The sequence below is a fragment of the Ambystoma mexicanum genome, chromosome 9, assembly GCF_040938575.1.
Source record: "Ambystoma mexicanum isolate Mex_15411 chromosome 9, UKY_AmexF1_1, whole genome shotgun sequence".
NCBI lineage: Eukaryota > Metazoa > Chordata > Amphibia > Caudata > Ambystomatidae > Ambystoma > Ambystoma mexicanum.
The window spans coordinates 149,179,511-149,251,599 of NC_090931.1; positions in this window are offsets into that span (position 1 = coordinate 149,179,511).

Genomic DNA, 72,089 nt, shown 5'->3' on the forward strand with positions numbered 1-72,089 from the left:
TGAAAGTGTGTGAAATCTTTCTCCAATCCGAGGGCTTGTCCTTCTCTATCTTTTAAACTAACTTTTCTGCCAACCAACTTCATCCGGAACTCTTGGCAAAGACTTAACTGCGAACTACCCGACTGTGTGATCTTGAGCAAAAGACGTTTGTCCTATTGACTTTGGCTCTAAGCCTATTTGATTTGATTTGGTTCCATCACTGTAGTTCCTCTTTCTAGATTGCCTTGCATACTTACCTGTTGGTGCTGCTCAATATTCTGCCTAACTTTGACTTTCCTTTCCTTTTAAATTTCTGGAGTGCCATTTTGCTCCCACTTCATATTGTGAGCTTAACTTGTCTGGCAACTATTGGGAGTAGTGTGGTGCATTAAGAGTGTGATTTGTAGACTGCTTTACTTTATTGAAATGTTATATAACTGATGACAAAATAAATATATATTCATTTACTTGGAAACCTTGAGTCAGTGTTTGCCTGAATCATAGTAATTGCTGTCCTTTGTGTAACTATTTGATACTGCTCACTTGCTCTTGAGATAAGTCTGTCTGCTCAGCTATTGCTACCACTTTTACTGTGTAGTACAGGCTTGTACCAAAGGTGAATTTGTGCTGCCACTTGTAGTCTTAATTGTGTGTGGTGTTCCCAAAGGGTGCTGCATATAGTTCTGCCTAACACTGGTGTACAGCGGTGAGGATCAAGTATAGTAATTACACTTAGTGTGCTGCTACTACCTTGTATCAACTAACCCAGGGCCATCTTAAGCATTTTTGGGGTCCAGGGCACGGGCATCTTTGGGCCCCCCTCCACCAAACCAAAGGAATTAAGGGATCAAGAATACTGGTCGGGCCCCCACCGGTAGCTCTCACAACCTATCGGTTGATATGCTGTCTCGTAGCATAATAAGCATGTTTACTCCCTTTAAGTACCCTTGCCCTCTTCATTCTTGCTCTAATCATAATGATAAACCAGTAGCATTTGAAGACCAACATTAACAGTCTACAAAAGGGGTTACTTTTCTAGTACATACAGGACACTTTTTTATCAATAACATCCAGGAAGGTAGATGTAGTATTAATGCAGGACTGTATGTAAAAGGTACATGTAACCCATAATAGACAGAGACTCACATTAGCTGTCTCACAGAATGCAAAAGTGCTCATGCATGGATAGAGACCACCAATTGAAATGAAGGAAAACGCTGCACACACCGTAGCATGGATAGTGGAGGCAGATTAGAAGCAACCAGGAAGGTGTCTTTATCCAGACAGACTGGGATTAGAAGTGGGATATGGTTTTCAAATAGTGCTGCCATTAGATATCAAAGGAACAAATGCCTGTGGTGTGCGATATAGATATGCTCATAATTTAAGTGGAAGCAAACCTATAGCCACTGAAACCATGAATAATTGTTTTAAGAAGATCATACCATGAGAAGGAATCACTATGAAGGGCTGACAATTTTGAAAGGTTTAGGGACTGGCAATATTGAGAGGTAAGGCAATGCAAGATTAAATGAGATGCCCAGGATCACTCATTGGTTAAGGGGCAAAGGGGTGAAGCTGGGATTTGTGCCAACTCTACAATTTCTGCATTTGAACACTTTCATTTCCAGTTCTTACCATGAACTAAAACAATCTCATTTTATTAAAAAACTGACTTGGAAAGTACAAAAATAACATTACCAAACATGACAATGTTTAAGCAAAATATTATAGAAGGGTATTATGCAAAATAGGAATGACTCTAGCTTCATTCTCTCCATCTTCAAGGGAAGTATATAAAAACCAGCATACCAATCGATTTGATTTAACAAATTTGATCTGGGTTTGTGTTTTGTATTTTAAAGCTTTAAATACTTCCAAAACAATGGCTTGTGACATTTTCATTTATAAACGTGCACAAAAACTTTGACTTTTACCAAAAAGCAAATCGTTTTTTGTGTCAAACAAGCAGACCTTAAAATATGCCGGCCTGAGGCCTGCAGCATATGGTCTGCTCTCTTCTGTCTAGCAACCCTTCCAACCAAATGGCCTACATAAGAAGAAAGATCCATTAATGGGCTAAACGATACCAGCAGCATGCAAGAAGACAAACCTCACAGAAGACAGCACAGTAATGTAAGATATATTAGATGATTTGACCAGGATCACTGTATTGTCTGCTGGCAAATCCAGGATACAAACTTAAACGCTGTTGTTCCATAGTCTTGAATTTGAACACTTATTCACCTCTTGGACTAACAATTTGTGCCATCATTGGAGGCGATTGCCTAGGTTTTACAACACCCCATCTGAACAAACCAATTTCTAGACCTTCACCATACGGATGATTTGTTAGTTGTTATAGACACCCCTATCTGGTACAGGTACATTGCTGATAATAGCAGATGATATCCTGCAAAACCAAGTACATATGCAGGAAGGTTTATAAAATTCAGACATAGGAAAGGCTCAGCCAGCCTTGCTGGAATGTGATATTCTAATTTTGCATATGAACACACATCTCTGAAATGGGTGCTTCACACACTGAGTTAAATTCTGGACCATTGTGGCACTCAATGTACCAATATGCATTTCACCATTGCCTATTGCACATGATCAGCATAATTCCCACAGGAAGGAAAGAATGCTACAGAGTTGTGCCATAGGAAGCACAGAAACTATGTGTACCACAGTGAACACAGAAAGCAATACATGATGAATTGATCAAGTAAGAATGTAGTTGCCAAAACTGAAAGGCAATGGGTTTAGCAATGGGTTTAGAGCCTCAGCAGCATCCCATAAAAAATCCTGACGTGTGCTATTTAAGACTGGTGAACAATGGAATCTTAATTCTTCAGCTAACCTTGTGGGGCCCCCTTCAAGGCGGGGGCCCTGGCAAGTGCCCCCTTTGCCCTCCCACAAAAACGTCCCTGAACTAACCACAAGGCTAACATCACTAAAAAGCAATATTAATCATGTCTGAGATGGAAAGCTACAGTCAGGAGACCCTCCTTAGTTACAGTGTGGATTGTTTAAGAAAGGAATCTCTCTGCCAAAGGCAAAAAGTCGGAATTGATTGAAAAGTTGTTGAAGAACCAAAGTCTGGGGAGTGGGTCTAAAATACCTGACTCACCAGCAAATGTGGAAAGTAATAAGGATGATAATGTGTCTATTATTGATGAGTTAGAGGAAGTAAATGTGTCTCCTAATGTAGGCCTCACTTCTCCCTTACCTGCTCACCAACCTCAACCTTTGTCCACTGGGACCCCATCAGGTCTTACACTCAGTCCTGAATTCATTGCTCTAGAGAAAATGAGGTTTGAACTGGAATTAAAACGTTTAAATACTCAAACTGAACAGAAACACCAAGAACTTAAGCTCAGAGAAATGGAGTTGAATCATGAACTAGAAATGAAAAGGTTATCTCTTGAAAATGCTTCTCTCCCAGAGTCTTGTAGGTCTTCCAGACCTAAGAGACCCTGTATGCCTAAAGAAATTGTGGGTATGTATGAGGTTAAGCTTGATATTTTAGATTGGTTGGCAATGTTTGAATATAACCATGGGATACAAGGTCTCACAGGGAATCAGTTGCTTCCCTGGCTCTTCTCTAGGCTACCCATGGTTGCATCTGATGTTCCAGCATACAAATAATCTCGCATAGCCAATATGCCATACTAATGCTTCTAAGGTAATATGCAGATGGTACTGAAAATAACTGTAAACTCATTAGCTTTACACATGGCCAAGTATGTCTTGGAAAGAAAACCTCCACAACAGTAGGCATAATATACCACACCGGTGCCACAAACACTTCAGGGCACTATACTGCATATGTAAAAAAAAAATAGTGGTTGGTTCCAATGTAAGGACACATCTGTTACTACAACACATAGGTTACCAGTCTATCTAATAAATGCCTACTTAATATTCCTTAAACCAGGATTTGGTCACTGAACTGTAGCACAATGAACAGTTAAGATACACCAACTGGTATCTAACTAAATCCATAATACTATAATGCTACTTTTAAAAGGCAAAATAGTTAGAATAGGCCAACAGATATCTAGCTACTTTAAAAATACCCTTAATTGCACTGCACTCCAACTACACCATGACAATACTTCTTACTACAAAACTTCTTTTTGTAACTTACTGATTAATTTAATTAGTGGTTTCATTCTGTTAAAAATTGCTATAAACAACTTTCTTTTTAGAATAAAAGCACTGTCTATTAAAGCTTCGGAGACTAGTTTTCTGCAGTAGTTTTTAAGGTTAGATCAGGACTTTTCAGCTGTCTTCATAAGATTGTGAAGTACTCTACAGTGGAATGCTTTACTGTTGCTACATTAACATTGGTAGATATAGTGTTACGGTCATTAGTAGGTTTGCTTTTGTTCATACATTTATTTTAACTTTTACTTTTTGGAATAGGGCCCTTTCTTTTTGTAGTAGTCGCTGGTTGAATCTTGTTGAATGACATTACTAGCAGTTTTGTTTTAATGTTTTCTAAAATTGATTTAGAGGTGGATAACTATATGGCTTGCTTTTATTTTTATCTGCTCTATTTTGTATTCTATGGAGTTGCTTTTTAGTAGGCATTTGGTTGTGTCTGTTTGAGAAAATAAAATGTGCATTTCAAATTTGTGGAAAGTATATGGATGTATTGTGAATGGGTTTATGACTGTGATGGTGGATGAATAGAGTGCTGTGTGATTGTGCAGTAGGGTGATATTTTTGGTGGGAAGGTTTTAACAGTAAGAGTGTGTAGAGGTGTGAATGGTTTCGGTTAGTGAGCAAGAGAGTGGTGTTGTGAAGAAATAAGTAGGGACATTATGATGTTTTGAGGAGAACAGTGTGTGCTATAATTATGGTGTTTAGATGAGAATAGAAAGAGTGTGCATGTTGAAATATAATGAGTAAGAGTGAAATAAATGTTATTTGAAAGGAATACTGTAGGTTAATATACAGTGAAGCTGCATTGTTACAATAATGGAGAAATTAATACTATAGTAATTTACTCACTTTGTAGGATGTGAAGAGTAGTCTTCTGTTGGGTTGGTGTCTTCGGGAATGTTTATCTTTCCTGTAATTGTAAAAGAATGTTTGTGGGTATATATGGTAATGGTGAGATATTTTTAGTAAATATGTTTTTTATTTATGAATGTAGGAGTAGTTGTTGGTAAAAAAGGTAATAAAGTTGTGTTGTGGATAGTCTACTAAAGTATGTTAGCTATGTTGTTAGAACAAATGGAATATGAGTAGTGCTTTTTGGGAGATTAGAAGGAACAGGGCAAAAAATATGTGTAAGAAAAAGGTGCATTTGTGGGTTTCTTTAGTACTGCTGATTGTAATGAAAGAAGTGTTGTGTTTCTAGTGCAATGTATTTGTAATGTGTTGCACTGTTTTTAAACAATAGGGAAACTGTGGCTTAGTAGTAATTAAATCGAGGATGGTTGTTGTAGCAGTGTTTTGGGTCTTATAGTAGAGGGTTTGAAAGAAGAGTACTTTATATGTAAGGGGAAGTGTTGAATGTAGATACTTTGGTGGTATACATGTATGTGTGAGCAGGTGGAGAATGGTGGCAGTGTAAGGGATTTAATGAGTGAAGGTGGAAAGTGTGACATGTATATGGAATGAAAAATGGAAAATGCAGAGCATTTAAAAAGGTTTCTTTTTTAGGAGCATTTTCATGTAAGTAAAACAAGGGATATGTGAATTTATAGCAGCATTGTGCGTAACATGTTTGTAAAAGAAATGAAAAGCAGATTGAAAAGATTTGTAGGACATGTTTAAGTGGCACTTCTAATATGTAGGTGCTAATTAAGTGTTGTTTTTTTTCTTATTGTGGGAGCTGTAGTTGCACTTTTTCTATTTGAGATGTCATCTTTGATGTCATGGGTGTTACTCTTAGCAGTGCACGGTGGTGGCGCGAGTTATGGTTGCTTAGCTTACCATAACCGGCAAATTTATGGGTTGTTTCGATTTTACTTGTAATAACCATAATATGGATAGATATACCTTTATTTTGCAAGGTTTGGTGAGGATTCATTGAACGGCGCCAAAGTTATAAGCCACCCACTCGTGCTATTTCTATGCATTAAGCAACTTAACCATAACTACAGGGCCACTACCGCAGGTCCTGAAATTATAGTGCAGTGGTTGCTGCACTATAGATATGTTGAGTATTGAGATACATAGGAAACCTGAAAAATGATTTGCTGATAACCATTGACTCACATGATGGATGCAGAGGTGGTTTAAAATATGTTGTGGGCACTTGGCTAGTGGGCCGGAAAGACATGTATAGTAGGTCCAAAAGGAACATATTGGGGGAGCATATACAGTGAAAAACTATAGTATAACAAAACCCTTGAAATTGTGCAGATTTAACACAACAAAGCCCTTGCAATTCACCATATGTGGGAAGTCATGACCAGCTTAACTCGGCACATTTCCATTGCAAAGACCATGAGCACATACATATTATAAAAGAAAGAATTTACAATGACATACAAAATGGCGTTATGGGTGATAAGGACATCAGAGTGTTTTGAGCAAATCTGGTCGTGACTTCCCACATCTGCTGAATTTCAAGGTTATTGTTGCATTAAATCTGCACAATATAACTGAACCTTATTTAAGGTTTTATCAATTGGTTACATTGTGCAGCCTCCAAATATTAGGCCACGACAGGGAGACTTTCACCACTGTGAACTCGATACAACTACGAAACCCCAGCAACCTGAGGCTTGCAAGCTCCATAGACTCTGAGACTGAAATACAACCACCACAAAGAGGCCTTCACCACTGTGAAGCAGATAATTATGCGTCGGAGCACACTGACTTAACCTAGAGAACAGGAAAAAAAACAGTCCAGAGGGCACCAGACCCCGAATAAAGGATGAATATAACTCAAAGCCGAATCACAATACAACAACCATAGTGAGGCAGATGCCACTGTATAGTGGAGCACACTGGTTTCAACCCAGAAAGCAGGAGGACAATAGCCCATGGAATTATATATATATATATATATATATATATATATATATATATATATTCAGTGAAAAAACGTTGTTAAAGGGATGTTATGGTTCAGTTGTGCTAAGAAAAACCTATCAAATTCAGTGCAACAACTTTTTTAAAGGGACATTATAGATACTTTGCACCAATAACAACCTATCCATATTATGGTTAATACAAGTAAAACCGAAAACCCCCAGAAATTCATCAGTTATGGTAAGCTAAGCAACCATAACTCGCACCACCACCATGCACTGCTAAAACTAACACCCATGACATCAAAGATGACATCACAAATGCCATTGATGACTTCACTGATGACATCACATGTGAATTTATTTTTCAGGAAAAGTCTCCACAAGGGATTCTTATCATAATGTTGGCAACAATGTGCTAAGGGCCATTGGAATACATATCACAAGGTACGTAGTGCATTAAGCAATGCATTGCTATAAATAGCATTGCAACATGGAGGTCTTTCCAGTAAAGGAACCTAGTCATGTAGAAACATAGGCATTGTGCGCAGCATACATTTTAGACGTGCAATATTCATAATCTTGGCATGTTGGATAGTAAAATGATAAATGCTTTTGGATTACAGTTTTACATACTGTGAAACATGTAATACGTATCTAATAAAGCCCCACTTACTACATAATAGTACTACTACAAACAAAACATAAAGAGACCACAACTCATAAAATATGAGCATATACAGGGAAAGTACAGTATGCAAAAAAGCAGCAGACCAGAAAGTTTTCATAACCTAACTGATTATCTTCATGTACAGAAATGATTGCTGTGTGCCAAGGCTGCTACTTCCCCTATGGATATGTCTCATATGAAGAGACTGCACCCTAAGGAAAGTAGTGTGAGTACAACATATAGAAATATGAGCATATAGGGAAAGTAAAGTAAGAAAAGAACAGCTGTACCATCTGAAGGTGTTCATAATCCTATTGATTATCTTCATGCACAGAAATGATTTCTGTGGTTGAAGCCTGCTTCTTCACCTATGTACATGTATCGTATGATGTGACTGGACCCTAAGGAAAGTATTGTAAGAACATATTTGAATGGTAAGTCTACAAATATAGTACCTTTTGAATTTTTTGTTCCTGACCTAGATATGTCAGTAAAGAAAAAAAGACACATCCAAACATGTGATGTCATCAGTGATGTCATCTTTGATGTCATTGGTGTTAGTCTTAGCAGTGCACGGTGGTGGCGCAAGTTATGGTTGCTTAGCTTACCATAATTGGTGAATTTCTGGGTATTTTCAGTTTTACTTGTAATAACCATAATATGGATAGGTTGTTATTAGTGCAAAGTACCTATAATGTCCCTTTAAAAAATGTTTTTCTTGGGACAACTGAACCATAACGTCCCTTTAAAAAGTGTTTTCACTGAATTTGATAGGTTTTTAGTATCCCAACAATATATAAATATATATTCAATGAAAAAACCTTGTTAAAGGGACGTTATGATTACAAGTAAAACCGAAAAAGCCCAGAAATTCACAAGGTATGGTAAACTAAGCAACCATAACTCACGCCACCATCGTGCACTGCTAAGACTAACACCCAGGACATCAAAGATGACATCACAAATGTCATTGATGACATCACATCACATATCTGGGCCACTTTTTTTTGTTCACTGACAAATCTAGCCAGGTGCTTTTGTTCACTGACAGTCAGAATATTAAAATTGAAAAGGTGCTATCTAACTAGACGTTAACCTTGTCGTATGTTCTTAAAGTACTTTCCTTAGGGTTTGGTCTCAGCTCATAGTGCATATACATGGGGAAATAAGCAGTCTCAAACACACAATTCATTTGTATACATGAAGATACACTTTAATGTTATTAACGTTTTCTGATGATGCTGTTTCTTTCTTCCTTACTTTAGTTTCTCTGTTTGTGCCTCTGATTTGTATGCATTGTGATTCTTCATATGTTTTGTTTGTACTAGCACAAGTGTAGTAAGTCTTGAATTGTTAGCTAGTTATTACATGTTTAACATTACTCAAAACTCTGATAACGAAGCATTCAGTTTTCAACTATTCAAAATTACAAGAAATATTGTACTTCTATGGTGCATGCTGCAGTCATTGCCTATGTTTATACATTATTAGGTTCCTGTATTAACAACAACACTCCAATACAATGATTTTAGTTAAGTACATTATTTAATAAATGAAGTAGTTCCTGATAGGTCTCCCAATCACCCCTGACATCTTGTTACCAAGAATATAAACACAACCCCTTGTAGGGACTTTTCATCAAAATGAATTTCATATGTGATGCCATCAATGATATTTGTGATGTCATCTTTGATGTCCAAGGTGTTAGTCCTAGCAGTGAACAGTGGTGGCGCGAGTTATGGTTGCTTATCTTACCATAACTGGTGAACTTCTAAAGTTTCCCGGTTTTACTTGTAACCATAGTGTCCCTTTAACAATGTTTTTTCATTGCATTTCATAGGTTTTTATTAGTGCAATTTAACCTTAATGTCCCTTTAACAAAGTTTTTTCAGTCAATTTCATAGGTTTTTATTAGTGCAACTAAACCATAACGTCCCTTTAATAAAGTTTTTTCAGTGAATTTCATGGGTTTTTACCAGTGCATGCTATTTTCCTACAACTTACTAATATCATACTTACCCAATATAGCAATATTTCAGTCCAATTCACCTTAAAACTCTGCTATTTCCCACCTTCTAGTAGCATTGTTAACACTTCTATACACTTTTTTTTTGCAACTTTTTCAACTAATTTTGCACCCGTAGACGTCTGGGAACTTCTGACTTCATTGCAGAACTTCCGGACAGTGCCACATTTCCATTCGCTTGCACGCCACATGATGACGTGTTTCGAATGCATCCGCACTTCGCAATTGGATCGTGCTTCGAAGACAGTACTGCATTTTCTACTGATCTAGGAACCTTCAACTTCAAAATTTCCCTTGCACAGCTCATACACCTATTTTTACTCATTGGCCCTCATTACAAGTCAGACGTTAAGGTGTTAACGGCGCCGTAAAGAGTGTCAGCGCCGTTAAACCCTTAACGCCTGATTCACACTTTAACGGCTGCTTTTTGCAGGCGTTAAAGTCCAAGGCGCTAAGCGACCTTGGTGCTAATTACGGCACCGTAATTTACGGTGCCGTAATTAGCGCCTTCCCCATCCCCATTATGCCCTATGGGGCAAAAATGGGAATGGGGAAGGGCAAATGGTGAATGGGGAATTACCGCCCCACTCACCTTGGAATGGGGCGGTAATTCCGCCATCCACCATGGATCTGTACCACTGTTGGGAATGTACCAAAGGCTAAAGGTACCAAAGTGAAATGCACCGAGTGCAACTTTGTACTCAGTCGCGGACTACCTGGATAGTACTCCTACAGGACCACCTCCATGTGCTGCCACACCAAATCCAATGACCGCAATGCTCTCAGAAAGGTTGTTCCTCCACCTCATCTTCCTCAACCAATACTGTAACCACACAGCCTACTCCTGTGGGACACACAATCAATGAAAGAGGCTGTTGATCCATATTTTTCGAAGACACCAGTCCTCTGTATATACTACAACACAACATTCTGCAGAGGGAAGCAATTTCAAAGTGCTTTTGAAGCTGTAATTAAGGAGCATGAGAAACACTACCCCTACCTTAGAAGTAACACACGCGCAATATCCTTCCCTGTCCAGCTGCACCTCCATATTAGTGCTTGGTGCCTCTTCCCTCATTTCCCTCCCCACCTTTCGTTCTAAGCTCTCCTGCAAAAAGAAAATACATCAAAGTTCTTTTAGGAACCACCTTTCACAGTTAAAAAATAGAACAAAAAAAAGTGTGGACTCCACTCAACATTACATTTCTCAGTAAAGTACATAGACTCAATAAGATTTTCCAAAATTTCCATTAGCATTTTGTGTTATGCTAATGGGTATATTGTGGCGTTCATCCCCCATTCCCGGGACTGGGACAGTGGATAATGGCCCGGCCGCCAAAGTTATCAGCCCAAGCGAAGCAAGGGTTGATAACGTGGTCTCTGGACCCTTATCCCCCATTCCAGCGCTGCAATGGGGGATGATGGGCATTAGCACCCCGGGTTCCCTTAGCGGGAATACAGGGTGCTAAAAAAAGGATTTTTCTTCCTACACAGGAACGGCTCTGGCGTCCCGGTGTAGGAAGGAAAAATCCTTTTCCAAGATGGGCTTCATGGAAAGGGAAGTTGGGGCTCCATACAGGGCCCCTCTTTGCTTTCCATGGAATCCTGCAGAAGGCAAATTGAGAACCCTATGACCATATCACCACAAGCACATTTTTCTTCCCTTTCAAACCTATCCTACTTTTGAATAACTTTACCACAAAGCCGGTCCTAGGTGGACATGTCCACTTTAACCCCATTTGTTGTCCCTCGTGGTCATGGCCAGTAGCCAGATTGTCCAGGTCATAACCTTTTTCCATGACCAGGACATTCTGGCCACTGCCCATGGCCACAGACTATACCTCAGTCACCAAAGGTATATCACAATGTTTTGTACCTACATTATGACACTTGTCAAAAAATAAAACACTGGCACATTCGCAAAACCATGCTTTAAGGTCCTTGCCAATGCTCCTTAAATGAGTTTGCTGGAAATCCACCCATGTTTCATTTTTACAAAATTATCAAAAGTGCACATACAATAGTTATATAACTCAGCCCCCACTTGACAAAATCCATTCAGACTTTACACAAACATTCAAGAATGGATCTATAATCCTTCTGAAAACATTTGTGCACATTTGTCAAACAGCAACAAAGTTATGAGCCATCTAAAAATGCTGAGCCCCCCTCTAATGTAGCCCCTTCTTGACAAAATCCCACCAAACTTTACAAAAACATGTATATCTAGATTTAAAATCTTTTTGCAAACCTTTGTGTAGATTCGTCAAATTGCGCTTCATTTATAAGCCTTTACAATATTTTGAGAACCCCCTTCTAATCTTGCCCCCTCTTGATAGAATCCTACCGAACTGTGCCAAACCTTTTGGAACCAGGTCTAGAATAGAATTCCAAAATGTCATGCAGTTTTATTGAGTGGTGACAAAGTTATAAGCCATCCAACAACTGCTTTTCACAAACCCTGTAATACAGAATTAGAACACAAACCCTGTTATAGAGAAATAGGACTATTCGCGAACATCCTTTTGCGGTGCAAAGCACCAGTTTGTTGGCTTCTTATGGCCATATCCAATCCCATCCTCATCAACCCCTACCTCCCCAGAGATTGTTTGTTGAGTTTGACAAGTGCAATGTTGCATTTTTTTATATTTTTATACTGTGGTGTCCGCGGACACCATCAAAAGTCTGGAAATCCAACATGACGGGTGTTTCAAGAAAACCAATGCATTTCACACTTTTCCCCATCCAATCAGTGGGTGTGCCCGATGAGCCAATCAAATCACCGTCTGTTAGGCAGAAACCTGTGCAGTTCCCTTAGGGACCACTACAAAAGGCTTAGGACTACAGGTGTTGGCAGTAAACCGAATTGGTTCTGTGCCACCCAGATTTACCTGGTAGCTGTGGCTGAGCTGCCAGACTTCTCTCAAGAAGAGTTAGACAGTATACAGAGTATAGAAAATAGGATACAGTAGCACAAGCAAACAGTGACCAGAGCTTGGGTATAAAAGTATATAATTATTTATTTAAAAACACACTTGTAAAATACACTAACACTAATATGGCAAGTTCATACACTGTCACTATCAATATATATACATCCCTGATTACTTATTGAACAAGTCTTAGTTAAAACACCACTTATTTGCAGACAGAGGTGAGCGCTTAACCTAAGATGGCACTCCAATAAGGTAGTTAAAAAGAGAGGGAAAAGGCAGGATTAGGAAAGCACACAATACCAACACTTTAAAAAGAACCACAGCAAGTCAGGAAAGGTAGAAAACCCCCATTCATCAGTCCTAGCTGTCACTCAAACATGCTAAGTGGTGAGCCGGGCGGCTCACCACTGGGCCAACCACACAAGAGTGCGACTTGAGTTGTCGAGGCAACTCAGTCCAGGGTGCCTAAACTCCCATCCCACACATCCTGTAGACCCAGACAGAGTGGCACCACTTTTGCCAAAAGTGGAACAAAGGGCTCGACTTGGGTTGGAGTTACAGAGGCGAACACAAACGCCATTTTAAAACTGAGTCCTGGCAAAAAGACCCAACCGGTGAATAAATATTGAATAAATAACCCAGCGGTATCTTTAACATTGCACCAAAAAAAGTGGTGCGTTTAAAATGAATGGGAAAATCCCATAGGAAATATTCCGGTGGAATATTTCGCGTGGTAACCACTGCCACCAGCCAGAAACTCGACGAGGGGGGACTGCACAGTGCCCCCTCGAAAAACAGACCCAGGGGCAGTCTAATTACCCCTACCAGTACTTCCACAATATGATGGTTTGTACTGGTTCTGTTCACAATTTAAGACTAGTAAGTCAATGGTGACTTTCCATGCCCTGGGAGACAGTAGTCAGTCCCAGGGTATGGAGTCTATGTTTGGGGGTCACTATGACACCCCTGTGTTACTGCACTGAGGGTGCTGTGTAACACACTTACCAAAAACACATGAAACCCTATGGAGTAAAAGACCCCATAGCCCATTAAACACATTACAAAGTCAAAGGATATCTCAAATCATGTCTAAGAGTGGGAAAAAAAGAGTCTCACTCTTAGCAGGAGAACAAAATAAACCCCAAAAATCCAGCAAAGCTGCTGGGGAACTCACTAGGTTTGGGAAATTAGCCTTAACAGAGAATTCTCCCTAACACTCGCCCCCCGAGACTAAGGGACAGGAGAATTTAATCCACTCCTGGATGAATCTCAGACCTCTAGTCGATGACAAACATCCTAGAGAGACCATCAGCATTTTGGTGGTGACACCCTGACATGTGCTCAATGGTGAAATCAAACCCTTGGAGGCAGATTGACCATCTCAATAGTTTTGGGTTTTCCCCCTTAATTTGCATCAACCATCTCAAGGGTTGGTGGTCAGTCTGAATGACAAAAGTAGAACCATACAAGTATGGCCTAAACTTCTTCAGTGCCCACACAATAGCAAAACATTCTCTTTCAGTTGTTGCCCACCTTGTATCAGGATCCTTCAGCTTTCGGCTGATGAACCAAATGGGGTGCTCCCTACCTTTCTCATCCAGTTGGCTAAGGACTGCACCTATACCTACATTAGAAGCATCTGTCTGCACAATGAAAGGTTGGTGATAGCCAGGAGCTCTCAGTACTGGTGCTTGGCAAAGAGCTTTCTTCAGGTTTTCAAAGGCCTGATTGCACTCCTCATTCCATCTGACCTTCTTAGGGAATTTTGTAAAGGAGATTACATTCAGTGGAGAAGTTATGGTCCCATAGTTCTCTATGAAATTCCTGTAATACCCAGTGAGGCCTAGGAAGGCTCTCACCTGGGTTTGAGTAGTAGGTGTTGTCCAATTTTGCACAGCTTCAATCTTACTGAGCAAAGGCCTTATTTCTCCACCTCCTACCTCCTGCCCAAGGCAGACCACCTTACTCTGACCAATCTGGCATTTACTTGCCTTTATGGTCAGATTGGCCTGTCCAAGAGCCTGTAAAACATGTCCTAGGTGGATAACATGCTCTTCCCAGGATTGGCTGAATATTGCAATGTCATCCAAGTATGCCATGCTGAAGTCCTCCATCCCAGCCAGAACCTGATTTAGCATCCTTTGGAATGTTGCAGGTGCATTTTTCAGTCCAAAAGGCATAACCTTAAATTGGTATAAGCCAACTGGAGTAGGAAATGGAGTTTTCTCCTTGGCATGGACTGTCAGGGCTATTTGCCAATAGCCTGACGTAAGGTCAAATGTGCTGAGGAACTTGGCTGAACCAAGTCTATCCACCAACTCATCTGTCCTTGGCAAAGGATGGACATCAGTCTTGTTGACTGCATCAAGAGCTCTATAGTCCACACAGAATCTAAATTATTTGGATCCTGATTTTGGTACTAACACAACTGGGCTAGACCATGGACTAGTAGAGGGCTCTATTACCCCGAGATCAAGCATCTTCTTGACCTCCCCTTTGATGTGGGCCTTACATTTTCTGACATTCTATATCCTCTGCTTTTGATGGGCAGACAGTCACCAGTGAGTATATCATGCTGGCCCCAAGGGGTCAAGCCTGGTGAAAGTGTGAACAGGGAGGCAAACTGATTTAACATAGATTTGCACTCCTCTTGTTGCTCAGGTGTCAGATTTGAAGAGAGATTTACTCCTTCAATCTTTTCATCCAAGGGTAAGCCTCCGAGGAGATCAGGGAGAGCTTCACTCTCGCCTTCCTCTTCTGTTGAAGCTAGAAGCAAGGCTCCTACTTCAGGCCTGGAGACATACGCCTTTAGTCTGTTGGTGTGGAAGACTCTGGGAGCCTCCTTGGGATTGCCCAAGTCCACCTGATAGTTAACCTCTCCAAGTTTACCCACAACTCTGAAGGGTCCCATCCATTTATCTTGCAAGGCCCTCTGCCTTGTTGGGATCATAACTAGAACTAGCTGGTCTTGAGTGAACTCAACAATGTTAGCCTTTTGATCATGCCAAAGCTTGACCAAAGCTTGCCCAGCTTTCAGGTTATCACTAGCTTCTGCCATCATGTGTGACATTCTCCTCCGTAGACCTATCACATAGTCAGTCACTCTGACTGGCTTGGGGAAAGGAGCACTCTTCAACCCCTCCTTAATCAGGGCCAATGGACCTCTGACTGGATGGCCACAAATAAGTTCAAACGGAGAATAACCTACTCCCTCCTGAGGGAATTCTCTATAAGCAAAGAGAAGGCATGGCAGTAGAAGGTCTCACTTTCTTTTATGGGGATCTTCCAAAGCACCTATCATGCTCTTCATGGTTCTGTTGAACCTTTCTACCAACCCGTTTGTCTGAGGGTGGTATGCGGTTGAGAACTTGTAAGTAACTCCACAGGTTTTCCACATGGCTTTCATGTAGTGGGACATAACATTTGACCCCCTGTCAGAGATTACTTCCTTAGGAAACCCAACCCTGGTAAAAATACCAAGGAGGGCCTTAGCCACAGCCTGAGCTGTAACAGTCCTCATAGGAATTTCCTCAGGATATCTAGTAGCATGGTCTACTACAACAAGGATAAACCTGTTGCCTGAGGAGGTTGGAGGCTCAAGGGGACCAAAAATGTAAATCCCTACCCTCTCAAATGGGACTCCCACTACTGGGAGAGGCACTAAAGGTGTCACATTCTTGGAACCAACCTTCCCAGACGTGTGGCAGGTGTGGCAGCTCTTGCAAAACTTATCTACCTCAGCCCCCATCTTTGGCCAATAAAAGTAGAGTGAGAGCCTTTCCGTGGTCTTCTTGAAACTCAAGTGACCAGCCAAAGGAATCTCATGGGCCAATTGCAAGAACTGTTGTCTGTTTTCTTGAGGTACTACAAGCCGCTTGTAGTCTCTAGGTGCAGACTCAGTTGGTTCACTGTAGAAGAGGCCATCTTCCCAGTGCAACCTATACTTCCCAGGCTCTTGCCCATCAGCCTGAGAAGCTGCCTGTTGGCGAAGACCTTCCAGAGTTGGACATTCTCTCTGTCCCTTACAGAAGTCTGCCCTGTTGGGTCCACCTTCTGCCAGTAAAGACTGCAGCTCAGGATGGTCAACAGGATCCAGATCTCCAATGAGTTCTTGGCCTTCCCCTAGCTCCTCTTCAGTATCTAGCTCAACCACACAGGGTTGTACCTCCCTCTCAGCCTCAGCTGGAGGTGGAGTTACAGGTGTAACTTTGGACAACCTAGGGGAAGTCCTTGTTGGAAGCACTGGAGTGCTTGCTGCTGGCTGTTTCCCAGAAGTATTGGGTTTCCCCTTTGCTTCTTGTTGTTCAGAGATAGCAAGTTCTAACTCCAGTGGAGTAGGAGTGATATCCTTCTTCATCATCTCCTTGGGAGTACTCTCATGGTTCTCTCCCTTGCAGGTCTGGTAAGCTCCTGTAACCTTTTACTAGGAGGTCTGGGGGTATGTGACACTACTCCAAGAGTCTTCAGGTCATTTCCCAACAGAACCCTTCCTGGTACCTCACTTTGTATGCTGACAGGTATCTTCACAGTCATGTCATTACACTGGATGAGAACTGGCAACTGGGGAAGCATCTGCACAGGCCCTCCAGCTAACTTGCTGAGGCATTTGGGTGCCTTAGAAACATCCTCTGCCTGAAAAAATGATTTATCCACCAAAGTTATGTTGGCCCCAGTGTCCCTAATGGCAGGAGTCTCCTGGCCATTCACCTGGACACTGTCCTTATAATACTATTTAGTATCATCTGGGATAGAATGATATACATCTAAATTCTGTTGTTCCCACAACCGCAGAGACACTAAAGAAACACTAGCTGAGACACCAATGGGTTCATCAGCTAGTAACAGAACGTTTCCACTGGCCATCTGTACTTCCTCCTCTGGAGCGAAGGCTAAGGAGACAGTGTGGACCCCTGAAGGTTTACCCTTACATCTGGGATCCCCTTTCACATAGTCAGGCGAGCTACAAACATAGCATTTACCAAATGCTTTCTGGAATGGTGGCTTGCTCTGACCTCCTTCTGGTTTGGCACCAGAAGGTACACAAGCCTGATTCGGTTTCCCTTGTGGCTTACCCTTATTGTTTTGTTTGGGGCCCTCTTTGGGATTGGAATTATTAGAATTCTCTTTGGAGTACTTTTTAGGATGTTTCCCCTCATCCTTTTTCTGAGTTACTCCAGAGTCCTTGTGAGTAGCCCTGTTGGCAATCCACAAGTCAGCAGCCTTAGCTTGTTTTCTGGAATCTAATTCCTTTGAATTAGCTGAGTGCTGTCTGAGCTCAGGAGAGCAGGCATCATAAATTGACTCCAACATCACACTATTCTTCATTCCCTCATAAGTGTTCACCTTGTAACCCTTAATCCATCTCTCTAAGTTCTTCAAACTTTCACTCACCCAGGTAGCCAAGGGGTACCATCAAGCTTTTTGAGGGGACTAAACATCTTAAGGTACTGGGAAGGGGTCTTCCCAAATCTAGCTATCAAAGATAGCTTCACACATTCATAATCCTTCTTATCCTCCTCCCCCAACTCCATTAACACATCAGTTGCAACAGGGGGGAGCCTGGAGAACAACCAGGAAAGTAACTCATTTCCTGTGTTGTTCTGGAGCCCATGATTGTACTCAAACAGACTCAACCAATCCAACACATCCAACTTAGGTTCATACATACCCACAAGCTCTTTAGGCATCCGGGGTCTTTTGGGACTGGAACTCCTAGAGGATCCGGAGAGAGAAGCATTTTCAACAGACAATTTCTTCATCTCTAGCTCATGCTTGAGCTCCATTTCCCTGAGCCTTAGTTCTTGATTCAGTTCTTGGTGTCTTTGTTCTGCTTGAGTATTAAGTTTCTTAAACTCCAATTCAAGTTTCATTTTCTCCAGTTCCAGATATTGAGGACTAAATGTGGGACCTGGCAAAGGTCCAGTAGGTACAGCTGGCAGAGCAGGTAGAGGCCTAGGGGGGGCAACTACATCATCCTCACCCTCCTCTTCTGGTTCTGACCCAAGATTATCAATACTTTGATCAATACCAATATCATTACTGTTATCTACTTTTGCTGGAGTGGTAGGTTCCTCTGAACCACCATCCAGACTTTGGTTTGCTAACAACCTTTCTATTAGCTCGATGTTCTTGCCTTTAGTCAGGAGATTCTTATGCTTACAGAGAACTCTTAAACAATCAGTAGTTTTTGTAGCAAGGGACTCTTGACTATAACTTTCCATGGTTGACAGGTTAGAAAATAAACGTTTTAGTGCTAAGCTTTGTGGATAGTTGCACTGAAATGTATACTCAATACAAATCCCACCGCTGTACACCAGTGTTAGGAAGAAACCTGTGCAGTTCCTTTAGGGACCACTGCAGAAGGCTTAGGACTACAGGTGTTGGCATTAAACCCAATTGGTAGCAGTCTGTACCACCCAAATGTACCTGATAGCTGTGGCTGTGCAGCCAGACTTCTCTCAAGAAGAGTTAGACAGTATATAGAGTATACAAAATAGTTACATGGATACAGTAGCACAAGCAAACACTGACCATAGCTTGGGTATAAAAGTGTATAATTATTTATTTAAAAACACACTTGTAAAATACACTAACACTAATATGGCAGGCAAGTTTAAACACTCTCACTATCAATATATATACATCCCTGATTACTCATTGAACAAGTCTTAGTTAAAACACCACTTATTTGCAGACAGAGGTGAGCGCCTAACCTAAGATGGCACTCCAATGAGGTAGTTAAAAAGGGAGGGAAAAGGCAGGATTAGGAAAGCACACAATACCAACACTTTAAAAAGAACCACAGCAAGTTAGGAAAGGCAGAGTCTACTGTAAAGCAAGAAAGTTCATAGGCCAGGCCCACTCTTGGAGAGAGCAAGGCGAAATGTGTCCAAGATCACACAGTTGGATTATACTTTAAAAGTCTTTGCAGATAGTTCAAAAAGAGTTGGATCAGTTCAGAGAAAGTTAGTTAACAGGTCCCAGGTCACCCCAGGATAGAGAGTCAAGGATTTACGGGACACCTTGAACAGTCTGTTGCAAGGGAGACCAGGCAGGACACAGTACCTGAAATGGTGAGAAAGCTCCAGCGGGGGCAGTTGTTCCTGGCAGCAGGTGCAAGTTGGTGCTTCATGAAGGGGAAGAGAAGATCTCGGAGTGGAGGAAAGCTGGAGGTCTTTGCACTGCCAGGGAAGAAACCAGCCGCAGAGTTTCCCGGTTAAAAGGTACTACCCTTTTATTTGTGGTAGTGGTGAAGCGTGGCTATCCGGCCACCGGGGTGCTTGGCACGGGCGATTCGACCACAAGACGATCCAAGAATGTGAAAAGAGAGCAAACTGGTTATCCCCACAAGTTCAGAGGAAGAAGACTCTGCGGGATGAAGATCTTCTCTGTTGTCGGGAAGTGGTGAGGCGGTTCAGCAGGGCTCCACCGGTGGTGTCATCGTTGAAGGTCAGCTCAGCTTCTCCCTCTTCGGATTCTTTGGTCCTGTGGCAACTTCTGAAGTTCCAGTCCCCAAAGCCCTGCTTTTATGCAGAAAACCCCCATTCATCAGTCCTAGCTGTCACTCAAACATGCTAAGTGGTGAGCCGGGCGGCTCACCACTGGGCCAATCACACAAGAGTGCAAGTGTGAGTGTCGAGGCAACTCAGTCCAGGGTGCCTAAACCCCTATTCCACACATCCTGTAGACCCAGACAGAGTGGCACCACTTTTGGTGGCTTCTGTGCAGAAGCCCGCCAAAAGTGGAACAAAGGGCTCGACTTGGGTTGGAGTTACAGAGGCGAACACAAACGCCATTTTAAAACTGAGTCCTGGCAAAAAGAACCAACCGGGGAATAAATATTAAATAAATAACCCGGCGGTATCTTTAACATTGCACCAAAAAAAGTGGTGCGTTTAAAATGAATGGGAAAATCCCATAGGAAATATTCCGGTGGAATATTTCGAGTGGTAACCACTGCCACCAGCCAGAAACTCGACGAGGGGGGACTGCACAGTGCCCCCTCGAAAAACAGACCCAGGGGCACTCTAATTACCCCTACCAGTACTTCCACAATATGATGGTTTGTACTGGTTCTGTTCACAATTTAAGACTAGTAAAGTCAATGGTGACTTTCCATGCCCTGGGAGACAGTAGTCAGTCCCAGGGCATGGAGTCTATGTTTGGGGTTCACTATGACACCCCTGTGTTACTGCACTGAGGGTGCTGTGCAACACACTTACCAAAAACACATGAAACCCTATGGAGTAAAAGACCCCATAGCCCATTAAACACATTACAAAGTCAAAGGATATCTCAAATCATGTCTAAGAGTGGGAGAAAAAGAGTCTCACTCTTAGCAGGAGAAAACAATAAACCCCAAAAATCCAGCAAAGCTGCTGGGGGACTCACTAGGTTTGGGAAATTAGCCTTAACAGAGAATTCTCCCTAACACTCGCCCCCCCCCCCCGAGACTAAGGGACAGGAGAAATTAATCCACTCCTGGATGAATCTCATACCTCTAGTCGATGACATACATCCTAGAGAGACCATCAGCATTTTGGTGGTGACACCCTGACCTGTGCTCAATGGTGAAATCAAACCCTTGGAGGCAGATTGACCATCTCAATAGTTTGGGGTTTTCCCCCTTCATTTGCATCAACCATCTCAAGGGTTGGTGGTCAGTCTGAATGACAAAAGTAGAACCATACAAGTATGGCCTAAACTTCTTCAGTGCCCACACAATAGCAAAACATTCTCTTTCAGTTGTTGCCCACCTTGTATCAGGATCCTTCAGCTTTCGGCTGATGAAGCAAATGGGGTGCTCCGTACCTTTCTCATCCAGTTGGCTAAGGATTGCACCTATACCTACATTAGAAGCATCTGTCTGCACAATGAAAGGTTGGTGATAGCCAGGAGCTCTCAGTACTGGTGCTTGGCAAAGAGCTTTCTTCAGGTTTACAAAGGCCTCATCCACTCCTCATTCCATCTGACCTTCTTAGGGAATTTTGTAGAGGAGATTACATTCAGTGGAGAAGCTATGGTCCCATAGTTCTCTATGAAATTCCTGTAATACCCAGTGAGGCCTAGGAAGGCTCTCACCTGGGTTTGAGTAGTAGGTGTTGTCCAATTTTGCACAGCTTCAATCTTACTGAGCAAAGGCCTTATTTCTCCACCTCCTACCTCATGCCCAAGGTAGACCACCTTACTCTGACCAATCTGGCATTTACTTTCCTTTATGGTCAGGTTGGCCTGTCCAAGAGCCTGTAAAACATGTACTAGGTGGTTAACATGCTCTTCCCAGGATTGGCTGAATACTGCAATGTCATCCAAGTATGCCACGCTGAAGTCCTCCATCCCAGCCAGAACCTGATTTAGCATCCTTTGGAATGTTGCAGGTGCATTTTTCAGTCCAAAAGGCATAACCTTAAATTGGTATAAGCCAACTGGAGTAGAAAATGGAGTTTTCTCTTTGGCATGGACTGTCAGGGCTATTTGCCAATAGCCTGACGTAAGGTCAAATGTGCTGAGGAACTTGGCTGAACCAAGTCTATCCACCAACTCATCTGTCCTTGGCAAAGGGTGGGCATCAGTCTTGTTGACTGCATTCAGAGCTCTATAGTCCACACAGAATCTAAATTATTTGGATCCTGCTTTTGGTACTAACACAACGGGGCTATACCATGGACTAGTAGAGGGCTTTATTACCCCGAGATCAAGCATCTTCTTGACCTCCCCTTTGATGTGGGTCCTTACATTTTCTGACATTCTATATCCTCTGCTTTTGACGGGCAAACAGTCACCAGTGAGTATATCATGCTGGCCCCAAGGGGTCAAGCCTGGTGAAAGTGTGAACAGGGAGGCAAACTGATTTAACATAGATTTGCACTCCTCTTGTTGCTCAGGTGTCAGATTTGAAGAGAGATTTACTCCTTCAATCTTTTCATCCAAGGGTAAGCCTCCGAGGAGATCAGGGAGAGCTTCACTCTCGTCTTCCTCTTCTGTTGAAGCTAGAAGCAAGGCTCCTACTTCAGGTCTGGAGACATACGCCTTTAGTTTGTTGGTGTGGAAGACTCTGGGAGCCTCCTTGGGATTGCCCAAGTCCACCAGATAGTTCACCTCTCCAAATTTACCCACAACTCTGAAGGGTCCCATCCATTTATCTTGCAAGGCCCTCTGCCTTGTTGGGATCATAACTAGAACTAGCTGGTCTTGTGTGAACTCAACCATGTTAGCCTTTTGATCATGCCAATGCTTGACCAAAACTTGCCCAGCTTTCAGGTTATCACTAGCTTCTGCCATTATGTGTGACATTCTCCTCCGTAGACCTATCACATAGTCAGTCACTCTGACTGGCTTGGGGGAAGGAGCACTCTCCAACCCCTCCTTAATCAGGGCCAATGGACCTCTGACTGGATGGCCATAAATAAGTTCAAAGGGAGAATAACCTACTCCCTCCTGAGGGACTTCTCTATAAGCAAAGAGAAGGCATGGCAGTAGAAGGTCTCACTTTCTTTTATGGGGATCTTCCAAAGCTCCTATCATGCTCTTCATGGTTCTGTTGAACCTTTCTACCAACCCGTTTGTCTGAGGGTGGTATGCGGTTGAGAACTTGTAAGTAACTCCACAGGTTTTCCACATGGCTTTCATGTAGTGGGACATAACATTTGACCCCCTGTCAGAGATTACTTCCTTAGGAAACCCAACCCTGGTAAAAATACCAAGGAGGGCCTTAGCCACAGCCTGAGCTGTAACAGTCCTCATAGGAATTTCCTCAGGGTATCTAGTAGCATGGTCTACTACAACAAGGATAAACCTGTTGCCTGAGGAGGTTGGAGGCTCAAGGGGACCAAAAATGTAAATCCCTAGCCTCTGAAATGGGACTCCCACTACTGGGAGAGGCACTAAAGGTGCCACATTCTTCGAACCAACCTTCCCAGATGTTTTGCAGGTATGGCAGCTCTTGCAAAACTTATCTACCTCAGCCCCCATCTTTGGGCAATAAAAGTAGAGTGAGAGCCTTTCCTTGATCTTCTTGAAACTCAAGTGACCAGCCAAAGGAATCTCATGGGCCAGTTGCAAGAACTGTTGTCTGTTTTCTTGAGGTACTACAAGCAACTTGTAGTCTCCAGGTGCAGACTCAGTCAGTTCACTGTAGAAGAGGCCATCTTTCCAGTGCAACCTATACTTCCCAGGCTCTTGCCCATCAGCCTGAGAAGCTGCCTGTTGGCAAAGACCTTCCAGAGTTGGACATTCTCTCAGTCCCTTACAGAAGTCTGCCCTGTTGGGTCCACCTTCTCCCAGTAATGACTGTAGCTCAGGATGGTCAACAGGATCCAGATCTCCAATGAGTTCTTGGCCTTCCACTAGCTCCTCTTCAGAGTCTAGCTCAACCACACAGGGTTGTACCTCCCTCTCAGCCTCAGCTGGAGGTGGAGTTACAGGTGTAACTTTGGACAACCTTGGGGAAGTCCTTGTTGGAAGCACTGGCGTGCTTGCTGCTGGCTGTTTCCTAGAAGTCTTGGGTTTCACCTTTGCTTCTTGTTGTTCAGAGATAGCAAGTTGTAACTCCAGTGGAGTAGTAGTGATATCCTTCTTCATCATCTCCTTGGGAGTACCTCTCATGGTTCTCTCCCTTGCAGGTCTGGTAAGCTCCTGTAACCTTTTACTAGGAGGTCTGGGGGTATGTGACACTACTCCAAGAGTCTTCAGGTCATTTCCCAACAGAACCCTTCCTGATACCTCACTTTGTATGCTGACAGGTATCTTCACAGTCATGTCATTACACTGGATGAGAACTGGCAACTGGGGAAGCATCTGCACAGGCACTCCAGCTAACTTGCTGAGGCATTTGGGTGCCTTAGAAACATCCTCTGCCTGAAAAAATGATTTATCCACCAAAGTTATGCTGGCCCCAGTGTCCCTAATGGCAGGAGTCTCCTGGCCATTCACCTGGACACTGTCCTTATAATACTATTTAGTATCATCTGGGATAGAATGATATACATCTAAATTCTGTTGTTCCCACAACCGCAGAGACGCTAAAGAAACACTAGCTGAGACACCAATGAGTTCATCAGCTAGTAACAGAAAGTTTCCACTGGCCATCTGTGCTTCCTCCTCTGGAGCGAAGGCTAAGGAGACAGTGTGGACCCCTGAAGGTTTACCCTTACATCTGGGATCCCCTTTCACATGGTCAGGCGAGCTACAAACATAGCATTTACCAAATGCTTTCTGGAATGGTGGCTTGCTCTGACCTCCTTCTGGTTTGGCACCAGAAGGTACACTAGCCTGATTCGGTTTCCCTTGTGGTTTACCCTTATTGTTTTGTTTGGGGCCCTCTTTGGGATTGGAATTATTAGAATTCTCTTTGGAGTCCTTTTTAGGCTGTTTCCCCTCATCCTTTTTCTGAGTTACCCCAGAGTCCTTGTGAGTAGCCCTGTTGGCAACCCACAAGTCAGCAGCCTTAGCTAGTTTTCTGGAATCTAATTCCTTTGAATCAGCCAAGTGCTGTCTGAGCTCAGGAGAGCAGGTATCATAAATTGACTCCAACATCACACGATTCTTCATTCCCTCATAAGTGTTCATCTTGTAACCCTTAATCCATCCCTCTAAGTTCTTCAAACTTTCACTCACCCAGGTAGCCCAAGGGGTACCATCATGCTTTTTGAGGGCCCTAAACCTCTTAAGGTATTGGGAAGGGGTCTTCCCAAATCTAGCTATCAAAGCTAGCTTCACACATTCATAATCTTTCTTATCCTCCTCCCCCAACTCCATTACCACATCAGTTGCAACAGGGGGGAGCCTGGAGAACAACCAGGAAAGTAACTCATTCCTTTGTTGTTCTGGAGCCCATAATTATACTCAAACAGACTCAACCAATTCAACACATCCAACTTAGGTTCATGCATACCCACAAGCTCTTTAGGCATCCGGGGTCTTTTGGGACTGGAACTCCTAGAGGATCCGGAGAGAGAAGCATTTTCAACAGACAATTTCTTCATCTCTAGCTCATGCTTGAGCTCCATTTCATGCTTGAGCTCCATTTCCCTGAGCCTTAGTTCTTGATTCAGTTCTTGGTGTCTGTGTTATGCTTGAGTATTAAGTTTCTTAAACTCCAATTCAAGTTTCATGTTCTCCAGTTCCAGATATTGAGGACTAAATGTGGGACCTGGCAAAGGTCCAGTAGGTACAGCTGGCAGAGCAGGTAGAGGCCTAGTGGTTGGGGGGGGCAACTACATCATCTTCACCCTCCTCTTCTGGTTCTGACCCAAGATTATCAATACTTTGATCAATATCAATATCATTACTGTTATCTACATTTGCTGGAGTGGTAGGTTCCTCTGAACCACCATCCAGACTTTGGTTTGCTAACAACCTTTCTATTAGCTCAATTTTCTTGCCTTTAGTCAGGAGATTCTTATGCATACAGAGATCTCTTAAACAATCAGTAGTTTTTGTAGCAAGGGACTCTTGACTATAACTTTCCATAGTTGACAGGTTACAAAATAAACGTTTTAGTGCTAAGCTTTGTGGTTAGTTGCACTATGGTATCTATAAGCACACTGAAATGTATACTCAATACAAATCCCACCACTGTACACCAGTGTTAGGCAGAAACCTGTGCAGTTCCTTTAGGGACCACTGCAAAAGGCTTAGGACTACAGGTGTTGGCAGTAAACCCAATTGGTAGCAGTCTGTACCACCCAGATTTACCTGGTAGCTGTGGCTGAGCAGCCAGACTTCTCTCAAGAAGAGTTAGACAGTATATAGAGTATACAAAATAGGTACATGGATACAGTAGCACAAGCAAACACTGACCAGAGCTTGGGTATAAAATTGGATAATTATTTATTTAAAAACACACTTGTAAAATACACTAACACTAATATGGCAAGCAAGTTCAAACACTGTCACTATCAATATATATACATCCCTGATTACTTATTGAACAAGTCTTAGTTAAAACACCACTTATTTGCAGACAGAGGTGAGCGCTTAACCTAAGATGGCACTCCAATAAGGTAGTTAAAAAGGGAGGGAAAAGGCAGGATTAGGAAAGCACACAATACCAACACTTTAAAAAGAACCACAGCAAGTCAGGAAAGGCAGAGTCTACTGTAGAGCAAGAAAGTTCATAGGCCAGGCCCACTCTTGGAGAGAGCAAAGCAAAATGTGTCCAAGATCACACAGTTGGATTATACTTTAAAAGTCTTTGCAGATAGTTCAAAAAGAGTTGGATCAGATCAGAGAAAGTTAGTTAACAGGTCCCAGGTCACCTCAGGATAGAGAGTCAAGGATTTACGGGACACCTTGAACAGTCTGTTGCAAGGGAGACCAGGCCGGACACAGTACCTGAAATGGTGAGAAAGCTCCAGCAGGGGCAGTTGTTCCTGGCAGCGGGGGCAAGTCGGTGCTTCGTCCGGGGGAAGAGAAGATCTCGATGTGGTGGAAAGCTGGAGGTCGTTGCACTGCCAGGGAAGAAACCAGCCGCAGAGTTTCCCGGTTAAAAGGTACTACCCTTTTATTCGCGGTAGTGGTGAAGCGTGGCTATCCGGCCGCCGGCTTGCTTGGCACGGGCGGTTCGCCCACAAGACGATCCAGGAAGGCGAAAAGAGGGCGAACTGGTTATCCCCACCAGTTCAGAGGAAGAAGACTCTCCGGGATGAAGATCTTCTCTGTTGTTGGGAAGTGGTGAGGCGGTTCAGCAGGGCTCCACCGGTGGTGTCGTCATTGCAGGTTGGCTCAGCTTCTATCTCTTCGGATTCTTTGGTCCTGTGGCGACTTCTGAAGTTCCAGTCCCCAAAGCCCTGCTTTTATGCAGAAAACCCCCATTCATCAGTCCTAGCTGTCACTCAAGCATGCTAAGTGGTGAGCCGGGCGGCTCACCACTGGGACAATCACACAAGAGTGCGACTTGAGTTGCCGAGGCATATCAGTCCAGGGTGCCTAAACCCCCCTTCCACACATCCTGTAGACCCAGACAGAGTGACACCACTTTTGGTGGCTTCTGTGCAGAAGCCCGCCAAAAGTGGAACAAAGGGCTCGACTTGGGTTGGAGTTACAGAGGCGATCACAAACGCCATTTTAAAACCAAGTCCTGGCCAAAAGACCCAACCGGGGAATAAATATTAAATAAATAACACGGAGGTATCTTTAACATTGCACCAAAAAAAGTGGTACGTTTAAAATGAATGGGAAAATCCCATAGGAAATATTCCGGTGGAATATTTTGCATGGTAACCACTGCCACCAGCCAGAAACTCGATGAGGGGGGACTGCACAGTGCCCCCTCGAAAAACAGACCAAGGGGCAGTCTAATTACCCCTACTAGTACTTCCACAATATGATGGTTTGTACTGGTTCTGTTCACAATTTAAGACTAGTAAAGTCAATGGTGACTTTACATGCCCTGGGAGACAGTAGTCAGTCCCAGGGTATGGAGTCTATGTTTGGGGGTCACTATGACACCCCTGTGTTACTGCACTGAGGTTGTTGTGTAACACACTTACCAAAAACACATGAAACCCTATGGAGTAAAAGACCACATAGCCCATTAAACACATTACAAAGTCAAAGGATATCTCAAATCATGTCTAAGAGTGGGAGAAAAAGAGTCCCACTCTTAGCAGGAGAAAAGAATAAACCCCAAAAATCCAGCAAAGCTGCTGGGGGACTCACTAGGTTTGGGAAATTAGCCTTAACAGAGAATTCTCCCTAACACCGTCCGTGGACCGAACAGGGAAATGAATCAGCAGAGCAAAGCCAGATATCACAAATTTGTGATCACTATGTGTTACCTCTTTTTTTAAAACTACTGTACGGATTTTCACCAAATTTACAAAAGCACACTTTTGGGACTAAGCCGCCGCTCCTGCCGCACATTTGGTAGAAATCCGTCCAGCGGTTTGGGCTGTAGGCATGAGCAACATTTTTCTCCATTCAGTCTATGGGAAAACAAATGTTTTGGGATCCCCCCTATAACTTTGCCCCCCCTTGACAAAACTTCATCAAATTTAGCAAGAATATTCAGAGCGGGCCTTTAGGACTTTCTCTGGTAAAATATAATAAAAAGACTGAGCCACTGAGTAGTTTTATGGGTTATGTATAGTACCCAAAAGTTTTATTAACATGGATTTTCTCTTTCTTTTAGGTTTAAGGAAAAGGATACGTCTTTCTCCAGGCTCTTCAGTTTCCTCTAAAAAGATTATTTCTCAGAGAATATGTTCAGCTAGGTGACTATGCCAATTGTTAGTGTTCATTCCCTCTTCCAGCTACTGTTTCTGTGTTTCTTTTCCTTTCTTTCAGCCAGAACTAGAGATGTTGTCCTTTCTCTTTCTCCTATATGTCTGTTTCTGTCTATTTATTTCTGCCTTTTGTTTAATTGTCTACTTTCCTGAACCTCTGTACTTTTTAAAATGTAAACTTTCAGTCAAAACATCTCTTCTTACGTTTAGACAGTGAGGGATTGTTTCAGATATGGATCTCTGATGCAAATGATTACACAGAGACTTTCAAGGAAATTGACATGACATCTTGCGTGCGATGACTATGTGTGTTTCAGGTTTGAAAATAAGAAACTCTTTCCGATGCCATGCACACACGATATTATGGCCTCTAATTGCTTTGTCCCTCTGTGCACATGAATTTCCCCAGTGATCCCCTCTCACCCGTCACCTTACTTCATAACGCTCCCTTTCTCTCTGCGTAGCCTTTTCCGGTCTTCGGATCATCTGTTCCTTTGTCGTACGATTCGCCGGCTCATTCCGCTTCTGGCAAATGCAGTTTTTTCCTTATCAGGAGGGAACAAGGGTATTTGCCAGTAACCTTTTGTCAGGTCTATTGTTGTCAGAAACCTTGCATTTCCCAGATTATTTAGTAAATCCTCTATTCTCAGCATTGGGTAAGCATCAAATTTAGAAATCTCATTTAATTTTCTGAAATCCATGTAGAACCTGACACTACCATCGGGTTTTGGAACCAAAACCACGAGGGAACTCCAATCACTATGTGATGGTTCAATTACTCCTAAATCCAACATCTCTTGAACCTCTTGGTTAATGGCCTTTATCTTCGCCTCAGGTACTCTGTATGGCCTTAGTCTTACTGTGGTCTCAGGTTTCTTTAGAAAGTGCAACGGTGCAACTTCCTTCAGGCTTCAAATGGCGACAGCGATCGTCTCATATTTGTATCATTACTCTCTCATTAAGTGCAGCGGCGCAACTTCCCTCAGGCTTTAGAAGGCGACAATGATCGCCTCCTGTATTTTGTAACAGTATTCTCTTTTGAGCGCAATGGCGCAACTGGGTCAGCAACAGGCTATATATCTCTTCCCCCCCTCCTTTCTTCAATAAGCCCAAGTGTAACCGTCGTTCTCCGGCTCCCCCGTCTCTTCTTTGGTTACCTAGCAACCAAAACCAAGCAGCCCTTATTAGATTTGAAGAAGGCACCTCATGAATTCCTTCTTCATTTACAAACAAGCATTTTATTATAAAGGCATTCGTTCCCAGACATTTTAGAGACCATTAAGAACTGTTATCTCTCATCTCATCACAGGGCCACATTCTTTTTTTGCAAAGTTTGGTGAGGGTTCGTCCACAGGAAGCAAAGTGATAAGCCACCCAACACGTGCTCTTCCTATGAGTTGAGTAACTTTACCTTAACTACATGCCCACTACCGCAGGCCGTGTAATATATGAATATATATGACAAAAAACATTGTTAAAGGCACGTTATGGTTAGGATGCACTAGTAAAAACCTATGCAATTCAATGGACACACATTATTACAGGGACGTTATGGTTACATGTAATACCAAAAAAAACAGAAATTTGCCAGTTATGGTAAGCTAAGCAACCATAACTCACGCTACCAGTGTGCACTGCAAGGAATAACACCCATGATATCAAAGATGACATCACAAATGTCATTCATGACAGAGTAACGACTAGCAAGTGCTAAGACCTGAACATCACTACAACATAGTAAGGACCCTAAACGTTGTCTAATAATTGCACAGGTGCTGCAGTATGCAAAAGTACAGAAGCATAAAGTGTCTTTTTGTAAGGCAGCAATGGCATTCACCTTAGAGTGGCAGGAAGAAAATGTCCCTCATGACACAATCATTTTCCATAGTAACCCCATTGGTACATACAGTGCTGTGAACCGTAAATTATGTAATATATATTGCTGCATGTACACCAAACACATTCTCTTTTCAGTAAGAGAACATATTGGAAAGGAAAGCAAGGCAGTACAAGCGGCAACCTTTCCACAACAGCATACAGGCATAGGAAAGGAAATAAACTCTCTGCATAGGGAAAGGGACAGCGTGGAAGTCAAAGTGGAGAAATTGGTGAACAATTGTGCCACTTTAAAGGTTGTGTACAGGGATATATTCTGGACAAAATGAAACAGCACTGGCACACCTGCACATGTACTCCTTCCCCATATCGGAGCACGCCATTCCCTCAAAAACCGTTTCATGGGAGACTCTACAGTAATACATCAATCTCTTCCTCCCCTCACAACCAAGTTGTGAAAATCCCCATTTCCCCACAATAAATATCCACTTCTGCTACCCCTTCACCTTCCCAAATGGGGTGTATGCATGTGTACAAGTAAACGGTAATAATGAGAATGTTGCTGAGTGTTTATGTGGTATTCATTTTGACCTGAAATGGGGTTCTGACTCAGCAGCACACAGTCCTCATTGCAATGTCCGCAAGTAAGAAAAAGGTAGGTGTCCTACTGACACCGCAGCTGTTTGGCCTATCCACAATGACAATGGAGGCATCCATATGCCGCCACCAGGCTCCGCATGACCTCATGTTGTCCACCACATATGAATGCGTGTGGGAGCGGACGTTTGTGGGAAATGAATGTAAACACATGTGTATCTGTTCCTCTGTGTCCTGGTAACATCACCACTGTGCAGCATATGCGAAGGAACATTAATTAGGTTGGGGCGTCCACCCACGCCCTACAGGTAGCTATACAGATAAACATCCCACCTGCTGTACCCTATAAATAGGCAGCATCTCCCAAAATGGTCGGTGCACGTGTGGCGCACGTTTAGTCAGTAGAGAAGAGGAAACGGTGTGCATAGGACACCGATGCACGTGAGCAAAACGTATTCTGCCCAAAACGCATCCAGGGGACAGCCGTCCCAAAGGAGAACAGTGGCGATGTCACGATGCGACTGCACTCACGCTGCACGTGGGCTCTTATTTCGGGGACAGGAGCCGGACCCTCGAACAGCAGCAAAGTGCAGGATTGAGCAATCTACAGAGTATTTTTCAGAAAGTACACGCTTGCAAACACACCACAATGTGCTGTTGCACATGTATGTATGTTTTGGAACAATGTAGGTCTGTTTTCTGGGTGAAAGTTGCCCACAGCAACCCTACAAAAGGGCACACCCCAGAAGTACTGTGCAATATGTTTGCAGCTTTTCAGAACAGAGTAGCAGGCCACATAGGTTTGCACTGTAAGTAATGGTGCACCGAATCTGCTGTGCTACAGTGCGTCTGCATCTAATAGCAACCATGTCAGTCCGGCGGAGTACACACAGTAATGGAGAAAATTGTAAACAGGCCTTGCTGTGACCCACAAGAACAACAAAGACTCCCACACCTATAGTAGGTTTAGACACACAATTTGCTGGATATTTCTGGGGTTATCACACTTTCAAAACAGTTCAAGCATAGGCAAGTAGAAGTTCATGGAGAATACAACCTGACTTCAATACTAGTTCTGTTAAAATGAATAGTTTTTAATAAAATGTGTAATTTTACAAAAACAAATACATAAAAGCTAACATGTAGGAACTAACAAAACTAACAAAAGTGACTAGTACTCCAGAAAGTGCTAAGTGCTAATCACCAGACAACTGACAATGTACAAAATACGCAATAGATCTGTATCACTCTCTTAGATACTAGGGTAACATCCAGCGTGCATATAAACATATAAACAACTTTAGGTAATTGAAACCTTAATTCTTTGATAAACAGAAACCACACAGTATGTAGAATCAAAGACCTTCACTGTGTAGTGACTCTGATTTAGATGCCTGAGTCAACATGTACCTAAAGTGCACCTTTTAGGAAGGTTCTAGTACTTATCTAGATACTTCAAATTAGTATCTGTGATTGCCCTACATGTTTTGTTCCTTTAGTCCTTCAGGTTAGTGTTAGGAACTTCTTCAGGGGAGTGTGTGGGTCGGGGCCAAAGGACTCCCACAGCCCAACTTGTGGTGGTATCCAGGTGGTACTTGACAAGTCGAAGCTGTCATGGCAGTGTAAAGTCCTGAGTGGTGTTTCCCAGTGGATAATTAAATGAAGTAAAAATCCAAACTTGTTTGTCTTTGATGCAAGGGAGTCAATCCAGTTCAAACCTAATGGCAGAAACAAACCACGTTCTAATTAGTGTGGTTGCTCGTTAGGATACATCAATCATCATTACATTATGTTCGATGTATTTGGGGGCTTACCGTCTCTTAATGTCAGTAAAGCGTCCTAGGAAACTGCATTAATTCTCAGTATAGCAGTCACGAAGTATCCCTGTAGACATACAAAAGAACAGGACACACAGTCCTATAATCCCATTGAGTGTAAAACTATACGTAATGCAGTATTCTCCATGTGTTCACTCAATGGAGAATATGAGATGGTAACAAAAGATAGTATAATAAAGACTTACTTCAAATGTGCCTGGAAGTTAGGTGAACACTTTGGGCCTCATTACGAGGTTGGCGGTAAGGGAAAAACGATACCGGTAAAGGATTACCGACATCGCTTACTGCTCTGGTGAATTATGGCCCGCCAACCCTCTATTAGCGGCACCCTAAATAACGGTGCCACTAATAGCAGCATGGGCGCATACACGCGCCCCTTCGGAGAGCAAATACTGGCATGCTGGTAATAGGAGGACATCCCAACCCACACGGACATGCAAATACCGGCATCGCGAAGCCGGTAATCACAGGCTGCACGATGCCGGCCATACAGGCATCGCGGACCACCCGCAAAAAGCAATCAGCAATCAAGCCAACTGCCACAGGTGCACACAAACCCCACAGGTAGAGTCAATGGAGGCTGGGCCAGTATAAAATGAGCACACACCACACCCCTTCCAACACCAAAATGCTACCACTAGCTGTTGCAATCATGGCGCTGGAGGACATGCCAATACTGCTACAACTACAGCAACAACACCAACTACAACAACAACTACAGCAGCAACAACAGGCAGCACAGAGGAGACGCAGGAGGAGAAGGAGGGTGAGACAGGCCCAACAATTACCACCAGCGCAGCCAGCAGTGCCTCGTAGGCAGCCACCATTCCCTCGCATCAGACCCAGGCCATTCAACCTAACCCCTGAGCAGATCCACACCCTGTACCGGTTGGACCGGGGCACCATCACCACCATAGTGGACATGATACACAACGACATTGCCAGCCTCATAGAAATACGCACTGCCATCCCCCCGCTACTAAAGGTGGTGTCTGTGCTCCACTTCCTGGCCACAGGCACCCATCAACACACAGTGGGGCAGCTGCATGGCATTTCACAACCACTTTTTTCACACATGTTGAACCAAGTGCTGGATGCCCTCCAGAAGCACGCAAGCACCCACACATCCCTACCACGGACTGCCCTGGAGATAGCCGACACCAAAGTAGGCCTCCATGCACTGGCAGGTATGCCCAATTGTGTTGGTGCCCTGGACTGCACCCATGTTCAATTGGTAGTCCCCCATGCCATAGAGGCGGTGTACCGCAATCGCAAGCAATACCACTCCATCAACGTGCAAATGGTATGTGACTCCAGCAAGATCATCACACATTGCTGCGCCCAATTTCCCAGATCAACACATGATTCCATGGTGCTGCGCAACTCCACACTACCCCGTCACATGGAGCGACATGCTGGTCCACATGCCTGGCTGCTTGGTGAGTTGGCCAACTGGCCCATGGCAGTGCTTTGTGGCACTGGTGTGTAGGGATGCATACTCCACCTGGGTGGGAAAGGGGGGAGATGCATACCCCACCTGGGTGGGAAAGGGGGGGATGCATAATGCATACTCCACCTGGGTGGCAAAGGAGGGTGGGGAAGCATACTCCACCTGGGTGGGAAAGGGGGGGGGATGCATACTCCACCTGGATGGGAAATGACGGTGATTGTAGAATGCATGCAGAGCTAAACACTCCTGACCTGAACCTCCCAAACAGAACATGACACATCACTGGCACACATTGTACTATTCATGCATATTGAGATCAACAAGTAAGAGGCACGACCAGGCCACCATGGGTATCACAAGCAATGCATGACTGAACAGGATTGCAACTGTGCCAATGTGGCTAGTGTGACCATGCACAGTGCAAAATACACAGCATGAACGGGAGGCTAAACATTGTCGTACAACCACAGTACATCCACATCAACATGCATCATTACACCCTGCATCATCTATTGAACACCATCCAGACTACCACGCCTCATAACAGTATAGTATGCATCAACGTTACAATCTTGCATACGTACAGGGACATGTGCATGTCCACACCAAATAGCTGCGGCCATGATTGTGTCACCTGAAGGTGGCAACTCAGAGTGACACACACCTTTTTGTGTTTGCTTGCAGGTGATGGAGGATATCCCTTGAGGCTGTGGTTACTTACCCCTGTGCGGAACCCGCAGAACAGCCATGTAGAGGAGTACAATCGTGTGCACACTCGTACCCGTGTTGTCATTGAGCAGACCTTTGGCCTGTTGAAGGTGCGTTTCCTCTGGCTAAGCAGGTCTGGTAGGGCACTGCTATATAGTCCTGAGAAGGTGGCAAAGATCTCCATGGCCTGTGTCATGCTGCACAACATGTGCGTCCGGAGAAATGTACCACTGCCACCTGACATTGACATGCATGCACCGGGTGAGGATGATGAGGATGGAGACGGAGGTGAAGTAGCCCCCTTGCCAGTACGTAATGCACAGGATGGCCATGCAGTACGCCAAGCACTGATTCATGAATACTTCTGAACCACAGGGACTATGATAGACATGTTTCACTGAGACACTGGGTCCATGTGGACATGCACACTGGGATTGTTGGGAGTTGGCCATTGAACACCGTCACACATAACATGGATATACACAAAATGAACAATGTCCAGCCATGGACATTTTTTGCACTCAACGGATGTATTTGTTCTAGCAGAGAAAAAGTGACCACTCCCCCCCAACCCCTAGTGAACTCCCAAACCCACCCAACAAACCCCAAAAAACCCCAGTGCACTCCCAAACCCACCCGACAAACCCCAAAAGTCCCCAAATGTACTCTATGAAATGTCCCCCTTCACCCACAACCATGTGTCCCACTCCCATTGTCTGGGCACTCTACTTCCAGGACTTTTTGTTCTCCGGGGGTGGCATCTCTGAGTGCTGTGCACTCCTCCGGGTCGGCCGCACAGGGCTTGCGGGGACAGAGGTTTCAGGTGTGCTGGCTGTGGATGTGTCCGAGGCAGGTTCCATGCCCGCTCCAAGGCGTGGACGCTGCATATGGAGTAGGATGGAGGTGAGGACTTGGGTTACTGCACCCAGACAGTCCCTCATGAGCACAGCCGACACATTCACGGCGGCTGTGTTCGCTGTGATGGCCGCTGTGGTCCCCGCAATGGCAGTTGCTATACCCCTCCTTCTATCCTCACCATCAGCAATATACTGCAGCAGGAAATACAGCATGGTCTCCTGTCGGGCCTCCACCCTCGACAGTCGTGACTCCAGGGTGTTGGTGGGAGCTGGAGGGGTGGGAGCTGGAGTGGTGGATGGTGCATGCATGGGGCCTACATCCTGGGTGCTGTCCTCCTCAAAGGGGCACCGGACCGAATCCCTGAGGTCTGAGTCATGGAGGCAGGGATCATCACTGCTGTAGGCGGTTGTGGCCTCGATATGGGGGGGTGGTGGTCTGGGGGCTTGGGGTGTAAAAGTCACTACTGTGACTCCCTCGGGGTCCACATTGGCATCTACAACGTCCTCGGTGGTGGGTGGCGCAGGAAGGGACACCCCTCCGACTGTTTTGGGTGTGTGCTGCTGGTCCTGTAGTGTGTCTGGTACACTGGCAGCAGGTGTTGATGGCTGGCTTTCCACCCGGTCAGGCACACTGCCTGTGGGTCTGGCCTGTTTGTCTGGCTGGGGGGTGGTGGTGGCCCTTGTCTTATGGTGTGATGTGGATGCCCTTGCGGTCCTCTCCTGACTGGCATCTTCCTCATCTGTGCCTGGGGAAGTGATGGTGTCACATGCCAGGTCATCAGTGATGGTGTCACATGCCAGCGGCATACAATTGTGCTGTTCAATATTCATACATTCATGCATCCATGTCTTACAGGTGTGTGCACTTGGTGTTCTGAGTGGGCATATTGGCAATCTCTGCATGGCAGGTGGCATGGCGTTGATATGGGGTTTGTGTGATGGGTTACATGGGCACGGTCCTGGTGTGTTGCCCGTGTGTTGGTTATGGGGTTGGCACTCAGCATGCATTTCTGTGTGGCAGGGTTTGGGCCGCAATCTGGACTTGGATATGTTGATGTGGGTGTAGGGACATGCATTGCCTTGCCTAGTCTCTTTTCCACATCACTTGTGCTACATCATGATGTCCCCTACAGGGATGTGCAGGGTCACTCACCTCCTTCTGGGGATGATGCCGCACCCATCTCCATCTCTCCAAATCCCTCTATCAACTCAGGATCGATGAATGTTCAAGCAGTCTCCTCCCAGGGCATCAGCTTTGCAGGTGAGTGGGGACCCCCGCCTGTCGCCATGGCCGCCCTCCTGTTGCTTGACAGGATGTTTCTCACCCTCAAGTGGAGGTTGTCCTACCTCTTGCGGCACACGCACAGTACGTGGTGTGGTCCCCATGGCCGACACCTTCCTGGCAACCTCCTGCCAGATTTCATTTTTCCTCATCTGGGCATCACGCTTCATGTCATTAGCTTTCATTATGTCTGCATGTGCAGTGAGAGTGTCCGCCAGCATATTTAGCTCTGCGTCAGAGAAACGCTGTTTCCGCTGCCGGGTGGTCGTCCTCCGGGTGGCCTTGGTCATCCTCAGGGTTTTTCAACACAGCGCAACACGAATGGACTGGTGGGTTTGGAGGATTGCAATGGATTGTGTTTTTAAAGATGGCCTCCGGCCAATTTCCCTTTCCGACGCGATAACATTATTTCCGTGTCCGGTTTTACGAGCCTGGTATTAGCATGTTGGTATTACCGGGTCGGTATTTAGGGGTTCCTCCTAGGCAGTGCCGGTATTGGCGGGTCCCGTGATGCCGCTATCTGGGGGTTGGAGGGCTTTTTGCGGCATGCCGGTATGGCCATTACCGCATGGGGGCTTGCGCGCGCTCGCGCACTCGTAATCACCCGCTATTAGCGGCACCATACAAACACGGACCCGCTCATTCTGCCATGCCGGTAATGACCACGGTTTTACCGCGCTACTCGTAATGATGCCCTTTGTCTTCTTAATATTGTAGTTATGCCATTAGAGATATCAAATGGGCAGGTGTGTTGGTAAAAACCTGCGAGGAGAGCAGCACTATGTTAAACGTCAGGGCATTAAAAGTAGTGGAGGTGACACACACCCGCAGCTGCGATAGTCCCCATTGTCCCAATCTAATGGGTAGCTAGCAGCGAAGGGGAGTATGTGCACGTGCGAGGGCCGTGTCCCAATGAAGCAGAAACATTCCTTCTTCCCTTTCCAGTTTCTTCTTAGCAGCACCCTGTCATTGCATACTGTTAAAAAGTTCCACACGCTTCCACCAATGACATTGAAGAGCTCTCCATGTAACAGTATCAGTTCTGTACAACAGTCCTCTACATACACACCACGCCCAGAAACATTGTTGCGCAATCCCTGTGGCTCCACAGTCCCATTTCCATGGACGTCATCTTGAAAATCCCCAGATGTGGATTTTGTGCTGCGTGCAAGCGTGGGGTACTAACTTGCAACCAGGGTAGGGGGAGTTTGTTGTAAGGGACAGCTCTGAAAATATTTTGTTTTCTTTTAGATGCTTCTAGAGGAACACCTTTTTTTCATTTTTGATTAGATTTTGTGTATTCTTGCGCAGACATTGTTACAGTAAACTCTTCACTGCATCTTGTAGACGGGCAAACAAAACAGCATTACCAATGTGTGACAAAGAAATGCCATTTGTTTGGAATAATTCTGCATTTCCACAACTAATGAGGTAATTGTTTGTCATGACCCCCATAAAACAACTCCAGGGTGAGACTTCATTTCTTTTTACTAAAGGAATTAACCCTAGTTTAGGGCTGACCTGGGTACTAGCCTGGCGTGCCTGGAAAAGGAGGGGTTAAAACTTTCTGATTACTCTATTGCCATAGAAAGTTACAGTCTGGTCCTCAGACCTAATATGGTGGCCCCCCTGGACTATGGAATTGTTTTCAGTATCGTTCTAGTTGTAGAGCTGGACTGTCTATTTAAGCCATGTGAGCCTCGGGACCCGCGCTTAACGTTATGCTGCAGTCACAGTGGGTACGCTTACTGCGGGTCTCCGAGTTTAATCAGAATTCCATATATCCTTAGTTTTCCACAGTATAATACCTCAGAAAACACAGTCTTCCTTTCCCTAGGTTAGTAGTTATCACCCGCCCAGGCCCGTTCTGATTGGTCCTTTGTATTGGTCAATGTTGCTGTAAACCCAGCAACGTGCTGAATTCACCGGCTCCATTTCCAGAGGAGCACGGTGAGCAGCAAGGCCCTTCCAGGAGCGCCTTATTTTTTAAAAAATCTTGCAGGCCCCGAGGCCTTTTCTGATCCCCCAGCAGCCCGCTCCCACCCTGCACCCTCTTCCTGCTATCCCTTCCCTCCCGCCTCCCGACCCACCCAGGCCCCTTCTGACTGGTCCTTTGGACCGTGTTGCTGTAAACCCAGCAACGTGCTGAATTCACCGGCTCCATTTCCAGACGAGCACAGTGAGCAGCAAGGCCCTTCCAGGTGCGCCTTATTTTTTTAAAATGTTGCAGGCCCCAAGGCCTTTTCTGATCCCACAGCAGCCCGCTCCCACCCTGCACCCTCTTCCTGCTTTCCCATCCCTCACGCCTCCCGACCCGCCCAGGTCCGTTCTCATTGGTGCTCTCACCCTTCATCACTGGTCCTCCCAGGGCAGCCCCCATGCGGCTAAGGGCCCCAAGGCCAAGGGCGGCTCCAACAGAGGCGGCTCCAGGAAGTGTCAGCAGGTGTCCGCAGGGGAAGTCAGTGGCCAGCCATGAACCTGCAAATACAAGGAACAGTAAGGTAGGAGTGGCCCAGGGCTGCGAGAGGAACAGCCGCTCTGCACTGGAGTACCAGCCACTTGGGGAGACCACGTTGCGCAGGGCCACTGCACTGCACTGCATCTCTCACCCTCTTCCTCAAAATTAGTCACAATCCAAACTTAGTCTCCAGACTGCATTGAATGATATTTAGATTGCACTGCTAGGCCTCTCTCCCACTATACAAGTGTCTCTAATTTACCTGGGTTTTCTGTCCCCAATTGCACTGTGTTAGACCACATTGATAGGCCTCCACATTGCATTGTATGACACTTAGACTGCACTGCTAGGCCTCTCGCCCACTATACAGGTGTCTCTAATTTGGGGTTCTGTCCCCAATTGCATTGTATGATACTTAGATTGCACTGCTAGGCCTCTCTCCCCCTATACAGGTCTCTCAAATTTAGCAAGGCATCTGCGCCCACATTTCTTTCTGTGTCATTTACATTGCATTGCCAGGCCTCTCTTCCACTATACAGATTTCTCAAATTTAGCAGGGCCCCTGTGCCCAAACTTCTTTTTGTATCATTTAGATTGCATTGATAGGCCTTTCCCCCACTATACAGGTCTCTCAAATTTAGCTGGGGTTCTGTCCCCAATTGCATTGTATGATATTTAGATTGTACTGCGAGGCCTCTCTGCCACTATACAGGTGTCTCTAATTTATCTGGGGCTCTGTCCCCAATTGCACTGTGTTAGACTGCATTGTTAGGCCTCCACACTGCATTGTTTGATACTTAGACTGCACTGCTAGGCCTCTCTCCCACTGTGCAGGTCTCTCAAATTTAGCAGGGCCTTTGTGCCCTAATTGCATAGCATGATATTTAGATTGCATTGATAGTCCTCTCTCCCACTATACAGGTCTCTCAAATTTAGCAGGGCCTCTGTGCCCAAATTGCATAGTATGATATTTAGATTGCATTGATAGGCCTCTCCCCCACTATACAGGTCTCTCAAATTTAGCAAGGCCTCTGTGCCCAAATTGCATAGTATGATACTTAGATTGCATCGATAGGTCTCTCTCCCACTATACAGGTGTCTCTAATTTGGGGTTCTGTTCCCAATTGCATTGTATGATTTTTAGATTGCACTGCTAGGCCTCTCTCCCACTATACAGGTGTCTCTAATTTAGCAAGTCGTCTGTACCCAAATGGCACAGTACGATATTCAGATTGCACTGCTGGGCCTCTCTCCCATTATACATGTCCTTCAAATTTAGCAGGGCCTCTGTACCCAAATGGCAGAGTACGATATTCAGATTGCACTGCTAGGCCTCTCTCCCACTATACAGGTGTCTCTAGTTTAGCTGGGGTTCTGTCCCCAATTGCTTTGTATGATATTTGGATTGCACTGCTGGGCCTCTCTCCCACTATACAGGTGTCTCTAGTTTAGCTGGGGTTCTGTCTCCAATTGCACTGTGTTAGACTGCATTGATAGGCCTCCACACTGCATTGTATGATGTTGAGATCGCACTGCTAGGCCTCTCTCCGACTATACAGGTCTCTCAAATTTAGCAGGGCCTCTGCGCCCAAATTTCTTTCTGTGCCATTTACATTGCATTGCCAGGCCTCTCTCCCACTATACAGGTTTCATAAATTTAGCAGGGCTCCTGTGCCCAAACTTCTTTTTGTGTCATTTAGATTGCATTGATAGGCCTTTCTCCCACTATACAGGTGTCTCAAATTTAGCTGACCTACTCACTCTCAAGTGAAACAGAACCCACCAGTGAATTACTGTGGAGTGTCACTCTGATTAGGGGCGCACGCATCAAAAGGCGCAAGTCCGAACTGCGCCCCTCCAAGCCACTCTTCAACTATCAGATACCCTCCCCAAACTCCATAGCTAGCTCACTGCAGTGAACCGCGCTCGGGGAGACAGACACTAAAGAGAGCCACCGATAGCACCCGACTAAACAACCCTTAACCACTTCCCCACCTCCTCTAAGGACAGGGACTGCACGAGTCGCCAACTTCATCACCAAACAAAAGACTAAACAACTCTCAAGCCTATAATGCAGCACAAAAGACCCATTCCAAGGAAAAGATGAAGAGAAGAAAGAACAAACACTCCAGAACAGCAACTAAGAACGACAACGATAGATTGCACCCCCACAGAAAGGAACACAAATCAAACCAACACTGAGAGAAGAGACAAATCCCTCTCCCTAACTCCATACGACGCTCACAACTGGCAACCACAGCAATCCAACCCAACGTTAGAAGCAGCAACATCAAACAACCTAGCACAAGCAAGCAGAAGAAGGATGAACAACACAAAAAACAACAAGCACACAACCTATGCGATAACACCCTACATCACCAAAGCAAAAGGAACTTCCAATCAACAACCACACCTTCTGGAAGATGAACACGATGAAAACAAAAATAACCCAAGACAGAACCTAGAAGAACTCTTCGAAGACGCTGATACCCCAAAACCCACAGCTCAACAAGAGATCAACCAGGAAGGAAACCTCAACAACGATCACAAGACGATCTCAACAAGAAAGTCCAAACCATACAACACCTCCAAACTTCACTGCAATCTAATAAACGCAAGCTCCATGTCAAAAGACTCAACAGAGATCTTCGACCTACTCGACGACAACGGCATTGACATCTTGTTCATCACAGAAACATGGCTGGACGACAACTACAGAATCACACTCCAAAGCTGCCTTCCAACCAACTTCAAATGCCTGCAAATAAACAGGAAAAACAAAAAAGGAGGAGGCATCGCAATAGCATTCAACGAACACCTGAACACCTGAAAATTAAAACTGACGAAACCACTCAACCTCCTCAACTGTGAAACCATGTTAATACACCTAATGGCCAACCCAAAAATCAACATCACATTCATCCTGGTATACAGACCTCCAAAATATGATGCAACATTCGTCGACAACTTCAAAGAAGCCATCACCAATTTAGCCATCAACCACAAACACCTAATCATCCTGGGGGACTTCAACATCTGGTTTGAAGACAATCACGCCAACTCCCAAAACTCACTGATTCAACAACCACCATGAAACTACGACAACTAGTGAAAGGGGCAACACACTCGGCAGGACACACCCTCGACGCAATTTTGGCCAATGAAAAACTCATCACCACGGCACCACCAATACAAATATTGTGAGCGACCATCTCATCATCCCATTCGTGATCACTCTGCCTACTCAAGTCTATATCCAACCCCCGAAACTCACAACCACCACAAAGAGAAACTGGAAACACGTCAAAGAAAGCAACCTATTCGAACAACAGGAATTAATCAAACCCTCAACTACAGAACTAGAGCTAGTTGACCTAGACGGAAAAGCAGAGATACTACACAAATGGATTGCAGATACAATAGACAGCAATAGCAAAATGGTTCACCCAACTACTAAGCGCCATGAAAAAGGAAAACAAAAAGATGGAACTGGAATGGAGGAAAGAATACAACCAAAAAAAAACACTGTTCCAGAAACAAATCCGCACGTACAAGAAGGAAATTCAAAAGGCGAAGAGAAGACATTATGATGACAGAATCACCAATGCCGCCAACACACAAAAAGAAATGTTTAGCATCATTAAAGAAACAAGAAACCCACCAGGCTGCAATAACACCTCAACTCCTCAGAAAAACTATGCAACGACCTGCCAGACCACTTAAAAAAATAAATCAATGACATCCGACAAACAATACAAAAGAGACCAACCAACCACAACATACAACCTAACGAAGCTAACACGGAACCACAGCACAAACGCCAAAGCTTTCCTGAAATATCAGCAGAGGCATTCGCAATGCTGGTAAAACGAAGCAAGAAAGCTGGATCACCCATGGACCCATATCCCCCAGACATCTACAAATCAATCCTTGCGCAAGGAACACCGTCAGAACACTACAGAAACCTTCTAAATCTATCACTAGCAACAGGGACTGTACCGAGGATCTTCAAATCAGCATATATCAAGCCACTCTTGAAAAACACAAGTGGCGACGTCGAAGACCTCTCCAACTACAGGCCGATCTCTAACATTCCCTACCCAGCAAAACTTCTAGAAACCTATGTATATAAACTAACCCAAGAACACGTAGAAAAACACCACCTGCTAGACCAAGCTCAAGTCGGTTTCAGACCAGCAAGAGGAAGGGAAACAGCACTACTATCCATCTGGGACGACCTCAAAACTAACGCAGACTCAAACCTACCTCAGCCCCTATTCTGCTCGACCTCTCCGCAGCCTTTGACACAGTGAGCCACGACACCCTCACCATAAGACTAGAAGACATAGGCATAACAGACACAGCCCTACTCTGGACCAAAGCATTCCTAGCAGAAATAACAGAAACCGTATGGATTAAACCATTCAAATCCACTCCACAAGTTAACAACTGTAGAGTGCCACAAGGATCATCACTATCGCCACTATATTTCAACATCTATCAGACTCCGGTCATCAGAATCTTCAAAAAATACAACATTACATGCTACAACTACGCAGATGATACTCAAATCATCTACAAAATCAAAGACACCGATGCCGATCATTCAACCCTAATCGACTGCCTAAAAGAAGTCTAAATTTGGATGAATGCCAACAACCTGAAAATCAACCCAGGAAAGACAGAAATCATGATCGTATCCAAAAACCAAGAGAATGAAACCATCATCCCATGTTCTACGGAAATGGGAAACGCACCAACACCATCGAAGGTAGTAAAAAATCTGGGAGTCCTAATGGACAACACCCTAACCTTAGAACCACAAATAAATGCAACAGTGAAGAAATGTTTTCTCCTCCTCTACAGCGCAAGAAGAATTCTACCTTTCCTCTCCTTCACGCAGAAAACACTCACTATCGTCGCCCTAATCATGTCAATAATCGACTGTGCAAACAGCCTCTACCTTGGAATACCAGAACACCTCCTGAAGAAACTGCAACGGATCCAAAATGCAGCAGCAAGACTAGTCCTCAAACTATCCAGAAGAGACCACATCACCCCAGCCCTAAAAACACTACACTGGCTCCCAGTTAAACATTGCATCACCTTCAAAACAATGTACATAATGCACAGGGCAATCAGTGGACAAGGAGCAGAATTCCTACAAAAGAAAATAACAATCTACAAACCAACAAGACCCCTCCGATCAAGCAACGAAGTCCGCCTGGAAATCAAACCATACATTAAGAAAAAACTTGGAGGCACCTCCTTCTACCACTTAGCCGCAAAAACATGGAACAACATCCCAAAAGAAATAAGAAACACCGAAGATCACCTAAAATTCAGGAAATCACTAGAAATCTGGCTCTTCAACACCACTGATTCAAACTGAAAACCGAAACAGAGAAAAGTACGACTAAACTGGAAAGGACACGGAACCCCCAGAAATGAGGGGAAAGCTCCCACGGCACCTGGACGGGTGACACCGGATAGACTGGAACTCAGACGACACGCACGGAGACCGAGTCAACTACCCCACCCGCTCCTTAGTTACCACCAGGTACCACAGTGTTGTGTGAATTGCCGAGATATTGGCAATTAGCACACAACCTGACTCGTTGACATTGGCAGGTGCACTGGCCACAGGAGTATGAAGGGAGGACAGGTGGGCTATGAGAGAGCCTGATAGAGGCGGAGACCAGAGGAGTAAGGAACCTTGAATGTCAGAGGGACCCAAATCAGAACAGGCGCATCAGGGGAGACTACACAAGCCCAGGGCCTCAACTCAGGATAGAGATGCCAACTAACCAACTCCACTAACAATGTCCCCTCTGCATACACCTCTCAGATTCCAAACCTACACAACCAAAACCTACAGCACAACAAACCGCACAAACTTCACTACACTGCAACAACAAAACAAAAAAGACACATAGGGCCTCATTACAACCCAGGCGGTGGACCATGGTGCTGTTAGCACCATGGTCCATGCCGGAATCCGCCATGGTGAATGGCGGAATTACCGTCCCATTTCAAGGTTGGCGGGGCGGTAATTCCCCATTCACCATGGCCCCTTCCCCATTCCCATTTTTGCCCCATAGGGCTCAATGGGAATGGGGAAGGCGCTAAGTGCGGTGCCGCAAATTACGGCACCGTACTTAGCACCAAGGTCCCTTTGCGGGTTGGATTTTGACGCCTGCAAAAAGCAGGCGTTAAAATCGCCAACCTGCAAAGGGACCTCGTAATCAGGCGATAAGGGGTTAACGGCGCCGCCACCTTTTGCGGCGCCCTTAACCCCTTAATGCCAGGGTTGTAATGAGGCCCATAGACTCGCACTACAGTACACGACGACTATCGGCCGCAAACACCCCAGCCCCAGCCAACGGACCCAACGGGCTGAGGCCGCCAACAGCACATCACTCCTCTCCGGCACTTTTCCTGCTTCCTCCCACTAACTTAACCTCCCCTCCTCTTTCAGAGCCGCCAGAGCACCAGGGGACCACTCCGGTGGTGATAGTGCACGGTACAAATGTCCTTTAACATTAACATTAACATTGTGTTGCAGGTTAACAGGTTTTTTAAAATAGTTTTCAGTTCCGTTAGTGTTATCCACAAGAGGGAGCTCCTGCTTCAAAAATTTGACTGAGCCTTTTTTCTCTGCGAAAGTGCTCCGGTCATTTATCGCATCTTTTTTCCTGAAGTACCTACGATTCCTCACAATGAACAAAAAGTTATTTTTTTTGTTTTTAAAGAGATCACATTAGTTTTCATGCACGTTCATGAGCCCTATGAAAAGGTTAGCTGCCATTATAAAAAACCATCCAGACTAGTTAGTACTGGTTCACGTCCCTCATTTTTGCCAAAACCAAATTTAGACCATAGATAGTTTTGACCAATCTAAAATTAAATAGTTATTTGGGGAAGTCTAGCAAATTCAGTTCCTTACTTATTTTGGAACTCTTTATTCTTACTCACTTCCTGAACTGAGTTCTTTCCAGTATGTTATCTCCAGCCCCGTTTACATCATCTTTTGAGAAGTTTACTTTGAATATTATCCTAGCTGCTTTACCTCTGACGCGTCCATTTTGGAAAACTTCATTTTTCATCTCTTCAACATTTTTCCAGCATTTTTGTTTTTTCTTCAGAACTAGCGCCCCTAACGAGGAGTAGGATTGAGAGTTCACCATATAAAGACTCCAAGTGAACCCTTGGGACTCTTTCTTCAGTGTTTACTTAGAAGACTTTTGAGCTTTTTTTTTATTTTTACAGTGGAGGGTGAGGGGGAAACTCAGGGGTCAGCTTCCATCTATTAGCAGTCTTTTGCCCACAGTGCTCTCACCAAGACCCAGTTTTTGAAGACATTGGAGGACAGTAAGGGGTGGAGGACTATGGGCCTCATTACGACCCTGGCGGAGAACCATGGTGCAATTTGCACCATGGTCCATGGCGCTAAGCTGCCAACTCCGCCATGGTGGTTGGCGGACTTACCGCCCCATTCCGACCTTGGCGGGGCGGTAAATCCCCAATCCCCATTTACCCTTCCCCATTCCCATTTTTGCCCCATAGGGTATAATGGGAGTGGGGAAGGCGTTAATTACGCCACCGTAAATTACGGTGGTGTAATTAACAAGTCCCGTAGCGCCATGGATTTTTCCGCCTGCAAAAAGCAGGCGTAAAAATCACCATGGCGCTACGGGAACTCGTAGTCAGGCGGAAAGGGGCGCCATGGTTTACGCCGGCGTAAACCCCTTTCCGCCAGGGTCGTAATGAGGGCCTATATCATGAGAGGCTCCCGCAGAGAATTAAGCTAAGCGTTACATTGTTTCAAAAGAACATCCAAGCAGTTGACAAAAAAGTCTACATGCTTCTGTTGATGAGACGCCTTCCTGCCTCTGGCTCGGAACAACTTCCAGGAGCATTGTCCCATACTCTTCGTGGTGTTATGGATGAGAAAAACACCTTGGCAGTCGGAAAAAGCCTCTTCACTAGATTTAGCAACCTCTTCAGTCGATGGAACAAGCCTAAACAAGACACGTAACCCATATGCATGCCGACGTAGTGGATGACGATAACATCGGCTTTAGCAAAAAAGTGCATGAATGTTGGCAAAACTGCGCTTGTAGACACTGTTCCACAATGCGACCACTCCTTCCAACCTGAAATTGTCATCAAAGTTTCTTTCCAGGGCGTACCTGTGCAGAACTAGTAGAAAGGCATCACCTTAAGGCAACACAATTTGTTTCACCTTGTCAGCCAGCCTCACTACGCAGAGTATATTGTACAGAAGTTTGACTGCCCCTTCCTGTGAACCACACCCACAGTACCTGATTGGATAATCCCGAAAGTTCCATATCCATTGGCCAGCAAGGTAAGAAGCGCAGATTGTGGCATGTGCGGTGCACAAAGTACTGCAAGGGCCGCACTCCAGTACAGCAGGAGCAGGCCTTCTTCCTTTTCCACTACCTTTTGTCCAGCATAACCTCATTGGGTACGGGTAAATGGTCACACACAATTCCACCAATGCCATCCACGACGCTACCATCCAACACTGTCAGTTCTGCACAATACTTCGTAGGTACCATTACAAATTCAGCCTGCTAGTTTGCTGCCACTGGCAGCACGTCCAGTAGAAAGTTCAGTTAAAGATTTCAAGATTTGTGCATCCACATTCATATACTTGTGCACCCATCACCAAAGAATTGAGGTACGGAAACATTTTCTGCGCTATGTGTATGACTGTGTTATAAGTGCCTCTGTGCACGGTATCTGCCACTGAGCGGCCATTACGTTCTTTAAAAGCATACTGTTTTTTTCCCATCACCTACCATGAAGTGGCACTTCAGTGATACGTGCTTGCAACATTCTCATTTACCCATGCCATACAGTGTATTATCGAAACAGGAACTCTCTGCTTTCCTTCCGACAATGCTACGAAATGTTTTCCCCACTATCCGACCTCCTACATAAATCATAAAAAAATCTCACCAATAGCAGCATTGAATGTATCGTACCAAGCAAAAGCAACTTTCCAAAAGATCACTGTCTACACAGCTGTACTGCTGTCTAGGCTGCACTATTGCAACAGACTCTTTTTAAATCTGCCCCCTTCTACTCCCTCTGAAACGCATCCAGAAGAGGAGTGTGTGACTTGGGATGGTATCTCCCCTGCACTGAAATGTTGCCAATAGCTCCCAGTGGCTGCGTGGAATGAAGTGAGAAGACTCTGCATTATGCAGAAGGCCTTCTGGCCCCTGGGACCTCAATACCTTCAACTCTAACTCTGTGCGCGAGCTCTTCCCTCATCCGCCTCCAACTCCCTCAGGGTCAGGTGATTCTGCAAAAGAACATTTGGTGGTAGATGTGCTTTTTCGCCTGGGCCCTCCCTCTGCAACAGCCTCCCTGCCACCCTGACACTTGAGGGGAACCATCGCCGGTTCCGAAAGCACCTCAAAGCCTGTCTCTTAGCATCTGCTGTTTCCACCCCTCTTGCTGGCTAACTGCCTGATGTAAACTGATTCTGCACTACTTACCTGGTGACTCTGTGATGTCGGGCTCATGCCACCTCCCCTCACCAGGCAAACCCCTGCACTGGCTTTCTAGCCAACCCTGCACTTGAGGACTGTTTTCTGTATGCCTAACAGTGCATCCACCACCTGTTGTGTGCACTTATCCATGCACTTGGCACAATTGGCCTGTACTTATTGTCATTTGTTCTTTTCCCATGTACTGTACCTTCCCCTCCCTCCACCCATGCCTTTGGGCGATCTAAGTCACACCTGGCCTAGTAGGTTGTTGTCTCTGTTTCCCCTCCCTTGCCTCGTTGCCCTTTGCTAGATGTGTGTAGGTGCATTACAAATGCCATAGAATACAATTGCACATCATATGATATTATAACACAATGCATGCACATCAGTAGGATGCCTGCCACTTACCATGTACAATGCAAAGTTGTTTTTTGTTTTCCGCAGTACCCCACTTACTGCACACTTTTCCAAATATATTGTGCACCCGCAGCACTGCTTGCATGTTACTAACAGCAAACAAATACATACAGTTCATGAATACACCCAGGATGCCTGCCCCTTACCTTGCACACTTCTTTGTGCAAAGAGACCTTCTGGCACAGTGTTTGCATATACACCAGACCCACCAACCTTATAGAGCAGTGTCTTTCTCTCCAATGTTTCCTTTCTATGGCTCTCATCCAGAAAATGGCTCGATGTGGCACGTGGAAGTGTGAAAGTACAGCGTAATCCGCTGAGTTTTCGTGCTAGGGAGGGAGGGGGTTGGGGAGCTAGGGGGTAAATGTAAAACAGGGTAGGGCTTTGGGTCTGTAGTATTGTCTCGGAAAACAAAAGGTTTGTTTCTATTTTTTTTGTCCTGTTTTTGTTATATATGTGCTTGCATACAATTTTTTAAAAATCTCTTTCGATGAGTTTCTGTTTGCTTCTCCTCCTGTCATTTGTACCGACTGAACGTCAACGCTTCTCGTACAGTTCTACAGGATTGTCTGCAATGCTACGTGCAGCGTGGCAAACAAAACAGCATTGCCAATGGAGGTAAAAAAATGCCATTTCCTTGGAACCACTGCAAATCTTGCTCGGTAATGCTGTCAGAGTCGGTGCAGAACATCCCAGCACTGCACATAAAGTCACACATGCTTCTGTTTATGAAACACCTCCTGACCTCTGGCTGAGGGCAAATTGCACCTATTGGTGGTATGGAGAAGAAAATCCCCTTGGTAGTGGGAAAAATCTGCATCACTGCTGTCATCAACTTCTTGAGGTGACGGACCAAATATAGTGATCCATAATGCACAACCACAACCTCCATACTTCCGACAGAGGCCACACATGTACAAAGGAGAATCATGGCACCGAAACCCCACTCAATATAAATGAAAAACCAGCCAGCGGAATTATTTGAAGATACTCAAACAGGCCGCTAAAAGGCCAAAAAAACGGGGGAGGACCCCCAAGGGTCACAACACAGATCAATCCACTAAGAATTAAACAATCGTTAAAAATACTGTATTTATTTAGAATTTGTACTTGTTAAAATAAGTATTAAATCATCTGAAGTTCTGTACAAAAAATACGCAAAGTGACAACATTAATGTATCAATCATAAAGTGCATCGTGTAAAGTGACTGAGTGCTAGTTTCACTGTTGGCTGTAAGTGAAAAAGTCAAAGAAATAAATCACAGTAGACCTAGATGCTACTAGATTGATCCCAAAAAGGGGTTTCCCGTGCGAGCGAAGAAAGTCACTCGATAAGGGAAACCACAATCGCCTATTCAGATCTGAAGGCAAAAGGGCCCAAAAAATAAATCAACAAAGGGCAATCTAGTCACTAAAGGATCATGCAGCCAACCACAATGGTTAGTTACAGCACTGCACAATATAATGAACACATAAACATTGAAAAAAATGCTAAAATTAGCCAAGGGATGCTATGCGTCAACTACTCTTGTGTCAGGACAGGAACAATGTGACATACTGTACAATAGACCTGGCACAATTAACAGATAGTAGTTTCGATGGAGACAACACGTCTAACTCAAAAGCCGACGATATCCATCTTCATCAGGACGTGGCATTCCCGTTGGCATCATAATTCTTTGAAATTCATCTGTGTCTTAATTTACACAATATATTTAGAGAACAAGGTTAAACATTTCACAATGTATAAAACACACCTAAAATGTAAACACAGAGGAAAAAAGAAAAAAGAAAAAAAATAGAAATTTTAACAGTTACATCAACAATGTGAAAAATAGACATATAAAAGTGGATGATCTGTGAGTGAATCCCAAAGCGCCCAACCCGTAACCATAGCTCAATTGCGTCATGAGGTCTGAAAAACAATGTGGGAGAAAAGATACTTACCATAGTCTCAACCAATTAGGCTGGTCCCGGAATCCTGTCGATAAGTCCAGGAAGTATTAATCAGGCCGTGCCATAGACTGGGTCTCTATGAATTAGACCTAGATGTAAGGGTATACAATCACACATAAGAATGTCTCCAAAGGTTTATGTGCAGTGAAACAGGAGTATCCAAAGTGGCAAATTCAGCTAAATATAAAACAAGATGTAAAAAAAGATAATGAATCCAAAAAAGCAAAAAGGAAAAGAGAAGGGAACCATTTATATCCTAAAAGTGCAATGGGAAACGAAGCACCTCCCAATTGGAATACCATATATGTAAAATACATATCAAATATAAATGTAAAAAATAATAATGAAAAGCAACAACATGCCATAGCCGCGGCAAAGTCAATAAGAATTGTACCATATAAGTGGTGGAATAAGTTCACGTTATAGAATAACAGCCAAGAGATTCAGGCTGTCAATTGATGGAATACACCCTCAGGGATTCAAAACGCAACGAGGTAGCAAATATATATGACAGGCTGACAAGTAATGTCATATAACCAGAAGGACCTATCTCACATCATGAAAGATTAATTGTATCTAGGTGGATGAGATTGCCTTCTAATTAAGTATACATGGGCACTGTGCAGGATCTCCCAGCCAACGCAAAATCCCCTGTCAACATTAGTATCTGGGAGTCCTGTTGAACACTGATTGCCATTCCTCCTGAGCGTTTAATCCGGATATATGGCTTTGAGTATTATATATCCACCAGTGTTCGCGTGAGGCAAGTCTATTAGCCGTAGCATATTGGTCAGGCCCTAAGACATGCTCTAGGCACCACCATTGTAAGTCCTTACAACTATGTTGATACTCAATAAAATGCCCCACTAAGGGTGAAGACAAATTATGCATTCTAATCCGGGATCTGTGCTCTGAAATCCTCAATTTTATAGGTCTCGATGTCTTACCTATATAGGACTTCATACAAGGGCACGTTATAACATAGACCACATTCTTGGAATTACATGAGGTGTGGTCCCTCAATTTCCAAGGCTTGTGTTTAATGGTGACAGTGTTGGTAGCCGTAGTAAATCCGCACTGGCAACACTGCCCACATGGGTAGTGGCCAGTGACCTTCTCCATGCCCCACATTTGAGTGATAATTAATGGTGCCTTGGTGGCATGCGACCTCTCTGCCTGAGATAGCCAACTCTTGAGGTTCTTTCCCTTTTTGAAGGCATGCCACCAAAAAATTCATAAGAATATGCTTAATCCCCCAGGCAGACCGATTGTGTCTCTCTGTGGGTCCATCTTGGAACCTTTGGGTACATTTATTGATTATTTTCTCAAACCTTTGGCTGCCGAAACTCCCACTTTTTTGTCAGATACTACTGATGCTATTGTCCACCTGGAAGGCCTTCCCTTTGACTCTGCTAATAATGTGTTTATTACTTTAGACGTGGAATCGTTATATTCAAATATCCCACAGTCTGAGTCGTTGCCGATTATGAAATTTTTCCTGGACCTTCGAAGTGATCCACAGTTGGTTCCTAGTGAATTTATTGTAGATTTGCTAGAAATTGCCCTAACTAAAAATTACTTTAGGTTCAAAGATAGTTTTTACTTACAAGTCAAGGGAACCGCAATGGGCGCAGCCTTTGCTCCCAATTACGCGACCCTCTTTATGTGGGCCTTTGAAAAGGTCTCCATTTTTGATGATGCCAACCCTTACCAGCAATCCATCATTTTTTATAAGAGATATATAGACAATATCATCATTATTTGGGACAAAACTAAGGGAAACCATGATCAATTTTTGACATAGATTAATTCCCAAAATGACCATCTACGGTTCACTATGTCTACCAGAAGTATGTCTATTTCCTTTTTGGATCTCCAACTAAAAACAAAGGAGGGAATAATTACAACAGACTTGTATCGTAAAACTACTGACCGTAATATGATCTTACATTTTGAGAGTTTTCATCCCCAATCCCTAAGGGAAAGAATCCCCTATGGACAATTCCTCAGGGCTAGACGGAATTGTTCCGACAAGAAGGACTTTGTGACACAATCCAACACTATAGAGGATAGACTTTCCAAGAGAGGGTATCCTCGGCAGATACTGCGGCAGTCACGTAAAAGGGCACGTTACCAACACCATGAGGTACTATTGGCCAAAAACACTCGTGCAAATTCGAACCACTCACGCATGGTCTACGCTATGACTTACAGCACATACCATGCGGAGATTAAGAAGGCTATAGGCAGACATTGGCATCTGCTCCAAATGAATATAGCAGACCTTGAGCGTCCGATGTATGCCTTCAAAGAGGGAAAGAACCTCAAGAGTTGGCTATCTCAGGCGGACAGGTCGCATGCCATCAAGGCACCATTAACTATCACTCAAATGTGGGGCATGGAGAAGGTCACTGGCCACTACCCGTGTGGGCAGTGTTGCCAGTGCGGATTTACTACGGCTGCCAACACCGTCACCATTAACCACAAGCCTTGGAAATTGAGGGACCACACCACATGTAATTACAAGAATGTGGTCTATGTTACAACGTGCCCTTGTATGAAGTCCTATATAGGTAAGACATCGAGACCAATAAAATTGAGGATTTCAGAGCACAGATCCCGGATTAGAATGCATAATTTGTCTTCACCCTTAGTGGGGCATTTTATTGAGTATCAACATAGTTGTAAGGACTTAAAATGGTGGTGCCTAGAGCGTGTCTTAGGGCCTGACCAATATGCTACGGCTAATAGACTTGCCTCACACGAACACTGGTGGATATATAATACTCAAAGCCATATATCCGGATTAAACGCTCAGGAGGAATGGCAATCAGTGTTCAACAGGACTCCCAGATACTAATGTTGACAGGGGATTTTGCGTTGGCTGGGAGATCCTGCACAGTGCCCATTTATACTTAATTAGAAGGCAATCTCATCCACCTAGATACAATGAATCTTTCATGATGTGAGATAGGTCCTTCTGGTTATGTGACATTACTTGTCAGCCTGTCATATATGTTTGCTACCTCGTTGCGTTTTGAATCCCTGAGGGTGTATTCCATCAATTGACAGCCTGAATCTCTTGGCTGTTATTCTATAACGTGAACTTATTCCACCACTTATATGGTACAATTCTTATTGACTTTGCTGCGGCTACGGCATGTTGTTGCTTTTCATTATTATTTCTTACATTTATATTTGATATGTATTTTACATATATGGTATTCCAATTGGGAGGTGCTTCGTTTCCCATTGCACTTTTAGGATATAAATGCTTCCCTTCTCTTTTCCTTTTTGCTTTTTTGGATTCATTATCTTTTTTTACATCTTGTTTTATATGTAGCTGAATTTGCCACTTTGGATACTCCTGTTTCACTGCACATAAACCTTTGGAGACATTCTTATGTGTGATTTTATACCCTTACATCTAGGTCTAATTCATAGAGACCCAGTCTATGGCACAGCCTGATTAATCCTTCCTGGACTTATCGACAGGATTCCGGGACCAGCCTAACTGGTTGAGACTATGGTAAATATCTTTTCTCCCACATTGTTTTTCAGACCTCATGACGCAATTGAGCTATGGTTAACGGGTTGGGCCCTTTGGGATTCAATCACAGATCATCCACTTTTATATGTCTATTTTTCACATTGTTGATGTAACTGTTAAAATTTCTATTTTTTTTTTCTTTTTTCTTTTTTCCTCTGTGTTTACATTTTAGGTGTGTTTTATACATTGTGAAATGTTTAACCTTGTTCTCTAAATATATTGTGTAAATTAAGACACAGATGAATTTCAAAGAATTATGACGCCTACGGGAATGCCACGTCCTTATGAAGATGGATATCGTCGGCTTTTGAGTTAGACGTGTTGTCTCCATCGAAACTACTATCTGTTAATTGTGCCAGGTCTATTGTACTGTATGTCACATTGTTCCTGTCCTGACACAAGAGTAGTTGACGCATAGCATCCCTTGGCTAATTTTAGCATTTCTTTCAATGTTTATGTGTTCATTATATTGTGCAGTGCTGTAACTAACCATTGTGGTTGGCTGCATGATCCTTTAGTGACTAGATTGCCCTTTGTTGATTTATTTTTTGTCCCTTTTGCCTTCAGATCTGAATAGGCGATTGTGGTTTCCCTTATCGAGTGACTTTCTTCGCTCGCACGGGAAACCTCTTTTTGGGATCAATCTAGTAGCATCTAGGTCTACTGTGGTTTATTTCTTTGACTTTTTCACTTACAGCCAACAGTGAAACTAGCATTCAGTCACTTTACACAATGCACTTTATGATTGATACATTAATGTTGTCACTTTGCATATTTTTTGTACAGAACTTCAGATGATTTAATACTTATTTTAACGAGTACAAATTCTAAATAAATACAGTATTTTTAACGATTGTTTCGTTCTTAGTGGATTGATCTGTGTTGTGACCCTTGGGGGTCCCCCCCCGTTTTGGTGGCCTTTTAGCGGCCTGTTTGAGTATCTTCAATTCATTCCGCTGGCTGGTTTTTCATTTATATTGATCGCTGCTTCCCCTCTGCCAGCGAAGTAGGGGAAACCCACCTCTTTGTTTTACCGAAACCCCACTCATACACTGTGCCCCAAAAAGCCTCCACTCCTTCCAACTGAAAGATAGTATCAAAGCCTCTTTCACAGCATACCTGTGCAGATCTTGCACAAAGGTGTCACCCACAATGACCCCTCTGCATCTGTCCATCTCTGTCAACCTCACTGCATTGAGGTTTGGGGAAATATATCACTGCCCCTTCCTGTGAACCACACCCTCGACAACTGATTGGATAATCCCCAGAGTTCCATTTGCAAAGGCACCATGCTCAGAAGGGCAGATTGTAGCACATGCGCCTTCCCAGCTACAGCGAGTGCCACACCTCAGTGAAGCACAGGCATTCCTTATTCCTTTTCCACTATTGCATATGCAACATTTGCGAATTAGGTAGTATTCAATAGTCACACACTCATGTAGCACTCACATCCAAGACCTCCGCATTGAACACTATCATTTCTGCACTGCACTGCAGACATACCTTTACACACTCACAGTACAGGTCTTGTGTCATGTGAAAGCACCTCCAAATCGATGCATGCTTTCAGAGTCCACATTCACCCAGAGCGGCACCCTGCACCACGAACTGCAGGTAGCCATAGTTTTGTTTCCTCCCAGCCCTCCACCAACTCCAATGATAAAATACTTCAAAGTGCAGTAGAGTAGTTAGTAATCTATGCAATGCACACTACTCAAGCACATACAGCATGCAGTTGAACCCTATGCACTGGTACACACACACTTTCTCACTATAGCACTCAGTGGACACACTGCAGAACTGTTCACTCCATAAGCTCCTGCCATGCACTGAAAATGTACCATGTGCGAACAATGAGCACACCCATGGAATCAACAATGCATGCACAAGTCACAAACCACACACGAAACTCAACAATCTGAGGAGTAGTTGCAAGCAACCCACATAGCTGTTTGTGTAAGGCTTCCAGCCATGCATCCAAGACGCTAGGCCCTCACCACACACAGCACATCCTAGTGCACCTCATGTTATACTCCTCATGTCATGTGTACTGCATTCCCCATCAGCAATTGCTCCTGTCACCTTTCACATTGGCCACATCTTTGCATGCATGGCTCCATGACGTTGCGTTGGCTATGCTGAACGTTATGTGAGTGGCTCTGTACATTGTCCATATTGCAGCTTTCTGATGCTGATGACTTCCTTTCATGGTGCAATATGTTAAAACACTTCCTCAAGCAAGGGTCTTGTAAAGGTCATCCCATAGCAAATGGAAACGCTTAAATATGGTTCCCTAATGTGCAACACGTGCAATGACCTACACCTTGGGCTCGTGACCGCATAGCACCTCACTTTGGTTGTTCCACCAAGAGTAAAATGCTCTCTGCACCCATTATTCAAAGGTCATCATCCTCGGAGACAATGGCTGTCGTCAAGGGATAGGCTCTTGAGTGCATGGCCAACGGCCTATGGCCTTTGGCCATGTACCCAATAGTTTAGGTCTTACCCACACCAAGCACAACATAATGACCTCATTAAGGGGAACATTTGTCACATAGCACAATCCACAAACATAACTTAGGATGGGTGGTGCAAAGGGCAACTCATGACAAACGCAAAAATACACCATGTTCCTCCCTAATGTCCAAGGTGGTGGCATAATGTACACCATATGGTACTGGTAGAATATCAGGTCACTTGTGCTGGTCCACCACGTCTGCAAGGTCCTGCAGCCTGCCAACTTTCACCCTGCCCACATCTGTACATGAATGGCTCAATGACGTTGTGTTGCCTGTGCTGAACGGTATGTGAGTGGCTGTGTACATTGTCCATATTGCAACTTTCTGATGCTGATGCCTTCCTTTCACCGTGCAATGTGTTCAAACACTTTCTCAAGCAAGGGTCTTATAAGGGCCTAACCATAGCAAATGCAAATGGTGACATGTGGCTCGCTATTGTGCAACAGGTGTAATGATGAACACCATATGCTAATGTATGCATAGCAGCTCACTTCTGCTATTCTACCAAGTGCACAATGTCCTCTGCAACCATTGTGTGCTACTCACCAGCTTCAAATGCATGCAGAGTGACAACTACATCGCTACATTATGTTGTGGTGGATGTGATGAATGCCTAGGATGTTGGGTGCATGGCCAACAGCCTGCGGCCTTCGGCCATGCACCCAACAGTCTTGGGGCCTCATTACATGGTAGGCGGTAACCATGGTGCTATTAGCGCCATGGTTGCCGCCGGTATTTTACCGTGTCCGCCTTGGTGGATGGCGGATTTACTGCCCTACTCCAAGGTGAGCGGGGGCGGTAATTCCCCATTCACCAAGGCCCTTCCCCATTCCCATTTTTGCTCCCATAGGACATAATGGGAATGGGGAAGGCGCTAATTACGGTACCGCAAATTGCGGTACCGTAATTAGCACCAAGGTCCCTTTGCGGGTTCGTTTTTTAACGCCTGCTAAAAGCAACCCGCAAAGGGACCTTGTAATAAGGCGGTAAGGGTTAACGGTCACTGGTGACCGTTAACCCTTACCGCCTGCCCTGTAATGAGGCCCTAGGCTTTGGCCCCACTCACCGCGACATAACAGAGCCATGCAGGCGACCATGTAGGCATGTGCCAGAAATCACAAAGGCAACATACGCACCAGCACTTCCACCCAACCGCCGCACCAAAAAGCAGGGAGGCAAGGACATGTGTTCCACTTACCATAATGCAGAAACATATCGCTGTGTTTGGCACCGCTGCCCACTTCCAATCACAAAGCATTCTAAGCATGTCAACCAAACAAGACAATCTTCACAACATTGGGCCTGCTCCCAGCACTCAAGTATGTGCATAGAAGCAATGGTGCATAGTGCACTGCAACACTTACTAATCTGCGCAATGCACACTACGCAAGCACATATAAGACTCAGTTGCACCGTGACTGCTTCCATATGTACACTATTCTGTTAGTGCACCCAGTGGACACGCTGCACGACTGATCACTGCACCATCTACACCCATACACCGACAATTGTACGTTGTTCTACCAATCACCACACCCATGCAACCAACATTGTGTGCACTGCAGCCAAACCACACACAATAATCAACAATGGGGCACCTACTTTCAACCGGTGGACATGCCTTTTCAACCAGTGGACATACATTTATGTGCTAGAGCTGCAGCCATGCATTGAAAGGTGCTACGGACATACCTCACACAGCATACTATTGTACACACTATGTTTAAATCCTCATGTCTCGAGGAATGCACTCCACTTCTGCAAATGTGCCTGCCACCACTCATCACAGAAAGACACTGCTGCTGCAGCTCACATGCTATAGCCAAGGTTGCCTGCAATGACCACACAAGATTGTTGCCTGTTGAGGTATCCACGCATTGGCAGAGCATGCACGGATAGCGCTGGCACACCACTGTCTTCTTCTAATGAGATATATCATATGAAGCATTTCTCACTCCCGCAACCTTTCCATCCCTTCTTCCCCCACACTATGTTTTTTCAGCCCTTTCGCCACCTCATTGTCCTCTGAGACAACATACCGCCATCATGGAACACTTTTGACACACATCCCGTCACCACACACTGCAGTGCAATCAAATTTTTGACCGCGCAGCAAACAGGGAAATGGGACATGGAGCAGAGCCAGATATGACTAATTTTAGTGCGCACAAGAGGCCCATCCATGCACACAATGGCTTAGAGCCTTGCCACACACACCACAACACTATCCTCCAATACACCATGGCAGCGTTTCCCAAAACCTTTGATGCACAGCACGCTTCCCTCCAGCCAACCATCGGCCACGTCCAATGTTCGCCGACATCATGGGATGCACATTTCAGTTATTTGCAACAAAAGTACTGATCAGATTTCGACCAAACACACAAAAGCACGCTCTCTGACCCAAGCCCCCACTCCTACCACACATTTGGTGAAAATTCGTCCAGCCGTTCAGCCTGTAGCCGTGCACAAAGTTTTTCCACATTCAGTTTATGGGAAGAAAAAAAATGTTGGGACCCCCTATAACTTTGCCCCTCCACTGCACGAAACCACACCCAACTTGGCAAAAAATTTCAGAGCCGGCCATATACTTTCTTTAGGAGTTTGGTGACAATTCCTCCAGGGGGAGCAAAGTTATAAACCGCCAAAAAAGAAGTCTTCCTATGAGTTTAGCAAATCTGCTGGCCATGTAATAAATATATACATAAACATATATACATATATTCAAGGAAAAAACTTTAGTTGCAGGGATGTTAAGGTGAGAACATAATGCAACAAAACCTCTGAGATTCTGCTAAAGCCACCTTAACTGTGCACCCCTTGTTGAGCAGCCTATGCGCACAATGATGACATCCCAGATGACATCACTCGTGACATCACTATTTACATCACTGATTGCATCACTGGTGACATCACTAATTACATCATATCTGACATACACAATAGTCAATGTACAAAAAAAATGTATACTATTTAAATATTACTTTTACTTTGTACGGTATGTGTTTTATTGTAATTGTAACATGTTAATCACTTACAAAAGACAAACAGAACAGTTTGTTTTTATGTGTGGACTACTGACAGCCATGGTTGTCTGTAGTTTTTATCGCTGCAGAAATATCAGAAAAACAGGTGAAAAAATATGCTTTCTTTCCCCCAGTCTCTCACCAATTGCCCCCCTCATTAGTGCCTGCTCACACCATTACCCAGATGGCCTCCTCACCTCCCCTGCCCTCTCCATTTCCCACTACAGCAAACGCAGTTTGCTTTCTGATTTCGGCTATTCATGGATATAGCCGAGGTTACAGAAAAGCTTCATGTTGCAAACTCAGTCCCTAGACCCCCTCTAACTCCCACATTTCACTTGGTGCCCACTAGCTACCCCTAACCTCTAGACTGACGTCATTTGCATGTTTTTTGACCCGCACATGGCTTTTTTCCTAAGTTTCATTTTATGATATCCTCGGCTATTGCAGCGGCTAGAACTCTCAGAGAAAGATTGCGGCTGTCTCATTTCTAATAAATACGATGATATCGCGAATATTACAAACAAACATGCAGAGACCCTCGGATTCTCATCTGATGAAGCAGAGGCCATTCTAAATCTGATAACAGACTCATGACTGCAATTACACCCCTCAGATCCAACCAAAAAACTCAAACAGTTGGAATACTTAGTTTGCAAAGAAATTAATTGGAAACCACATGCTGTCACACTAACTAAGTATCATCGGGCACACAGAATACCAAGAGGCCTGCATATGCCCCTGCGCCCCACATTGTGCAAAGAAAATAAAGAATTTGTAAGGAAAAGGGAAAACATTCTCAATAAGTGTTCCCTGGACTTGATCCTCTTAACCATTCAGAAACTATCGAACAAACTTAAACTAATAACAACAGAAATAGAAGACATCATGACTGAATTAACACAGAAATTGAGTAAAGACGAATTAACCAAGTCTCTGGAGGGCATCAACAGTAAACTAGAATGTTACAAAGAAGAACTTGAGATGAAGAAAGTGTGAAAGTTTAAACGGGACATGTATGATTATCATAATGATGAAGTGTACACGTGGATGAATACGTATAATATTCCAAGCCACCGACCACGGAAAAGTTCAACTGATCGTTCAAGTTCAGACTCAGACATGCAAGCAGGGAGATTGCAAGAGGACAGAACTTCAAAACATTCTAGAACTGAAAAAGGACAAACTAAACATACAAATCAAGATCGACAACCTGCAGCAAGACTAACCACACCACCTAGACAGCAATCTTTTTTAGATATAGACAACAGCCAAGGAAGAAAATAACCAAGAGGGGGAGAAGAAAGGCCAGCAGCATCCAGCTTTCAGAGTCGCTATCCCAGCAAAAAGATTTAGTTTTCAATCTGTCAGACAGAGTACTCAGTACATCCGAAACACTCATCCTACAAAAGGGTTTGAACCTCGTACCCACCTACACATCCACATTCTTCGATACTAAGGGGAAATATTTAAGTTTATATGAAAACTAAAATTAAAATCTTACTTTTTAAAATCTTACTTTCCTGACCACAGTATTGAGAATCCACAGTCCAACACAGAATTCCTGGAACTTTGCCCAAAAAGCACATTTGTACCCCCTATTCCCCATGGAACTATTGACGTGTTCCATGAGTCTGTATTGAAAGATCTCAGAAATGTTTTGGTCAAAAAACCCAAAAATAAAAATCTTAATAAAAATGAAATGACAACGATCAGAAATGTATATCAAGATGACAATATCCTAATTCGATCAGCAGATAAAGGAGGAGCATTAGTAATTATGAACACTATTGTTTACCGCACAGAATTTAACTGACAATTGAGTGACACAAGAACGTATAGTGCTCTACCAGAAAACCCAACACAAGAAATAAAACAGACCGTAGAAACATTCTTACAATGGCAGAAGATAACGAGTGGATTACTGACAAAACTAAGTTGTGTTTGACTACACACCATCCGAAGGTTTCACATTTTTATTTATTACCCAAAATCCACAAAACATTAAACAAACCACCAGGAAGGCCAATTGTGGCAACTACGAACGGGATACTAGAACCCTTGGGTGTATATATATAGACAAGATCCTTTAACCAATTATACAGAATGTCCCTTTTTACATCAAGGATACTACTCATTTCCTTAACAGTGTGACATCCTGGTGAAGAAAGATGTATGCAGTTTGAATACATTAATACCACATGACCTTGGTCAACAAGCAGTAGAATGGATTTTGCTGAAGGAGGAGGACATTGGTGCGTCCAAAGAATTCATAATGATCATGCTAGAATTCATAGCACACAATTCTTACTTGGTATTCAAAGGTCAATTCTATCTGCAAACCAGCGGCACTGCCATGGTAGCCACCATGGCCCCTGCATATGCCAATATATTAATGTTGAAATTCAAAGAGGGTCACATTTTACATTACCCAGTATGGCATAAATATATCAGACACTCTGGATGTTATATTGATATTTTTCTCATTTGGAATGACACAACCGCAACTCTTGATTCCTTTCTCAAATACCTCAATTTGATTAACGCAAGAATTCAATTTACATCAGAAATTGACACCCCTGGGTTACACTTCCTTGACGTACAGATTCTACCCAAAGCAACCGGATTTGTGACCAACATTTACCACAAACCCACTGATAAGAACAACCTCCAGAAAAGAATGAGCTTTCACCCTCTGTCAACACTGAAAAGTCTCCCATACCGTCAACTCCTCAGAGTGAAGCACATTGTCAATATCACGAGTGATTGGGAAATTAAATCAGAAAAGGTGCTAAACAAATTTCAGGCAAGAGGATATCATGAAGTAGAACTAACAGCAGCCAAGTCCAAGGTTGACCTCAAGGATCGAGAAACCCTTGTGACACCAAAATAACAGAATATAGAAAATGAAGCTCCACTTGTATTTGTAAGTAAATACAGCATAAAATCAAATAAGGTAAAATGATCAATATTGAAACACTGCCCGCTGCTCAATTGTGATAACAAATTACAAAATCTATTTATCACAAAACCAATCTCTGCATTTAAAACAAGTCACAATTTGAAGGATCTAGTTGTGAAGACTCAACTTAACAAAACAAGGCAACAACCCACCCAATAGGCATTGCGGAACCTACCCTTGCCTTGCATGTAACAGCTGCAACAATGTAATCAAAAGAGACGTAATCACCCACTCCAGAACTGGTGAGAAAGTCAGACTTAAAGACTATGCAACTTGTTAAACTCAGAATGTTAAATATACCATCAAAAGCCCATGTGGCCTGATGTATGTGGGGCAAACCAGCCGTAAAGGCTGCATACGAGCGAACAAGCATAAGTCAAATATCAGAACCAACAATCAACACTCTCCTGTTGCAAGACATTTTCAGGAGTATAAACATCAATTTACACAGATACGTTTCCAAATTTTGGAGGTGATCAGTACCAGAAATCTCTAGATGAATCTTACTAAGAGACTTGAACAAAGAGAGTCCTTCTGGATCAACAGACTGTACACTCTCACTCCATCCGGTCTCAATGAAGAGCTCAACCTGCATTGTTACTTATGAACACTAGCTCAGAAACATGACATATATAGAACTGTTTAGACATTCTTGAAGCTGCTATGACCTGTTGACAGCATTACCTCGAACAACCAGTTAGCTTATGATGTCGTATCTTATTGGTCCTTACCACAGTGACCACTACCGCATGCAGGTTATGGCAACTCTATGACAAGTATAGAACTGGTTTGGTATGCTTGAAACTGCTATGACCCATTGACAGCAACACCTCGATCAAGCAATCAGGTAGCTCATGATGTCCTTTCTTATAGGTTCTTATTACATTGACTACATCCACAAGCATACTCTGGCAACTTTTTATTTAAAATTGCCATCAATACAGACCTTAGCAAAACAGTATCTGACTGCACATCAAATACACTCTTCATCAAATTATTGGCCTGCATCAATAACAAATCCTCGTTACATATCACCAAGTACAACAAGCTAATATATAAGGACAAAACTCATGAGTTCTCACTATGTAGATGGCAAATCGCGGGCACATTAACGCAATTCTATATCTACAACTGCCATCAGTACAAGTCACAGTAACACAGTATTTGACTGTACGCAAGATACATTCTCTAGATATCATTGACATATTACTTTCTACGCATCTATGTTAGTAGCTATGACAGACACATCACCATCAACGTATCAATGGTCCGTATCACATATGTAGAACCATGCCATCGGTTAACCACATTAGGTATTTCCAATATTTCTTTTAATGACCCATAGAACAGAATCTCTAATAAGAATAGTAGTGCAAGCAAAGGATTATAGCTCACTTTCTCAGTAAGTAGTTGTCCTACTTATTCAAATAAGTCTTTTTGATCTATTCAATTGACTCCTCTAACATCACATTTACGTAACGTGATAACCATTTTGAGTGTTTCATCATTTTGTATTAACTACACAGAATAGAAATGCACCAACTGACTTGCATGAATCAAGACCTATGATGTGGTTGGTCACAACAGTTAAACACAATCACGTAATATGGGCAGCCCGTGGAATCACACCCACATGTCACCACGTCTCCACGTGATGACGTTTGCATCTATAAGCTATCCGAGGCTCCCGATGTCTATGTGTCCATGGCAACATTCAAGGCTGCCGACGCGAAGATGGTGCCAGACCATCGGATTTCGGACAAAACTGATATGCCACACTGGAACACTTGACAAGTAAGTGATCGCCAGTTCGCTTAACAGCTGACAACACCATGTCTGTGAAAGCTATTAGCATGCATACATAAACACCCATATTTAGGAGGTTTTGCTCCCGCCAGGAGGCAAGACTGCCATATCGCACACTGACAAGTGATCCCATCTTCCTTTCTTTTTGACAGGACACGAGTGGTCCCATATATTTAGGTAAGCCTATTCGCTACACATATACAGTCAATTTTAACGTGTAATTAGTTGCCACTGCATCTTACCCTACTCATAATTTCAAACGTTAGAACTTAGTTTTTGCCTTTATCAGATATTTTACAGGCACTAAGAAAACTGTTTTTTAGCTACATGAGCAGTGCACTTGGCTTCCACAGCTTTGGATTATTGGCATAAAATGTGGCTAAAGATCACAGTAATAGATCTACCATTCTATGTAACATGACAGATAATTGTTGCTAATATTACTGATGTGTGGAGTGGACTCAAAGGTCAATGTAACAGAATTGCGTAATTTCCAGTTTCCAGGGGTAATACCGCATTGATGGGTCGCAGATAAAGCGGTGTGAGAATTGCTGTAATGAAAGTGAATTCTATGGTACTCGAGCGCAGTGCATTTTTTGATAGGTACGCTTTAAGATTTATTATGTTAATTTCTATTTTGTGAATTGTAACACCTATATTGAAAGTAGAAGTGATTTCTACAGCCTTATGTCGGTTAATTTTTTCAGAGCCCACCCTGAAGAAGTACCAAGAGTCTGAAATGCATCGGCCTGCGCTTCTGCTAATTATTTTTGAATAAGCACAATTCGATTACTAGCAATTCTGGATTAATTGAAGATTATTGCAGCTGCATTACTTCAATGAAAGATACAAATATTTATTAGTGACTTTATATTTGAAATAGTATTTACTACACATCAGGTGTCTCCATGCTCAGTGAGAGTTTCACTGCACAGCGCTTGCCTGTTCTGTTTGTTGTGACAAAGTGTACGCCACATTTACTGGATGACGACCCGAATTACAACAGAAAATTCACCAAGAAGTCATAAAGTGTTATTAACTGAAGCGGTGCCCACCTCTATGCCATTTTTCTTTGATCATTTCTAATAAAAGCCAGTTTTGGAAAGGACCCTCCTTCTCCATCAAATATTTAAACAACTACTGCACGGAATAACCCAAACCACAAAAAGGCCTCCAGTAGACGCTTTATGCCCAAATTGTTTCAGACCTGGTCCAAATCCATCCATTGGTTTGGACTTTGCGGGCCAGCAAAAATGTATCTTCTTTGTCTATGGGAAAATGAATGGGAAGTAGGCCTTAGCTATCATTTTTTTGCATTCTTAATAAGATTATTATTCTTAAACAAATCTTTACCAGACTTTCTAGTCTGCAGGCGGGGGGCGGGAGGGGGGCTCCCATGTCCCTAATAAACTTCAGAATTTCAATCAAATCTTTTACTCAAATCAAAAGATATTAACAATAGAGTTCTTTGAGATTCTTATGGGAGTCCAACTCACCTTAACTATATGGCGACGACTGCCCCCTATAATATATACCACAAACCCAAAACCAAGGAAAAACACAACAATCACAATGAGGAAACAACAAAAGCATCAAAACATAACGATCTGACTGGAGACCAGGAAATAACCGAACCAGGAGGGAACCAACCCAGGAAATATACTGCAAATACCACAATCCAATTTTTATTCTGAAAACAGAGGCTGCAACTTACAGTCACAGAAAGGTAGACATAACTGTATACTGCAGCAGACTGTCCTACCACTAACTCCAAGAAAGAAAGCCACCAGGAGCCACCAGGAGCGCACCTGCCCCTGGAACATAACCCAAGCCCCAGCCCAATATACATAGACTACAAACATGCCACAATATAAAAAGGATAAAGAAACAAGAAAGACAAACGGAAATAGGAAGGAAATGGTACCCCAATGGAACGGAAACCACCTACCAGAATTCGCAACACCTCACAACTCCCACCAACCAGCACTAAGCGTAATAAGGATGAAGATCAAGACAAGAACAAAAACAGAATACATCTCCAGCTATCTCTCCACATAAAACCCTACCTCAATGGAAAACAAACACCCCACAAACAACCCACAATCAAGGACCCAAGCAATCCTGGACCCCAACAGGACACGAAACCTCACACCACAACACACAGAACCCAGCAACCTGAAAGACATTTTCAGAAAGACCCCAACAAGAATCAGAGCCAAGCTAGAATCCCTAACCATCGACACCCCGTAAATAACCAAAGACTGGAAAAAAGACCACACATACAAAACAACTACCCACCACTACGAACAAGGACAACATTCCCACCCCTCAATTTAATTGATCTCCTCAACGAAGAAAGAGAGGCCCCAACCACAATACCAGCAAACAACAGCCTCATCCAAGTGAGAACCCCAGAAAAAGAAAACACAAGATACACTACCCAGACTGAGACGCAAGAAAGGATAGGCAACAATAAACAAGGAAGAACACACACTCGACACTGCAGCCTAGTCAACGTAAGATCCATGGTCAAACACAAAACAGAAATGAATGACCTTCTAAGCGAGCATAGCACTGACCCACTCTTATTCACAGAAACATGGCTATCAAACAATTACAAAACAATTGACCACAAAGCCATACCAGACTACTTCAAACTAATACACGCCAATAGGGAAAGCCGAAGAGGAGGTTGAATCGCAATGGAGCACAAAGACCACAAATGCACCACACCACAAATCATTGCTAATCAAATTCAAACTCAACAACCATGCTAACGTATTGTTCCTCCTGATCTACAGACCACCATCCTACAAGCAAAATTTTGTAACAAAGCTCACTGACTCCATTGCCAACCTACCCACTTATCATGATAACATAATTGTCCTAGGAGATTTAAAATTTGAGTTCAAAAGTAGACATATAACCACTGCAAATTCTCTCAGTACCCTTCTGGAGACACTCACTTCAAACAAATATTGAATGGACCCATTGATGGCTCTGGGCACTCCTTAGGTACAATATTCTGCAGAGATGGACTCATGACCACCACCCTACCGGTATCGATCATATGGAATGCAGTGGCGTAACACAAAATCTGGGGGCCCCCTGTGACCCATGCTGAGGGTCTCACCCAAATCAGCAACAAATCGCGGGTCACGCCACACTCTTTTATTTATTTTGCATTTTTAAAGCGCTTACACAGCCTGGGAGCATCGAGGCGCTGTTACAGGAGTTGTTTATCTTAGTTGCTTAGTTGTTTGTCTTAGTTGCGTATTTATAACACACTTAAATACCCAGAGGTTTCTAAGCGTGGACCCGGGGATCAAACCTGTGTTGCTTTGTGTTGTCTTGCTTCCAAGGCCAGCACGCTGCCTGCTGAACTATCCTACCGGCTATCCTCTGGCCCGGCCAAGATTACCACGCTTGCGCAATACTCATGAACGTGCTGCTGCCGGAGTCCGCTGCACCCTGCACTAGGAGAAAGATATAAATATGTGTTTTAATGCATTATACAGTCCACTTTCTGAGAAAAAATGGCTAAAAGGCCAGATGGTTTGCAATTGTTTTGTAGGGTAACACCATCCAAAAATCCAATACATGCAAGTCACCAACAGTGCACAGGAACGTTAATGCTTTAATTAAAATAATGATTTGCTATTAAAAATGCATCACCACAGTGAAAACATGTCCAACTGGCTGCACAATGCAGACCACTAGACTGGAGAGGTAATAAAACATTACAGTATAGCATGCCAGGCCACATTTAGACAGTACCTGTCACTGTTGCTATGCCTATGACTCCTGAAAATGAGACCCCCACTATTGCCAATTCTTCTACCATAACCATGCAAAGTATTGATGCCAAAGTTACTATGCCTGTGAACCCGAAACCTTTGCTCCCTTACCAGAATCTAACCCCCCCACTCCCTTTATTCCCCCTCACCTCAAATGCGCCTTGATCAACGCCCGGTCTGTCAATGCCCATGCATTGGACATCCATGACTTCATCACCACCAACGACCTAGACCTCCTCCTGGTCACTGAAACGTGGTTGCACGAAGCCTCGGGGCCCGCACACTCCCTTGCCCTCCCACCAGGCTATGCTGTCATTCGGCAAGATCGCCCTACCAAAGATGGAGGAGTAGCAATCATAGCCAAAGATTCCATCTCCATCAGAAAAAATGACAAAACTACCAATGACAGCAACTACCCCCAACTCAAACTCACCATCTCCCACCACTGCACCATCACGCTCCACCTTATCTATCGGCCACCCGGCCCAATAGGGGATTTCCAATCCGCCATTACCCACCTCTTGGCTGACAATCTAAAGAAGTCAACCAAAGCTATCCTCCTCGGGGATACCAAACTTGGACTAAATGACCCCAAAGACCTTGCCTCTAAATCATTCAACTCAGCCCTTGAAACTCTGGGCTTCACTAACACCGTCACAGATCCCACCCACTCCTTAGGGAGGACACTTAACTGGATTGCACAGCACAACTGCCCACTCACAATCACAAGCAACTCCCCCACCCCGTGGTCGGACCACCACATCATAACCTTTGACATCCCAACCACCACTCCCCCACCTCACCCTCCTCAACCCCTGCCACCTGCCCTCACCAGAAGTGCCCGCCTTCTCACCAAAGAAAGCCTCTTACCATTCCTTCAGGGACCTGCCTTCAGACCTCCCTTCTCCAATGACCCAGAAACCCTGGCGCAAAATTACAACAATGCTATATCGGCAGCAATCAACTCCATTGCTCCACTCAAACCTCGGAAATCCAAACCCACGAGCCACACCAACTCCTGTTTCACCCCAGACCTCCTCAAACTCCGGACAGACAAACGCTCTGTCCTTGCACACTGGCAAACTTCCCAAGATGACAAAGACAAACTTGACTTCAAAAACCGCTCCAAGGAGTATAAAAAAGCCATCATCCCAGCTAAAGCCAAATCATTCGAAGCCAGAATTACCGAAGCAAATTCCAACACAAAGGAAATGTTCACCATTTTCAGGGAACTTGAAACCCCTACCCCTGCACCCTAAAACTTCACTAAAGATAAGGCCTGGTGCGATGGCATTCAAACAGCCATGTGCAACAAACTGGACCTGCTTCAAGCCAAAATTATGAACTCCAGACTCACTCTCCCTAGCCCCCCCTCTCCAGCCCACCCTCGCGCCTCAGATGCCTCCCCCACTTTCTCCTTCAAAACCATCCAGGAGAAAGACATCATTAACTTAATGAAAGGCCTCAAACCCTCCAACTGCAAAGGAGACCCCTGCCCTGCCACCATCATCAAAGAATGCACTGAGCCCCTCTCCCCATTTCTCACAGCCTTTGTCAACGCCTCCTTCACCTCAGGGAAAGTACCCTCATCCCTCAAGGAAGCGTGGGTAAGGCCTCTGATAAAAAAAAAACACACTCGACCCCACCTCACCCAACAACTATAGGCCCATCACCACTGTCCCCTTCCTCCTGAAAATTCTAGACAAAGCAGCCTACCTGCAAGTCCAACAATTTCTCGAAGAGAAGAAACTCCTAGGTCTGAGACAATCCGGTTTCCGCCCCAAACACGGAACTGAGACCGCCCTAATTGACCTTAAATACCAAATGGATGAAGCAAGAGACCTAGGCAAACCCGTCCTGCTCCTTCTCCTCGATCTCTCCGCCGCGTTCGACCTTGTCGATCACGACGTCCTATGCCACCACCTGACCACCACTGCAAACTTCTCAGCCCATGCTACCGCCTGGATCACCTCTTTCCTACAAGGAAGAACCATCCAGGTTTTCTCTGATCTAGCTACCGCCTCACCCACCATCATGCTACGTGGGGTACCAAAGGCTCATGCCTCTCTCCCACCCTCTACAATATAATCACTCGCCCCTGCTTCCTCATCCTTGACGCCATGGGGATCTCCTAAACTAATTACGCGGACGACACGCAGATCCTCCTCACCCTGACAGGCGACTATGACACTGACTCCAAGACCCTTAACATCATCTACAACACCATCCAAACCTGGATGGCTGCTAACAACCTCTGTCTCATCTCAGACAAAACCGAACTCCTGCTTGTAGGCTCCCCTGACATTCTCAAGAAACTTGACGACCAGTTTAGTCACTTCATCATTGACTCCATCAAAATCCCAGTGTCCGAGTCAGTAAAAACCCTAGGCGTCTACCTGGATTCAGGTCTTTCCATGACCAGACAAGTGAATGCCATTGCCTCCTCAGCTGCCTAACATGCCAAACTCCTCAACGCAGTCAGACCCTACCTCTCCACCGACACCTGCACTAATATAGCCAGAGCTATCACTGGATCATGGTTGGACTACTGCAACGTTCTCTTCCTAGGGACCTCCACAAAAAATCTTGAGAAACTGCAAGTTATTCAAAAAAATGCCCTACGTGCAGCCCAAGGCATTTCAAAAAGAGATCACATCTCCACTGCCAGAAG